The 72089-nt window shown below is 41.5% G+C and overlaps 1 protein-coding gene and 2 long non-coding RNA genes across 3 annotated transcripts; all 3 read left to right on the top strand.

Moving 5' to 3' along the window:
- The first annotated feature begins 1008 nt into the window (after positions 1–1008).
- On the top strand, positions 1009–22353 carry LOC115096131. The gene is made up of 3 exons (XR_003857988.1): positions 1009–1187; positions 9019–9084; positions 22034–22353. It is a non-coding gene; the product is annotated as an uncharacterized LOC115096131 (long non-coding RNA).
- A 16562-nt stretch (positions 22354–38915) lies between these two features.
- Positions 38916–42875, top strand: LOC115096277 (proline-rich protein 9-like). The gene is made up of 3 exons (XM_029610775.1): positions 38916–39052; positions 41977–42036; positions 42618–42875. The coding sequence occupies exons 1-3, from the start codon at positions 38959–38961 to the stop codon at positions 42686–42688; spliced, it is 225 nt and encodes a 74-aa protein (XP_029466635.1). The 5' UTR covers positions 38916–38958; the 3' UTR covers positions 42689–42875.
- A 13853-nt stretch (positions 42876–56728) lies between these two features.
- On the top strand, positions 56729–59768 carry LOC115095050. The gene is made up of 3 exons (XR_003857678.1): positions 56729–56861; positions 57878–57931; positions 59571–59768. It is a non-coding gene; the product is annotated as an uncharacterized LOC115095050 (long non-coding RNA).
- The last annotated feature ends 12321 nt before the right edge of the window (positions 59769–72089 follow it).

Consider the following 72089-nt stretch of genomic DNA (forward strand, 5'->3'; position numbering starts at 1 on the left):
CATTACTAAAGCAGGAGCATTAAACTTGCTGAAAAAAATGGCAGCAAACAAGTTATAGTATTTTATGGCAGAAGTGGTAGATTCCTACCAGGAATCTAACTTTTTATGACACCCTGAGTGTATTTCTTAGCTTCTGCTCACCTTTAAGCAATATTAGGGCAAGATTAGGGGTTCACACTGCCTGCACAGAGTCACGTAGAGCAGGGAGGCAGCTGAGTCATGCAAGGCAAACAGATGAGGAGGGTCTGCTGTCCTAGCACTGAGATAAGTCAAAAAATGATGAGGTCCATGTTCAGTAAGCTGGGGAGCAGACAAGTTACCTGGCTAAAGTTTGACATGGATATACTCAGCTAAATTTATCCAGGTACACGTGAAGACTTATGCAATCAAGCTGTTTTGTTTTCTTAATCTTAATTACTTTTGGAATATTTCTAATTGTGTTCATTCGTGATGAAAGTGTACAGTATGTTGTGTAGATCTCTGAAAAAAAAACTCCTACTTTAATTTTTAATTTTTTTTAGACAGAATATGAAAAATGTACATTGGTGTGATGACTTTTTCAAGGTGTTGTAACTAGTTTGTAAGACAATGTTTGCATTTTCTACTAAAAAAAAAACAAAAAAAACTAGTTCATCAGACCCACCCTTACTTTAAGAAAAAAACTGCATTGTTAAAGTAGGTATTGTACCTTATAAAGCATATTGTAATTACCAGTTATCTCTCAAGAGACATAAACTGGAATATTTCCTATATTAAATAAACATTAGCTACATCAGATACACCCTGACTTTCAGAAAGAACCCATTGTTAAAACAGGCATTGCACCCTATAAAGAATATTGTAATTACTAGTTAACTTATGAAATCTAGTCAAAAATGTATTGTTAATCCAATAAAAGCACCTCACCTTCTATTCATTTTTTGTTTGTTAATCTTTGTTTCCATAATTTCATCCAGAACTACTATTGGTGCCCTAAAAGGCTTATCTGATAAAGTCCTGTATATAAAGAGCGCATCTGAGTGACTAGCAAACCTCAGAGTATCGCTCCTTGAATCCTTCTTCCTGAAGCAGATCTTGCTGTACGGTGCCAGAGACAACAATGTCTGGTCAAGGTCATTCAGGACACTGCCAGGGACACAAACCCCACTGCCAGGATCTATCTGACAAGCAAGATGAGGGACCATATCGTAAGTAACACTTTCCTCTGAATAAATTCCTGTATAATGTCATTGCTAGCAACTCTATAAACTATTGGACTTTTCAACTTGAGGATGATATCTAAAGCTGCATGCATTCAGTTGTTTAAATAATTCTAATGGGTCACTAAAAATGTATGTAGATTATGCCATCCATTTTAATAAAATGAAATTGTAGTGAAGTGTATAAAGTATACCAAGCAGTTTGAACATTACATAATGTAACATTGAAAACTAGCTCAAATTTTCCAGAAAATAAAAAACAAATCCAGCTTCTCATTATGAAAAGCAGGTTGTGCAAATTGTTATATTTATTTCCTGGTCCTTTGCTAGTACACTGAAAGTAATTCAGATGTCAGATTGTTAAACACAATCAAAGAGTTCTTTAAAACAAAATTATTTTTCTTCTTTTATTTGTGATTTTAACATCCTTGTTAATTTTCTTAAACTTTCACAACATCTCCTCCCATTTTTCCAGCACATTTCATAGACCTATGTTGGGATCATTTTTAGATGATATTTTTGTCAGTTGCAATGCCTAATATTGGAATACCTCCTAAAAATATAAATTTTATAAAACTAACTATAAAAAAGTGGCTTAAGATTATATCTTAGTTTGCACATTCGAGATGTTAGTCACATACTCCATGGGTAGTGTATTCTTTATGATAGTCACTCTCGTATGAGTGCTCACTTGATATCTAGGTTAGTCTTTACATCAAATAGATCATTTCAATTGGTTTGTCTTTTTCTACTCCAAGGTACTGTTCCATTTTTGGGGGGATAATTTTTACAACAAACACCATAGATAAAAGCAATATATTTCTTAAATAATAATGTTGACACAGTAATTGTCCTCTTAAACTTTAATAACTCAAGGAAATCATTTGACCTTTGCTCTTATGATTTACATTATGTCCAAGACAAACTTGTGTGTGGCTAGCTATGGTTAATTCTGCATATTATATCTTCGCAAAATTGGAAAAGAAAAAATAAGATACATATGAATTAAAGGTGAAAAGGAGGATAGTGTGGAGGGTGACAAGGAAATGTAAAAATACTAAACAAATAATTTTATACAGTGTACACTACAAAAGAAGTTTGAGAATGTCTGTGGGTGATAGGGTATGTCTGGTTAAAGGGTGGATATCACGTTAGAGAAGAGATGGTTTGCATGGAATTAACGCAACTGAAATTGCATAAAGCAAATATTCCAGATGGGATATATTCTTGGTTCTTAAGGGAGCAAAGAGAGTTCTGGTAGCTCTATTGACTATTCTGTACTGTTCAATTAGTTTGTGAAACAAACTAATTGAAAAAATGAACTTTTGTTCGCGCACCAGGCGCGAACAAAAGTACACTGGATTTTATAAGATCCGGGGTCGGCGCGCACAAGGGGGTGCACATTTGTGCAACCTGCGCGCGCCGAGCCCAGCGCGCGCTGCCTGTTCCCTCCGAGGCCACTCCAATTTCAGAGTGGCCTCGGAGGGAACTTTCCTTCGCCCTCCCCCCACCTTCCCCTACCTAACCCACTCCCCCGGCCCTATCTAAACCCCCCCCTAAATTTGCGCGCGTCGCCGGCAGCCCCGCTCCGTCCTCCGGTCCCGGGGGCTGGTCCAGAGGCCTCGACCATGCCCCCGGGCCGGCGCCACACCCCCGGGCCCGCCCCCGAAACGCCACGTCGTTTCGGGAATGCCCCCAGACACGCCCCCTCCCGCCCCTTTTCGAAAGCCCTGGGACTTACGCGCGTCCCGGGGCTTTACGCATGCCGGCGGCCTATGCAAAATAGGCGCGCCGGCGCGCGCGGGTCTTTTAAAATCCGCCCCTAAGTGAACTCAGAGAATGTGAGCAACACTATTACTCCTTGTTACAATGTAACACATCCACACACACAAAAAACTTACATCTAACAGTAACTTGTCTGAGTAACAAAATTAAAAAAACTAACCAAAAAACTCCTTCTTCTTCTTGAAATATATAATCATCATTACATATTATCCAAGGTAAATCCGTTAAACATATCAGGTAAACAGGAGGGGTCTATTGTGGGTAGCGATCAATGTGTATTAAGCTCAACCTGCTTAACCAGGGTAAAGGGGCTTTTGAAAATTGCTCTGATAGTATGTTATATTTACATTTTCTTTGAAAATTACCCTGAAAGGCTAATAGCAAAACCTAATGGCTCACATTTAAATTTAAGTGATATCTCAGCCCAAATCTGTAAGATTTCCAAATAGAGTTGGATCATTTCAAAGCATTCTCTGCATGTCTATTACATTTCTTAGAAAATCTCTGGAAGAATTGTTACATTACATAAAGGAAGTTCAGGATTCTACTTTGTGTATGTGGTAAATTGTGACATATAAACTAAAGTTACAAACCTGCCTGCAGAACTGAAACTCTCAAACTATAAAAGCTTCACATGGACCCATCCACAATAATTCCTGGTCTCTCAGGGATTCACAGTGATTTTAACAATGCAAATAAAAAAGAGCACATAGAGTCTGGGGTGAGACAATGGACTGTCTTCCTGGTTAAGAACCTATTTGGCCAAAGTACTAAGCCGAGCAGTATTTTTGTGCAGAGGTTCTGATTCTCCACACATTACTGTAACTTGTCTGCTGGGACTCGTATGCAAATGAGCCAGGTAGAAAAGTTGTGCACGTCATTTTCATAAGGGTAACTTCCCAAAAAAGATTACACCACCTCTTTGAGGTTAATCGTGTTTGCGAAAACCAGCCTGCTAAGCTGTTTTCATTCACTGGCATTTGCGGAATTCAGCATTCATCAGCCATTTTGCATGTTTTTGTATCACAACAGCTCATTAATAATGAATTTAAATAAAGTTTCACATGTAGCGGACAACATAAGAAACTTTTCTACCCGCGAAGCCCATAAAGTTTGCAAAGTCCACTTCATGTGTAAAAAGAGGCAATCGTGTATGTAAATGAAATTTAAACACACAGCTTACCTTTTTCTTACACACAAAGCAGATTTTGCAAAACTTTGAGCAGTTTAGTACATCAGTCTCAGAGGGGGTCATTTTCCAAGTGGCTCACACATGATAAGGGACGTTTCGCATGCGAAACGTCCCTTATCGCGTGCGATACCAGGATGGGGCGGAGTCAGCCCCGGAAGAGGAGGAGTCGCATCCAGGTTTGCACCCAATAGCTACACCTTCTATGGTGGCGCTATTGGGTGGGAAACCGGCAGCGATCGCACCGCAGCGGTACGATTGCTGCCGGCTAGCGCAGGACAGCCCCCCCGGGTCGACCCCCGCCCCTCATTACCTAAAGTATCGCAGGCCTGCCATACTTTAGAAAATGAGGCCCATAGTCCTTTAATCAGGAAAACAGTGCATAAAGCTTACTGTCTCCCCTATATTCTCTGTTTATCTATTTCTGAAACACCAACCAAGGCACTGATTCTGGAAAGAACACCATCAATAGATAAACCATCAATGTTTAGTTTTGAGAGATGTCAGGTACCAATTTTATCCAAAGCTCTGGGACTGATGCAAGATTCTGGATTAACAATGCGCAGCCAAGTTAAAGCAGTGGCAACAGCTACTTTTATTAAACTACAAATTCTATGGCATCTAAAACCTTTAACAGTAACTTTTGAACATTTGCGCACGTTTGCCGGCTCGCTTCCAGCGATGTGTCCATTTCATAACATACGTGCATAAATGTGCACATGTTGTAAAGCAGCCTGGATGAGAGCATGTGCATGCAAATGCTGCGTAAGTGGGGGAGTTTTATAGGGGACATGCACTGATGCCATTCATCATTTTCCCAGTTCTTTCCCAGTTTGCCCAGTTTAGGGATAGGACAGGCAAACCTCCCTAATTTAACAGCCTCTCTTTCTCCCTGTTAGCACCAATCCTTAAAACCCTGCTGACAAGCCTAGAATTTTTTGTTTTATTTCTTACACGCCATCCATGGCAATAGTAAAGATACACGGCAGGGAACACCCACGCGCACCTTTTTACGTGTACATCACTTGGCCTTCCGCCAATATGTACACACCCTGCCCAGACTATGCCCATGCCCCTCCCTTTTTTACTTGTGCGCATAGTGGGAGATAAGAACATACTTGGGCGATTCTTAAAATCAACTCTGAGTGCGCCGGCCCAACTTTTGCGCACGTCTTCCGGTTTTGGCATGGATGGAGCTTTTAAAATTCCCCTTTTTACTTGGAGGTTTGGAGTTTCATTTGGTTTGACAAGCTCTGCTTTTTTGGGGGTTCTGGATTATTGCACCTCTTTATATAGGAACTCTTTACTCATCGGTATTCCATCTAGTGTTTTACGATCTCTGCAAGTGGCACAGAATGCAGCTGCACATATATAGGTACTGGCTGGCACTGCCCTCCATGATCATATTGCACCTGCTCTGAATAGTCTCCACTGGCTTTCGATTGAGTGGAGAGTGAAATATAAAATTGCAGTAACTATAAGTTACTTAGTGGTCGTGAGTAGGTCCCCTTGGGAGAGTTTGATGCTCTGTGTTTATGCTTCCACTTGCACACTCAGATCCTCTCAGTCTGGTTTGCTTGATATCCCTTCCATTTGAGCCGTACATCTTGCAGAAACCCATGATAAGGCTATTTTGGTTCCTGGGACACATTTTTTGAAAAACTATAATTGAGTCTGAGTATCAAAGTATTTAGAAATCAGTTAAAATGTATCTTTTTTTAAAACAGGCATTTGATAATTAGCATGTAAGCTTCAAAGTCTCTAGTTTAACATGCTATTTTGATTTTTGAGGAGGCACTATTGGTAGAGTAGTTTTGGTTTAGTTTTATATTGTCTCATTTTAGGTTTTATGTGTGCAGTGTTGTACCCCCACCTGGAACACTGTGATCAGTACAGATTATAAATATTTTAAATAAATATATCACCAAGTCTCCATTTTGTTTCTGAAAGAAAATCAATATATCTTTGTGGTTCTTCTCAAATGTTTTGGTCTTACTGTTTTCAATGGCTTTTATTCTCACGGGCTATACAGTCTGACCCTTGCTTTCAAGCTTTATTTAATTATTAAATTTTTATTTTCTTGATCAAAAGACACTTAAAACGAGGTACAATATAAACACTCCCTCTACAGGATTTACAAATTAAGGCAATGTCAAACACACAGAAAAACATAAAAGAATATACAAAATACAATTTCCAAACAAACCACCTAGCTGAAATACATTGCAGCCTACCCATGACCAGCTGACATGCTGATCCACAATGCTTCTCCCATTTTATAAACAGCACAAGAAACCTCATAGAGATTATTGCAAAAAAGCCCACACAAGTCTAAAACACTATACAAAGGAATCAAAAGCACAAAAACTATACTGAAAATTAAAAAAAATAGGCTTTTCAATGGCATTTACCAAAGATGCAGAAAATACAATGTCACAATTGAAAAGCATTGCACCTTTTATGGAGAACCCAAAAAGATAATGATGACAATACAAAACATCTTATTGTATGGCTAGAAACGTGTTCCTTTTCTATGCTGAGACTTTATTTAGATCTGTGCAAGTCCACATTTTCTTTACTTTCCATTTGTTTTTTTTTCTTGATTTCCAAAAGCTGAGGGTATCACAAAATACAAATAACCTTTGGTCTTGGTTATGTTTTGATGCTGGTGTAATGTCACACTAAGACACCAATGTACTAAAGAGAGCTGAACTTTCTGGGTGATGCGTCAAGCTATGGTGGTGCTCTAATGCATGTTAAATAGTGCATATGATATTTTGAATGTCCCAGACCAGGTTCCCTCCCCTATTACAATGACCTTCTTTGAATGCAATTTGTATAGATGAATAATGTAAATGCATACAGAGAAGGTCATGCATAGGCAATCCTATGCAAATATTTTACCGCAGCCAACCAAGAAGGCGGTCAGCTGCAAAAAATAACACCACCTATTTCAAAAGTGTTAAATGTGAAACAAGAGGCTTGGGAACCTAACACGGGTCCTGAGACTCCCGCCTCACATTTAAAGCAGTGGCAAACACAAAAAAAAATTCACAGCCAAAAGAGGAGATTGCAAGGGTGTCAGGGCTGAGCCCTGGCTCAACCCAGGACCACCACTCAAGGCGGCCCCAACAACTCCCAAAGTCTAAAAATAAAAAAAGAGACCACAGGGCGATGGCCCCGGTCCTGGCCCCTCTCTCCTGAAAGTTAGAAAAATAACCCTGAATCCCGGCCTGGCCTCTTTCCAGAAAGTTCAAAAAATAACTCTGAGTCCCATCCCCGGATGCCACCTTCCCAACTAACCCCAGCAACCTCAACCTTCAACTCCATCCAAAAAATATCTGCTCCAGGCCCCTGTGCCCTTCCCATACCCCTCTTCCCGAAAGATTAAATTTCAATAAACCGTGTCTCCCCTGCATCTACCCTGCTTCCACCCCTGACCCCCCTTCTGCCCCACCCTCAACCTTAAATTTCTGTATAGGATCCGATTTTGGGGCTGCGTGCACACTTGCCCCTGGTCTGATCAGTGCTATTTTCCAAAATGGCACCAACCTGATCTTGCCCCAGCCATATGAATAGGATAAGGTCTGGGGATCAGACCCAGGCCACCAGGAAGCCAAACTTTGTGTACACTAGGGATGTGAATCATTTTTTGACGATTTAAAATATCGTCCGATATATTTTAAATCGTCAAAAATCGTTAGAGCCGCGATACAACAACAATTCCCCCGATTTATCGTCAAAAATCGTAAATCGGGGGGAAGGGGGAGGGCGAAAAAACCGGCACACTAAAAAAACCCTAAAACCCACCCTGACCCTTTAAAATAAATCCCCCACCCTCCCAAACCCCCCCAAAATGCCTTAAATTACCTGGGGTCCAGAGGAAGGGTCTCGCTGTGATCTTCCACTCTCGGACCTCCGGTGCTTGTAGAAATGGCGCCGGCGCTACCTTTGGATTTTCCATACGGAAAAACGATTCGCGGCAGGAGATCGCTCCTGGACCCCCGCTGGACCCCCAGGGACTTTTGGCCAGCTTGGGGGGGCCTCCTGACCCCCACAAGACTTGCCAAAAGTCCAGCAGGGGTCCGGAACGACCTCCTGCAGTCGAATCGTGTTGTCTACGGCCGGCGCCATTTTGCGCAAAATGGCGGCGCAAAATGGCGCCGGCCATAGACAACACGATTTGACTGCAGGAGGTCGTTCCGGACCCCCGCTGGACTTTTGGCAAGTCTTGTGGGGGTCAGGAGGCCCCCCCAAGCTGGCCAAAAGTCCCTGGGGGTCCAGCGGGGGTCCGGGAGCGATCTCCTACGCTCCTGACCTCGGGGCACAAAAAAGAAAATGGCACCGGCGCTACCTTTGACCTGTCATATGACAAGGCAAAGGTAGCGCCGGCGCCATTTCTACAAGCACCGGAGGTCCGAGAGTAAAAGATCACACCGGGACCCTTCCTCTGGACCCCAGGTAATTTAAGGCATTTTGGGGGGGTTCGGGAGGGTGGGGGATTTATTTTAAAGGGTTGGGGTGGGTTTTAGGGATGTTTTAGTGTGCCGGTTTTTGATTTTCACGATTTTTAAAAAACCCAAACGGCAACGATCCGATTCCCTCCCCCTCCCAGCCGAAATCGATCGTTAAGACGATCGATCACACGATTCGCATCTCTAGTGTACACTTTAGTAAATGGCACAAGCTATTTTGCTACCAGGAGTTTTATGCAAATAAATTCAGTAGCAAAATGAATGATGTTACAAAATTACCCCTTTTGTAAACAATACCAATGAATAGCTAAAAACTAGAGAAAATAGTTAATGCTTGGATTGAAAGTTTGTATTTTTTCTCAATTTTTAGCATACAAACCTGACCACCACCACCCTCTGCAGCAGCATGACCAGCATGGGCCTCATCCTAAACCAGGTATGAAACATTGCAAACTTGATAAGTTAATAATGATGTAAAAAATCCATATTCAAAAGAAATCAGTTTTACTAAACAAACAATTTATAAGTGACTCTTCAACATCTTTAGTACATGTTCTTTTTCGAACAGAAGCTCAAAAGTATAGGTACTGATATAGTATGCTCTTCTTCTTTCTTAAATGAAATCACATTTTGAGTACCTTTTACTCTCAAATCAAAACCCAGACAACTTTCAATTCTAGGTCTTACTATCTTTCCTTCTCAGTGTGAATTATTTTGCTTCCAAATAAAATATGCCAAATTCTTTCTTTTTTTTTTTTTTATAATTGGCAAGTATTCTAATTAGGGTGAGTACACATGAACATTTGTTTACAAAAAAAGATGCAAAAGATTCCTTACAAATTTATAAAAAAATGGAGGCTGATGTACTAACATGTGAAGTTTTTCATAGATGCAGACCTACATGTGTAAATATATGCAAGATGTCCTGAAATTCACAGAAGTGATGACATTTTAAGCTTTCGCGCAAAGTTCTGCACTTAAAATTATGACTTCTGAGCTAAAACTGTGCAGCTTAGGTCATTGGCCTCTTAATAAAATACCAGTGATTTAAAACTTGACATATTCTTCACTGCTCTACTTAATAGCAAGCATAAGAATGAAGAAGACTTCTCTGACGTACAAGTTACTGTAGATTCTTGAAAATAAAAACATGCCTGTATAATGGTGCTTTTAATTTCTCTTATCCTCATTTCTAGAGCTCTATTTTATTTCAAATATTTCTAAATTTTAAGATGACCAAACCACTTTAAAAATATATATATTCTTGGGGGCAGGGGCACTATCAAACTTCAGAGCTGATGGCTGCATAAAGGACTTTCTCCTTGTGAACCCTTGTAAGATTACTACTGAAACATCCTTATTTATATCAACTTTGGGTCTAATCTTTATGACTGGATTTCAATCATTTCTGTCTGGAGGCAGAGGAAATAAATTCAAAACTACTTTTGTGATTTCATCAGAGGTAAACTCTTCCTAACACCATCACTGCTCTGCAAAGAAAATGGCTTCAGACAAGAAGCAATTGCAACATCTGACCTGGTGATAGAAGAATTGCATTATTTCTTTTTTAAAATGCTCACTTTTAACCATGAGGAGACTTGTGAGGTTAAGTCAAAGCTGCTGAACTTTTAGCAAAGGTCTTTTGAAGAATCAGTTAAGTGGCAGTGGAGGGCTGAGTCAGAAGGTCGGAAGATGCGGTCTTGCATTTACAACATAACGTCAAAGTATTGAATGTAGTACAGCAGGGCTTAAAAGATATATCCAACCAAAATGATATATTGGGGTGGTAGGGAAATACTAAAGAGATACATATGATATCATTCCTGCAAAAACTTCTACTGAATTTGCTCAACTTACAGTTCTGCAAAGATCTAGACATTGAATGTGCTCATGAAGGCCTCTGCAGACACAGAAGACTGCACAGTATTCTAATCCTATTATTGTTAAGTTTTTACACTCTCCTTAGGTACTGGAAATATCCACAGCAAAGCTCAAGGCCCTGCTGGTCTTGGAAGGAGAAAAAAAATATTATTATTATTATGCCTGACTGTTGTGGGCCTACCCACGATGGGAGCGGGCAAGTCCCCCTACCTTTCTGCTTCCTTGAACATGGCCAGCCAGGCCTCTGCCAACGTCATCCCGCAGCAGGCCGTGCCGCCTTTGGGAGCCTTCCTCCATGGCTGAGGCCGCCACTGCCGCTCCTGCTTTGTCTTCACGGCTGGAGTCGCTGCCGGGGTCCTCGGATGGCAGGGAAGCCGTCCCTGCCGCTGCCTGTGCTTCTTCTCCTGCTTCGCCGCATGGAGCCACTCCATCTCGGGCCTCCCACATGGCGGGATGCTGCCGATGCACCTCTGCTTCTCTTGACTCACCATAGGCGCAGGCGTGCGCCTCTCGCCGGTATTTAAAAGGCAAGCGGTGGGAAAAGCACCACAGCTCTCACTGATGATGTCATCCACCTGTTCCTGCTTCAGCCCTATAAAAGGGCCCTGCCTGTCTTCCTTCAGTGCCTTTGGATCGGGGTTGCACAGTGTCTATGTTCTTCCTTCCAATCTAAGTCTTCCGTGGGCTCCTGTGCCTTGATGGATCTTTGTTCTATGTTCTTCGTGTTCCTGAACTTCGTCTCCTTGATGTCCCTGGTCTTGTCCCTCGTCGGAACTCCCTTCTCACCTGTCTTCTGTTCCTGATGTTCCGGATGTTCCATGTCCAGATGTCCTGATGTCCCGTGTCCTGAGGTGCCATGTTCCTGATGTCCGATATTCCCGTCTTGACTCCATCCATCTCATCTTCAGCTATTCATCCAGTTTCCAGGTCCCTCGTCTGTCTACCTCTCTTGGCGTGCCATGTCGTGGTCCGTGTCCAGCCCATGAGATGGCTGTGTAGGGCGCCTCGGGGAATAAGGCCTTCTTCTCATCTGCAGCGCAAGCCTCCAGGAGACTTCTGTTTTTAAAGCCTTGTTCCCGGTCTATGGAGTTCCCTTGTGCCTGCTTCCGTCCATGCCTAAGACTCTGCCAGAACCTGCTCCACTCGAGCATCGTCCGCGACCAGCCACAGGTGGCTTTGTAGGGCGCGTCCCAATGCAGGCCTCTACTGAATCTTTGCCATGTTCCAGTCTCATTCCACGTCTTCTCCTAGAGTCTGCTTCGCGTTCAGCATGATCCACGACCAGCCATGGGCGGCTGTGTAGGGCGCGCTGCGATGTAGTTCTCACCCAGTACTTTCACCTGACTCTTGAATCCTTGCCTGAAACTTCCAAGCAACTTGAATTTTTGTCTGAGTCTCCTGAACATCTTGAATCCTTGCCCGAGTCTTCTGAGTATCCTGAGTCTTTGTTCAAGTATCCAAGTCTTTGTCTGACTCTCCTGAGTATCCAAGTCTTCATCTGAGTATCCAAGTCTACGTCTGAACCCTCCGAGTATCCTGAGTCTTTGTCTGAGTTTTCATGTTCCTATCGAGTGGCCGGAGGGCTACTCTCGAGATCAGCATTGCATTGCTGGATCTCATTGGTGCGTGTAGGACCAGTGGAGGGCTGAGCCTGACTTGTTCCTGTTCCGGATAATCCTTGCTTTGTCTTCGCTCCAGCCTCACTCCTGCTCCACCCATGCTCGTACCAGCTCACCTCCTGTGGTGTGTCTTGGGGCTCCTCCCTGAGCCATGCCGCGGCCCAAGGGCTCACTTCCTACTTTAGATGGGACCACATCTCTGAGCTCCTAACAGGGCCTGAGGGCACGCTCCCACAACACTGACTTGGCTAAGTCCGTTGTACTATGTAGGAATTGACTAGTAGTGATGCAAGCAGAACTAAAAGATCTTGGAGCTACATATGGATTACTTTATCCTGCTTGTGTACGAGTCACAATGAGCAATCCCTCCAAAACCTTTGGAGACTCAGAAGAACTGCAGCACTTTCATGATGAAGTGCTTTGAAATGATTGGATGTCTTAATGTAGTGCTGTAAAAAATATATGCATTTCGTTTCATATAGCACAGATTCAGATTAACCTTTTTTTTTTTTTTTTACAAAGTCAATATCATCCATTCATAACAGAGCCCTGTCAGCATGGAACATGCATTGTCTATTGTGAGTGTGGGAAAAAGTAGGCACATAATCGAGACATGTGTGCACTTTTCCTCGCACATTCCTTGGAAAATATTCAAAAAGCAACTAGTTTACATAAACCAGGGTTTATATGCATACATCCTTTTGAAAATTACCCCATATGTCCAATGTATTCATTTGGCAATGCAGCATTTACCTTAGAATTATTCATTACTAAAAATTATAGCATTGCTCAGCATAAATGATCACCTTATTCAATGTAAAAAAAATACTTACCTACATCAAAGGGTTGAGAAAGATCTGTTTATATTAAGGGCTTCTGATTTTTAGTTACTGCATAACTGAAAAACACCAATAAAACCCCCTGATGGGAAAATTGTTTTTTGACTATAACTGAAAACCCTCCAAAACTAATTTGCCTCACCAATGCTGTCGTCTAGCGCTTGGAGGTAGACCCTTGTCCTGGAGCAGTGTGGAACGGCTCCCTGGTAGGGACCAGGAAGCACCTTCCCCCAGGGGACGGAGCACAGGAGGAGACAGAGGCTAGGATGAGCTTCACCACTGGAAGCCCGTGGTCCCCCCAGGGTGGAGCCCGTAGGGACCCGGGCCGCTTGGACTTAGGTGGGCCTCGCAGGGTCTCCCGGAGAGGTAGTAGAGAGGCGTGCCCATGAGCAGCAAGGGAGCGCAGTCGGTCACTGGGCTGTAGGCCTAGAGAACCAAGGAAGGCCAGTACAGCGTAGGCGATGACAAGGTAAGGTAAGGGAAAAAGCCAGAATCAGAGACATGGTCAATGGCAGCCGGGGTCAATTCTGAGGATTGGTCCAAGGAGTAATCAATGAAGCAAGGGTCAGGGTTCAAGAGGTCAGACGAGGTCACAAAGCAGGCAGAGGTCAAGATCCAGGCAGTGAGCAGAGTGGTCAAGGAACAGGCAGAGGTCAGTACCAGAGAGTCAGTACGGAGGTACTACCTGGGGAGATAAACAGATGCTGGAACAGAAGGACGCTAGAACAGAACTGGAACAATAGGACGCTGGAACAGTAGGATGATGGAATAGGAGGACACTGGAACAGGACTGGAACAATAGGATGCTGGAACAAGGTTGGAACAGTAGGATCCTGGAACAAGACTGGAACAAGACTGTGAACGCAGACGCAAACTAGTACATTTACAGTGCCGACCCGATTGCCAAGGCAAGGAAGTGCAGGCAGGAACGTCCTTATATTGTACGTTCAATCAGGGCATGCCAGGGAGCTAGGACCCATCCCTGGCCCTACAAGAGGCCGGGCGGTTCTCGCGCGCATGCGCGTAGGGGCGTGGCCAACACCACTAAGGACGTCGAACTCCGGCGTGAGGCCTGGTGCACAGTGGAAGGCCCAGCGACCACCACCGTGGGACACCGAGTCCTGGAGGAGCTCACGGTAGCCACTGGGGAGGCCGACCCGTGACCTGCAGAGGAGTTAGTGAGGTGAGCAGGCCCGTGCGCGGGCCGGGCGCGGACAGAACACAAGAACATAAGAAATTGCCATGCTGGGTCAGACCAAGGGTCCATCAAGCCCAGCATCCTGTTTCCAACAGAGGCCAAAACCAGGCCACAAGAACCTGGCAATTACCCAAACACTAAGAAGATCCCATGCTACTGATGCAATTAATAGCAGTGGCTGTTCCTTAAGTAAAATTGATTAATAGCCATTAATGGACTTCTCCTCCAAGAACTTATCCAAACCTTTTTTGAACCCAGCTACACTAACTGCACTAACCACATCCTCTGGCAACAAATTCCAGAGCTTTATTGTGCGTTGAGTGAAAAAGAATTTTCTCCAATTAGTCTTAAATGTGCTACTTGCTAACTTCATGGAATGCCCCCTAGTCCTTCTATTATTCGAAAGTGAAAATAACCGAGTCACATCTACTTGTTCAAGACCTCTCATGATCTTAAAGACCTCTATCATATCCCCCCCCTCAGCCGTCTCTTCTCCAAGCTGAACAGCCCTAACTTCTTCAGCCTTTCCTCATAGGGAAGCTGTTCCATCCCCTTTATCATTTTGGTTGCCCTTCTCTGTACCTTCTCCATCGCAACTATATCTTTTTTGAGATGCGGCGACCAGAATTGTACACAGTATTCAAGGTGTGGTCTCACCATGGAGCGATATAGAGGCATTATGACATTTTCCGTTCTATTAACCATTCCCTTCCTAATAATTCCTAACATTCTCTTTGCTTTTTTGACTGCTGCAGCACACTGAGCTGACGATTTTAAAGTATTATCCACTATGATGCCTAGATCTTTTTCCTGGGTGGTAGCTCCTAATATGAAACCTAACATCGTGTAACTACAGCAAGGGTTATTTTTCCCTATATGCAACACCTTGCACTTGTCCACATTAAATTTCATCTGCCATTTGGATGCCCAATCTTCAAGTCTTGCAAGGTCCTCCTGCAATGTATCACAGTCTGCTTGTGATTTAACTACTCTGAATAATTTTGTATCATCTGCAAATTTCATAACCTCACTCGTCGTATTCCTTTCCAGATCATTTATATATATATTGAAAAGTACCGGTCCAAGTACATATCCCTGAGGCACTCCACTGTTTACCCTTTTCCACTGAGAAAATTGACCATTTAATCCTACTCTCTGTTTCCTGTCTTTTAACCAGCTTGTAATCCATGAAAGGACATCGCCTCCTATCCCATGACTTTTTAGTTTTCGTAGAAGCCTCTCATGAGGGACTTTGTCATACACCTTCTGAAAATCCAAATACACTACATCTACCGGTTCACCTTTATCCACATGTTTATTAACCCCTTCAAAAAAATGAAGCAGATTTGTTAGGCAAGACTTCCCTTGGGTAAATCCATGTTGACTATGTTCCATTAAATCATGTCTTTCTATATGCTTTACAATATTGTTCTTGAGAATAGTTTCCACTATTTTTCCCGGCACTGAAGTCAGGCTCACTGGTCTATAGTTACCCGGATCGCCCCTGGAGCCTTTTTTAAATATTGGGGTTACATTGGCCACCCTCCAGTCTTCAGGTACAATGGATGATTTTAATGATAGGTTACAAATTTTAACTAATAGATCAGAAATTTCTTTTTTTAGTTCCTTCAGAACCCTAGGATGCATACCATCTGGTCCAAGTGATTTGCTACTCTTTAGTTTGTCAATCTGGCCTACTACATCTTCCAGGTTCACAGTGATTTCGTTCAGTTCGTCTGATTCATCACCCCTGAAAACCACCTCCGGAACTGGTATCTCCCCAACATCCTCATTAGTAAACACGGAGGCAAAGAATTCATTTAGTCTTTCTGCAATGGCCTTTTCTTCCCTAAGAGCCGCTTTAACCCCTCCTGTCATCTAATGGTCCAACCGACTCCCTCACAGGTTTCTTGCTTTGGATATATTTTAAAAAGTTTTTATTATGAGTTTTTGCCTCTATGGCCAATTTCATTTCAAATTCTCTCTTCGCCTGTCTTATCAATGTTTTACACTTAGCTTGACAATGCTTATGTTTTATCCTATTTTCTTCAGATGGATCCTTCTTCCAATTTTTGAAGGATGTTTTTTTGGCTAAAATAGCCTCTTTCACCTCACCTTTTAACCATGACGGTAATCGTTTTGCCTTCCTTCCACCTTTCTTAATGCGCGGAATACATATGGACTGCGCCTCTAGGATTGTATTTTTAAACAATGTCCATGCCTGTTCAACACTTTTAACCTTTGCAGCTGCACCTTTCAGTTTTTTTCTAACTATTTATTCTCATTTTATCAGTTTCCCTTTTTAAAATTTAGTGTTAGAGCTGCAGATTTACTTATTGTCCCCCTTCCAGTTATTAGTTTAAATTTGATCATGTTATGATCACTGTTGCCAAGTGGCCCCACCACTGTTACTTCTCTCACCAAATCTTGCGTTCCACTAAGAATTAAATCTAAAATAGCTCCCTCTCTTGTTGGTTCCTGAACCAATTGCTCCATGAAGCAATCATTTATTACATCCAGGAACTTTATGTCTCTAGCAAGTCCTGATGTTACATTTACCCAGTCAATATTGGGGTAATTGAAATCTACAAAGTCACAAGTGCAAGTAAAGAGATCAAAGTCCCATTCACTTAATATAGCAATTTATTAACCATGAATAAAGTTCATATATTATTTAATTCGGCAACTCCATATCAGTAGTGACAAGCATATAGTTTTCTATGGGGGACATAGAAAACTATATGCTTGTCACTACTGATATGGAGTTGCCGAATTAAATAATATATGAACTTTATTCATGGTTAATAAATTGCTATATTAAGTGAATGGGACTTTGATCTCTTTACTTGCACTTGTGACTTTGTGGATTACCTTATGTGCAAGGTGCTTCTGATATACTTTTGGTAATTGAAATCTCCCATTATTATTGCACTGCCAAACTGGTTTCCTTCCCTGCTTCAAAACGCTTCAGCCAGGATTCTGACCAAGTCTAACAAAAGAAATCATATTACCCCAATCTTAAGGTACCTACACTGGCTCCCAATCAAATTCAGAATCTCATACAAAGTTCTCACAATCATTCACAAATTTATACACAATCTCATTCCACTGGATCTCAATACCCCTTTACAACCACATATTCCTTCCAGACCGGCAAGAACAGCTTATAGAGATACTCTCCTTGCCCCACCCATCAAAACCTTGTTAAATAAACAATCTCTATCCACAGCAGGCCCTGCGCAATGGAACTCTCTACCTCCAGAACTACGGAAGGAACCTTGCCCTATCACCTTTAAAAAGAGACTCAAAACCTGGCTATTCGAACAAGCTTTTAACCCATACCAATAATCGCCCATCAATATGCACCATGCAATATGTACCATGTAACATATCTCCCATACACTTAGACAGGTCCCAGTTGTAGAATCTCATTACCATATCGTGCAACAAGCACCATGTAACATGACTTCCAGATACTCAGCCAGGTTTCAGTTATAGAATCTCACTACCTAATCGTTATCTTTGTAAGTTACTCCCCAGTTCCTTGATCCAAGTTTATTCTCCCGGTTTGATGTAATCGCATTCTTACATGCTTGTTTCTGTTATAATGTAAACCAAAATGATATGTAACTTTGCTACATGAATTTCGGTATATAAAAATGTTAAAATAAATAAATAAATAAATACAGATTCTACTGAGCATTTAGTCTCTTGTATGATCTTTATCCTGTTGGACTCTATACCCTCCCGGACATAAAGTGCCACACCCCCACCAAGTTGATCCTCCCTATCATTGCGTGCAACAACTGCCACTGCTTTCAGTTCTCCATTGATAGCATTTACAACTGAGTTCCAGGGCTCCCTATGGGGGAATCATAGTTTCAAAGCCTTTTTGCATTTAATATAGAACGAGCCTTTATAAGCAGCACTGATAATAATCATAGTCCTTTGCATCTAAAAACACAGAGAAGCAAAGTGGTTTCCAACTTCTTTACTGATAGTTGATTAGATGACTGACAAATATTTACAGCGCTCAATGCAGATATTAAATAAAGTCAATGAACAAATAAGGCAGAAGAAAGATTAATACATTTGGACATCACTCTTCTAGTAAAGTCTTTTAATTTACTGAAAGCCAAATTTCTTAGAAATCCACATCCTCTTTATCCAATTATTCAGCTTTTAAAGAAAGCTTATTCCTCCCTCCAACCTCCAATTTTATTCCAGCTCCTGTCCACTGTGGGGTGATCAGAATACAGACCCAATGCTTTATCAGAATGCAAGTCCAAATTTTCATACCTTTCCTGAAGTCTTCTTAAATAGTTTAAATCCCCTTATGAAGAACCAGATGGGCACTCTCCTCTCAAGTGTTGCATACCTGAGTCAGCAGCAAACACAGTCTTTGGATACCTTAAGCTCCTTCCCTTTAGTTAGGAACAGGTTACTCCACTTCTCTGATGAAAACCTCCACTCCTCAGGCTCTTCCTAGGTTAAAGACACCTCTTCCCAATAGAATGGAAATTGATTCCCTGGTACCCAGGGCACTCAACTCCAGGTGTAACAAAAATAGACTTTGACTCAAAAGAGGGAAAAACAAAACAGAGATAGGAAAGGTAGGAAAAAGTTCCTTGTCACCAAAATGAGGTGATAGATCAAAAACAGCTAATTTAAAATTGGAACTCTTCTGCATCAGGTCACTAACAGGACTATCCTCTGGAAGAATACTAGAACTCTGCCAGAATCTTCCCTACCCTTCATTTAAGCTCACACCAGGATACCTCAACTTTTTGTGCACAGTTCACACAAGGGAATTATCCAAATGTGGATTGAAAGAACATAAAGCAATTAGAAGTAAGTCAGATTAACGAGCTGACCCACAAAAGGGAAAAACAGACAGTCCTTCTAGGATGTTAGCAAAAATAAATAATAGGAGACAGAGAGCTCCTGCCTTCAGAAAATCCAGACTAAAATCTATGGGGTAGATTTTCAAAGGGGTACGCACGTAAGATACGAGCGTACCCCCCGAAAACCTACCCCAAACCCCCCCTGCGCGTGCCGAGCCTATTTTGCATAGGCTCAGCAGCGCGCACAAGCCCCGGGATGCGCGTAAGTCCCGGGGCTTGCATGGAGGGGCGTGTCGGGGGCGTGCCGGCAGTGACGTGCCGTTTAGAGGGGGTGTCGCGAGTGACGCGGCGTTTCGGGGGCGGTGCCGGGGGCGTGGTTTCGGCCCGGGGGCATTCCGGGGGCGTGGCCGCGGCCTCCAGACTAGTCCCTGGACTGGAACATGGAGCGCGGCAGCCAGCCCGGCGCGCACAAAGGTAGGGGAGGTTACATAGGGCCCGGGGGTGGGTTAGGTAGGGGAAGGGAAGGTGCAGGGGGGGTGGAAGGAAAGTTCCCTCCGAGGCCGCTCCGATTTCGGAGCGACCTCGGAGGGAACAGAGGCAGGCTGCACGGCTTGGCGCGCGCAGGCTGCCGATTTTGGGCAGCCTTGCGCGCGCCGACCCCGGATTTTAATGGATACGCGTGGCTATGCGTGTATCTATTAAAATCCCGTGTACTCTTGTTCGCGCCTGGTGCGCGAATAAAAGTACGCGTGTGCGCAGATTTATAAAATCTGCCCCTATGCTTCTAAGATGGTGCCTGCTGATGATCAACAGCTAGAGCACACCATCTACAGCTCCCACATGGGGGATTAAACCCAACCCTTTTGTCATTATTCTCTCTGAACCTCCCTAGTAAATTAGTGCATGCCTTCTGGTAAGGAAACCAGAGGTTCCTTACAATTACAATTGTAAATGGACCTTAAACAAATTAAAATTGATTGAAATTTTATTTCACTATGAAATTGTACTTACTATCTCCACCAATTCTGATACAATTATGTAATATTCAAAAAGATACTTTAATTGAATATCACCTAAGCATCTTTTATGGTAGAGTAGGTTAGAATCTATAAAAATGATTATAGCCGCTCAAATAAATTATATATTAAATATGATTTCAGTTTTGTTTCCTCAAGAATGTTATATTGTAGTGGACCATTTAGTATATAATTCTTGTAGAAACTCCCCCTGCAACAATTGCTCTCTGTAAACGTAAGAGATCTAAAGAAAAAGTAGTGTGGGGTTGCCACATTGTTTAAGTTATCATCATGCTTTCTTTATACAGCAAAGAATTTTATGGGTCACAAAATTGAAAGCAGAAAGTCACTATCCACAATGGTTAGTAATAAAGACTCAGTGTGGTGATGATGGCTCCAATTTCTCTTAATGCATTATTTGGATTGACATTGCCTGTGTTACTAGATCAAATCCCCATAATATATGATACATATATTTCAATATATGGACTATATGTATCATGGAGATTGACATTAGAAATCTCTTGGCTGGCTGCCACTCAAGCTTCTATATGGTTTAATCTTAAACCAGATAAGCAAATGCTGTATTAACTGGTCTCTTTGGCAATCTCCAGCAATTTGCCATACTAGTTCAGACCAAAGGTTCATTGAACTCAGCATTCTGTCCTGACAGTGGCCAATGTGGGTCATTGGGTCATCCCAAAGAGTAGATTCATTTCCTTGTTGCTCAATCCTAGGTATAAGTGAGTCCACTTGGTTAATAATTTTGAATAAACTTTTTCCCTAAAATCTTACCAAAGCCTCTTTTAAACCCAGCTATTAAAAAATGGGAAAATGTTATCCTTCCCTGAATTGGCTTTGAAATTTAACCTTCTTGCCTCCTAGTATTTCAAATGTGTCCAACTTTGACAATGTTTAAAATTTATTACTGCTTAATTATTAGATATCTTACTATGCTTGATCTCCTACACGTTTGTATCAAATCAGAATCTTCAGGTCATGTTGCCTCCTGTTTCTATAAATTACTCAGAAATGATATGAGTCCCAGAAACATCAGTTTGGAGAGACCTTGGGAACACATTTTCATTGCAGTATGTTGAAGTTTCATGAAAAAATATTGGATGCTATGAGTAAGAGCATGACTTTCCCACCAGTATAACCCAGTTGATGTATTTTATGGTACATCAAGCTTATTGACCCCCTTGAAACTGTTTAAAAATGTATTCTTGAAATTAAGTGCATATTAGTCTTATGACACAGATAAGGATCTTTTTCACATATGCTTTTTATTATAATAATCTTCAATGATTTGGGGAAAAGTTTGGAATATAATATCCAAAATTCTTGATTTTGATTGAAACATTACATAATGGATTGCCATTTTAAAATCTTGTGCCTAGGAGGGAACGTTTATAACTCCCTGCATAGTGGTAAAACCTGTGAGTACTTTGAAAGTATGAACTGGCAGCACTGAAAATCAGGCTTGTATTTGTCCCGTGAAGAGCTACGACACAGACAGTGGCAGTATAAGCTTCCCCTGCACTGCCCTGCCATGTGCCTCAGCCCTGTTCTAGATGGACCATCTCTTGGGTAGGGGGTAATCCAGTGATCATAGCAGTTCCATAGTTTAGCCACTCTTCTGAGAATGGCAACAAGGATATCAATTAGTGCCAGATTGGGCACCACCTGTACAATGGGAACTGGACTTTCACCACCAACTCATTTCATATAAGCCACCAAATGCTACATATTTTTTTGGGTTATACTGTATATCCCTCAAAAATACGCACAATGATTATTTCACTAGTGTCCATCTCTAAGACATAAGGCATTGGGAAGTCAGGATCTAGCAAGGCTAATCATTTCATTTGGTGATATTTACAAATTGTGCATGAGCAAAGAAATGTTATTTTCTTCATTAAAAATTGTCACATGATTCGCTCAGTCTCCTGTCATGTGATTCACTCACTCTCCTGTATTTTTTGCAGATCCATACCACCCATCCCATGGTCATGACCATGTGAAAGAATGTAAGAAATGAAGAAGGTACACTGAAATAGCAATCACCTTGCAGCCTTGTGCATGGTAACCTCTACACTTACAGATAGCACAAGAGGGTGTTGGAGATTTAAATCAGCTGTGTATGTTTCTTTGCTTCCAAATGACCAAATTCAACAAAATTGCTGTCCCTTTCACTCTTCATCAATGTCCATACTTATATGAAAGCATGATTATTCTTTATTAAAACTATCCTAATGATCAATGCACCTTTGGCTTGTCTGTTGTGTTTTTAATGATAACCCAAAACCTGGTTTATTATTGTAGAAGCAAAATATACCCATGGTTATGTTTCTCAAGAATTTCTCTCAGTGGCAAAACTTTTGTTTTATGTTAACTGACTGTCTTGCAAGCTATGTATATTGCAGGGAGCTATTGAACATTCAACTTTCTTTCTTTAAAAATGACAATTCATTTCATAAAATGAAAAATAATAAAACATGTTCCTGAACTTTAAACAAGAGAAAAACTATATAAAAATTCTAAAGGGTAAAAACAAACTTATTAGTCATTATCATCAACATAAGAGCCCACAGCATTAAGGACTTGATTATCAAAGTCATTTGCATGCACAAAACCAGGTTTTCTGTACATAAATGGCTGTTATTAAATAGCCTATATCACAGTTCACAGCAAGGATACTCAGTTTACTGGGATCTATACAGAAAGCTTGCTTCTTGTTGGTCCCTTGCCCCTCCAGAGAACTTCACCACCACCCCCTGGGGCTACCCTCCCTGCAGACATTCCAGGGGCTATTCCCCTAGGAGATAATACCCTCTTAGCTATTCCCCATGGTGTTATTTCCCATGGAATACTCACCCTGGGACCCGTACCCCAAGAGGCATCCTTCCTGCAGGTCAACCCACAAAAGGCCTTCTCTGCCCATTAGGGATGTGAATCGTTTTTTGACGATTTAAAATATCGTCCGATATATTTTAAATCGTCAAAAATCGTTAGAGCCACGATACAATAACAATTCACCCGATTTATCGTCAAAAAATTGTAAATCGGGGGAAAGGGGAGGGCGGGAAAACCGGCACACTAAAAAAACCCTAAAACCCACCCCGACCCTTTAAAATAAATCCCCCACCCTCCCGAACCCCCCCAAAATGCCTTAAATTACCTGGGGTCCAGAGGAAGGGTCCCGCTGTGATCTTCCACTCTCGGACCTCCGGTGCTTGTAGAAATGGCGCCGGCGCTACCTTTGGTTTTTCCGTACGGAAAAACGATTCGCAGCAGGAGATCGCTCCTGGACCCCCGCTGGACCCCCAGGGACTTTTGGCCAGCTTGGGGGGGGCCTCCTGACCCCCACAAGACTTGCCAAAAGTCCAGCGGGGGTCCAGAATGACCTCCTGCAGTCAAATCGTGTTGTCTACGGCCGGCGCCATGTTGTGCAAAATGGCGGGAGGGTGGGGGATTTATTTTAAAGGGTCGGGGTGGGTTTTAGGGTTGTTTTAGTGTGCCGGTTTTCCCGCCCTCCCCCCCACTGGACCCCAGGTAATTTAAGGCATTTTGGGGGAGTTCGGGAGGGTGGGGGATTTATTTTAAAGGGTCGGGGTGGGTGTTAGGGATATTTTAGTGTGCCGGTTTTCGATTTTCACGATTTTCACGATATTTAAAAAACCCAAACGGCGACAATCCGATTCCCTCCCCCTCCCAGCCGAAATCGATCGTTAAGACGATCGATCACACGATTCACATCTCTACTGCCCATTACTGCATCTCATGCTTCTGCACAGAGATTGCCTTCTCTAAGTGGATCACCCATGCTCTAGTACACTCCAACTATTTTAATTTCTCAATCAGCAGATCAAAGAACAACACATCCCACAGAGGCAGCAGCATTGACCTGCATCGGCTTACATCCTGCCTGGCTGAAGTGATAACAGAGTCCCATGATGCCTGCTGTCTAGGATTTTTACTTTAAATGTACTTAACATAGAAAGCAAACAATTGACTATAATAGGGATGTGATTTTATATGTGAGGGAGTTGGTTAGACCGTTTATATGTGAGGGAGTTGGTTAGACCGTTAGATGACGGAGGGGTTAAAGGGGCTCTAAGGGAAGATAAGGCCATTGCAGAAATACTAAATGAATTCTTTTCTTCTGTGTTTACTAATGAGGATGTTGGGGAGATACCAGTTCTGGAGATAATTTTCAAGGGTGATGAGTCAGACGAACTGAACCAAATCACTGTGAACCTGGAAGATGTAGTAGGCCAGATTGACAAACTAAAGAGTAGCAAATCACCTAGACCGGATGGTATGCATCCTACGGCACTGAAGGAACTAAAAAATGAAATTTCTATTCTATTAGTTAAAATTTGTAATTTGTCATTAAAATCATCTATTATACCTGAAGATGGGAGAGTTGCCAATGTAACCCCAATATTTAAAAAGGGCTCCAGGGGCGATCCTGGAAATTATAGACCAGTGAGCCTGACGTCAGTGCCAGGAAAAATAGTAGAAACTATTCTAAAGATTAAAATCGTAGAGCACATAGAAAGACATGGTTTAATGGAACACACTCAATATGGATTTACTCATGGGAAGTCTTGCCTAAGAAATCTGCTTCATTTTTTTGAAGGGGTTAATAAACATGTGGATAAAGGTGAACCAGTAGATGTAGTGTATTTGGATTTTCAGAAGGCGTTTGACAAAGTCCCTCATAAGAGGCTTCTAAGAAAACTAAAAAGTCATCGGATAGGAGGTGATGTCCTTTCGTGGATTGCAAACTGGCTAAAAGACAGGAAACAGAGAGTAGGATTAAAAGGACAATTTTCTCAGAGGAAAGGAGTGGGCAGTGGAGTACCTCACGGATCTGATTTGGGACCCATACTTTTCAATCTACTAGATAAGGGAGCCCTGACCGACGTGCCGCAAATGCGCAGTAGAGAGCAGCTCTACCGCGCATGCGCACACGTCGGCCAGAGCGGAGCGTGCCCAAAAAAAAAAATGGTGCCTGCTCCTTAGGAGCAGGAGTGGCAGCGGCAGCAGCAACGAGCAGGAGCGGAAGCAGCAACGAGCAGGAGCGGCGGCGACGAGCAGGAGCGAGAGGAGCAGTAGCCGCGGTGGCGGCGAAGACGACGACAACAACAACAAGCAGGAGCGGGAGGAGAAGCGGCGGCGACGCGCGTGAGGGAGGGAGGAGCAGTAGCGGTGGTGGCGCGCGTGCGTGAGGGAGGGACACCCCCCTGTCTGCCGGGTGTGGATGAGCTGAAAGGGAAGGGGATTGAGAGAGGGGGAGTGAGTGAGGGGAGGAAGGAGAGAGTGAGCTGAGAGGAGGGAGGAGAGAGGTGGGGGGAGGGAGGTGAGAGTGAGGTGGGGGGGAGGAGAGGGGGGAGGGTGGTAAGAGGGAGGTGGGGGGAGGAGAGGGGGAGGGAGGTGAGAGTGAGGTGGGGGAGGAGAGGGGGAGGGAGGAGAGGAGGGGGAGGGAGGTGAGAGTGAGGTAGGGGGAGGAGGAGAGTGAGGTGGAGGGAGGAGAGAGTGAGGTGGGGGGAGGGAGGAGAGAGGGAGGTGGAGGGGAGGGAGGAGAGAGTGAGGTGGGGGGAGGGAGGAGAGAGGGGGAGGAAGTGGGAAGGAAATGGACCGAAATTTTTTTTTTAAATGTAGCCCATTGTTACGGGCTTAACGGCTAGTATATTTATAAATGATCTGGAAAGAAATATGACAAGTGAGTTAATCAAATTTGCAGATGATACAAAATTGTTCAGAGTAGTTAAATCACAAGCAGATTGTGATAAATTGCAGGAAGATCTTCTGAGACTGGAAAATTGGGCATCCAAATGGCAGATGAAATTTAATGTGGATAAATGCAAGATGATGCATATAGGGAAAAATAACCCATGCTATAGTTACAAAATGTTAGGTTCCATATTAGGAGCTACCACCCAAGAAAGAGATCTAGGCGTCATAGTGGATAACACATTGAAATCATCAGTTCAGTGTGCTGCAGCAGTCAAAAAAGCAAACAGTATGTTCGGAATTATTAGAAAGGGAATGGTGAATAAAACGGAAAATGTCATAATGCCTCTGTATCGCTCCATGGTGAGGCCGCACCTTGAATATTGTGTACAATTCTGGTCGCCGCATCTCAAAAAAGATATAATTGCGATGGAGAAGATACAGAGAAGGGCTACCAAAATGATAAAGGGGATGAACAGCTCCCCTATGAGGAAAAACTAAAGAGGTTAGGGCTGTTCAACTTGGAGAAGAGATGGCTGAGGGGGGATATGATAGAGGTGTTTAAAACCATGAGAGGTCTAGAACAGGTAGATGTGAATCAGTTATTTACTCTTTCGGATAATAGAAAGACTAGGGGGCACTCCATGAAGTTAGCATGTGGCACATTTAAAACTAATCGGAGAAAGTTATTTTTCACTCAACGCACAATTAAACTCTGGAATTTGTTGCCAGGGGATGTGGTTAATGCAGTTATTGTAGCTGTGTTTAAAAAGGGATTGGATAAGTTCTTGGAGGAGAAGTCCATTACCTGCTATTAATTAAGTTGACTTAGAAAATAGCCACTGCTATTACTAGCAACAGTAGCATGGAATAGACTTAGTTTTTGGGTACTTGCGGCCTGGATTGGCCACTGTTGGAAACAGGATGCTGGGCTTGATGTACCCTTGGTCTGACCCAGTATAGGCATGTTCTTATGTTCTTTTAAAAAAAAAAAAGCTATCCTGAAACCTACAGTGCATCAATATGATAAAAAAAATTCACAGATAAATTCTGATTCCAATTCCATTGATTTTTTATTTATTTAACAGCTTTTCTATACCAATATTAGAATGCACATCATATCGGTTTACATTGAAATAGGTGGAGAATACAATGAACAGGGAGAGGGGTGAGGGACAACAAGAGCAACATGTTGCAACAACAGTGCTGCAGCTGGAGGAGGCTCAATTGGTGAGCCTGAAAAGTAGAACTAGAGAGGTAACATATTAACGTAATACTTAGAGTGGGATGATGTTAACTGCAAGGTGAGAAGAGGTGGCGTAGTGGGGAGCATGGATCTAGTCTGGAACTCAAGAATATATTGGATTGACAATTTGTACATCCTGAACACTTTCTTGTTTATTTATTTAAAATAGTTATAGCCCGCAATATTCACAGATCTATACAGGTAACAGTAAGAACATTCATAAAAAGCATTAGACTTAACAAGAGCAAAGAAAATATAAAAGAATCATTAGTGAGGGCTTAAAATCAATGCTCTGAAGTTGAAGTAACAGAGACAGTTGAATAAGTGCCTTTAAACTTAAGCAATAGACTAGCTAAGAGGATTCAAAAATAGCTTAGATACTGTCAAGACTGCAAGATTCCTAGGAAAAAATAAAATAAAACGGTTTTTAGTTGTTTGCAGAAAGTTTTCAAATTTTCAAGCATAGAGAATCTGGAAGGAAATTACACAGGCAAGGACCAGCCATAGAAAAGGTTCTATCACAGTATAGGTCTCGGCAAACTGCTTTTACTGAGGGGACATCTATTAAGCTCTTCCCTACAGAACACAGCTGGTGTGTAGATCTGTATATTTTTAAATAAGTGTTGAAGCACTCTGGGGCATTAGAATGAAAAGTTTCATGTACCAAAAGTAAGAGCTTAAATTTGAGACACATACAGTATGGACAGAGAGCCAATGAAAAGAGGCCAGATTTGTGCACTATGATCACACACCTTAGCTTCAGTTAATACCCTGGCAACAGCATTTTGAACAGTTTGCAATGCGCAAATAGTGGTACTTGGCATGCCTAGATAACTGGAATTAGAATAATCTCGTGATGTAAAAATCAGTGCCTGTAAAAGAGCACAAAATTCTTCAGTTGTTAAAAAAGGTCTAGGAGATGTAATCTCAAAACTGACTTTTAACATATTTTTAACCCGAGGACGTAGAGACCAAGGTGGATTAAAAATAACCCCCAGGTTATGTACCTGCTTAGAAATGTTAACCTGGTCGCCTTCAAAGAAGAAAATGTAGTGCACATCACTAGAGATGAAAATGGTCTAGAACCATCATCTCTATTTTACCAATATTCAAAGCATGCTTGTTGTGAAGCCATCACCTAACTTAGATCCACTAACCCGTGATTTTGTTTCATGGGAGGGTTCCCACTATCCCAGGGATGTGTTGCAGTGATAATGGGCCCCTCCCCTGAAAAACACTTTGTGGCTATATGGCGCATTGTCTTCTCTTGCAGCAAAACAATGAGGGACAAAACAACGCACTTAGTGACCCTTTAGGAGTGATGGCAGCCCCAACTTCAACCTCAAGAGACTGCCACCACCTTAAAGGGTCAACTTCAGGCAAAAGTTCCTGACAAAAGAGGGAGTTGAGCAAGGGTCTACTTTGAGTGGAGGCCTTGACATCCAAAAGTAAATAAAATGTTAAAGTCCTCATGCGACATCACCCCTACCCCCCCCCCCACTCCCATCCTTGTCATCAGTAAATAGTGGCCCCCCTTTCCAAAGACATCAAGGCTGACAATGCTCCCCACTGCAATAGTAATCTGAAATCATTAGGGGCTATTATGTACACCATCCCTCAAATGTATTTTAAAAAATCACTGGTAGCTTGTGGGAGGTCCTGCCCAACTCCATACCTCTCAACCCCTTCCCACACCCTGAAACCTCCAAAAAAGTGATAAGGATCCTGCAATGGAGCCCAGGGCATCCCCTAGCCCCAGTGGTCAGCACCATTTTTCAGAATGTCGCTGACCTGACTTTGTCCCAGTCATGTGACTGGGGTAATGTCCAATCCCCAGAACTTGCCTGTGTCACATGATGGGGCAAGGCCAGATCAGCATCCAGCCTAGGCCCCTTTGTTGGGTCTAGGCCAAGGTATCTTGAACAGTCCTTCAAGCCTGGCCTTGCATAGGTCCTAGGCCAGTGATGGCTAACCTATGACACGCGTGTCAGAGGTGACACGTCGAGACGTTTTTGCTGACATGCGCAGCATTTCATGGACTATCGGGAATTTTTTTTTTTTTTATCGGCTGTGCCGAACCTTTTTTTTTCGGCTGCGCCGACCCTTTAAAATTTGTTTTTTAGTATCCCCCCCCCCCCCCCCCCAATGTCCCTGGGCTCAGGGAGGCTCATGCGGCGCAACGATAGGCAGGGCCGTGGTGAGGCTCCCGTCACCACAGCCCGAAGACAAAGATCGCATTTAAATGCGCTGATGCTCCTCCTCCTTCCTGCCTGTGCGGCCCCGAAAGTAAATGTTGCCGGAGCCGCATGGGCAGGAAGGAGGAGAAGCATCAGCGTGTGCAGAAGAGGAGCAGCACTTGCGCTTATGGGTCGCCGCGAATTCCAAGTCGCAGTGGCCCGAGAAGAGGAAGAGGCCCGTTAGCAGGGCCACCACGGCCCGAGAAGATCAGGGCCACTGCAGAGCCCATCCTGCGGCGACCCGCGAAGAGGAGGCCCAGAGGTGAGAGAGAGGCTGAGGGTCTGTAGAGTGTGTGTGTGTGCGTGTATGAGATGAGTTGAGAGATTGTGTGTGAGAGTGAGGACCTGAATGTTTGCAGAGACAGCATGTGAGAGCCTCTGTGTGTGTGTGTGAGAGAGAGAGCATGTGACAGTGAGAGCCTGTGTATATGAATGATTGTATGAGAGACAGCATGTGACAGTGAGAGCCTATGCTTGAGCAAGACAGCATGTGGGAGTGAGAGAGCGCCTGTGTGTGTGTGAGAGAGAGAGCATGTGCCAGTGAGAGCCTGTGTGTATGAATGATTGTATGAGAGAGAGCATGTGCCAGTGAGAGCCTGTGTGTATGAATGATTGTATGAGAGAGAGCATGTGCCAGTGAGAGATTATGTGTATGAATGATTGTATGAGAAAGAGCATGTGACAGTGAGAGCCTGTGTGTGTGTGAGAAAGAGAAATGCATGTGAGAATGAGAACCTGTCTGTGTGTTTGAGGGAATAAGATGGAGAGAAAAGAAATAGAACAAAAAGACAATATAAAAGGAATTGACAAAAAAAAAATAAGAAAGGGAAGGTGGAAAAAAAAAGCCTGTGACCAACCAATTAGAAAACTAAGATCAGACAGCAAAGGCAAAAAATAATAAATTACTTTTTAGTGATTGGCACATGTAATCTTTGGGAATGTGCAAGAATAGCACACTTTCTCTACGGATCTCACAATGTACGAGATCAGCATGAAGAAAGTGGAAGCCCCACAGTGGGGCCAGCACAGAGGAGGCAGCAGAATGGGCTGCAGTGCCAGTAGCAGCAATCAGCACCTCCCCAATAGCCACGCAGCAGCAGTGACAGTGGCAGCAGAGGAATGAGAGAGGTTCCGAGATTGCTGGCAAAAGAGAAGGGGGTCTGCCTTTAATGTGTGCATGTGTATGAATGGGACTCTGCCTGGAGGTGTATGTGTGTGAATGCATGGGTGCCTGCCTGGGGGTCTGTGTGTGTGAGAATGAATGTGTGCATGCCTGGGGGATGGGGAGGGAGTGATATGAAAATGAATGGGAGCCAATAAAAAAAACCGACTGACAGATGAAGTTTGTAACTCTTGCTTGGGCTTGAAGTGTACAAAAGACCAACCTTCAATTGAAGATTTAGCCAATGAATTCAGCAACAAAAAAGTCACTAAGCAGGTAAGGTAAAGAATGATTTATTTTTGCTTTATTAATAAATACAGTACATATATTAAAATTATAACTTTTTGTTATTGATTAGAGCTACAAATATCACAAAATTATGGATTTTTCTAGAAGTGAAACACCACCCGAGTTATGCTCGGTTTTTTTTTTATGAATTTTGACACACTGAGCTCAAAAGGTTGGCCATCACTGGCCTAGACTGAGGTCATGGTGACCTACTGTGTCATAGGCCTACACAAGGCCTAGGCCTTGTCAGCAGATTCCCCCTCCCTGGTCTGGGTAAGTGGAAGCCGGAATTTTTCCAAGTGGGAGGGATGGGTGGTGGGGTCAGGAATCCTCGGCAGACCCAGTTTCTTTTTTTTTTTTTTTTTACAGTTTTTTTGGGGAGTAGGTTAATGTTTATTTCATTTTTTTAAACTAAAGAAACAAAATAAACTAATAAATGAAATTCATGGGAAAAAAATACCCAAAAATGAAATGTAAAATGAAACACATTTTTTACCCTGTACACCCTTATCCAACATTAATGGCAAAAGGGAAACAATTCCTTCTTTTTCCTCATTCATCTCTCCCAGGCAGGAAAAGTGGACAAGAGACTTCCTTCCAAATAAATATTTCAGTATCTCTCCATATATCTGAAAACACCCCTACACTGACATATGAGCAGGACCCAGCCCCCCTCAGAATTGCTGCAGAATATATCTTTCCATCAACCAGTTCCTACTGCCCCTCCTCCCCTATTCCAGCATGCTCACATACACACACTCACACACACACACACACACTCCCACACACTCCTACATACACTCCCACACACTCACACACACTATTCATCAGTCTCTCTTCTGCAAGTGAGATGCAATCAAATATTCTATAGACATCGCTCCAGCTGATTTAACTTTTTCAGCTACCACAGCTAAACAACTCCAAGAGTTGTTCCAGGAAAATGGATGCATCATTGGAGAATATAGCTCAGTTAGTAGAGCCAAACAGTCATTAGCAGGGAGGTAGCACTATATAAATGTTTATTTTGTTTCACAGTAGAGGTGTCAGTGAATATAAAAAGTAAAAGATCTGGGGGCGGGGGATGGAAGTGTTGCATGGTGGGTGAGTGGAAAAGAAGAGGAGATACTTAGAGGAAAAGAGAAGAGAAGATACAGGTTGAAAGGGGGAGGAAAATGGATGCTTGGAGGGGGGTGTGGAGGTGATACAGGGAAGAAGGAGAACACTTTTGCAAAGGATCTAGACAGGTCGAAGACAGGCTGTAGTGATATGGTCAGGTAAGAGAGGAGAAAGAAACAAAAACTAAAAGAAATATTAAAAACAAGGGAGCAAAATATTAAACAGAAAGGAACAAAGGAAATAAAACCCAAATTATTCAGGGTAAAATAGTTATAAAAATAAATCTTTAAAAATTGAAAGATTTTCTATTAAAAAATTATCCATTAAACAAGACAAACTGCTAATATAACCCCTGTGATGGCTGAACCCATCCAGTATTACGGAAAAGTGTGACAGTGGCACAGCAGTATGGGTTGACACCTCTCGCCTTCACTTCTAACACCACTAGTAACCACTTCTGTCACATGCGGCACATATCACACTCATAGCATGTTAATGGTGTTGCATCATCTAATCCGAGCCACACTCCTCCCTTTACCACATAGGCATTCGATGATTCCTGCAGTTTCAGGAGATACTGTTGCAAGTCAACATTATCAGTGAGGTTCAACGTGGCAAACTCCTGACGGCATTCCTCCATAATGCAGCACTCACTCTGGTTTAAGTGATCCCAAAATGTGCACCATGCACAGACTTTCAATTAGTCAGCGAAACTAAGACCACTCTCACATGTGCAGATGAGCTGGTTCCTGCAGACTCTCACGAGCTTTTGCTTGCCCCACAGCCCCCAGTGGTGGGAACGGCAGCCGTGTTGTAAAAACTATGCAGTCCATAGAAACACAGTAGTTTGGGCACAAAACATGGCAATTTCGATTGGAAACAGTCAAAAACAAGTTTTCTTCACAAAAGTCAATAAAGCAATGCTCTGCAAGGTCCCTGTCTGTGCGCCAGAAATATGCAACCCCTGTGATGGTTGACCCCAGATAACAGTTCTAGAGGCCATAGCTCACACTTCTGTTTAGTGGTCACTGTAGCTATTCCATTAGATTTATTTTCCAGTGTTTCCTATACAGAAGAAAAGTTTCTTTGCAAGGCCCTCATATTGCTCGTTACTTTTCCCCATAGTTAATCTCTTGCACACAGCACTGATAATCTCAGCATACAGAATAACAAAGTCACTACTCAATAAAACACAGGAGAGTTGTTTGGTGGTTTCTAATGTTTCTCTTTTACTGGTAAGGTGCAATGATAAATTAAAGTCATTAAAGCTGTGTATTTCATTTTTAAGATGGTACAGAATCCTTTTAGTAAGTTTGTGACTTCTTAAAGTCTTTCTTAAGATCAGATGTTTCTCCAATTTAATTAGTTTTTTTAATTAGATAATTTCTTCCCTCCCATTGGAATATAGGACAAGTGAGGTACTTCACTCCCAAAATAGCTGAAGTACCGTATTTTCCGGCGTATAAGACGACTGGGCGTATAAGACGACCCCCAACTTTTCCAGTTAAAATATAGTTTGGGATATACTCGCCATATAAGACTACCCTTCTGTGACACTACATAACCATACTGTATGTGGTACCCAGTATACAACAACCAGCCAATCACGGCAAGCGATGTACCTTACCGGCGATTGGCTGGTTGTTGTATACAAATCCTGCTTGGATTGGTCAGCTCTCGCTGCTTGCCCAGCCCTTCCTGTCTCCAAAGACTATCAGAGCGGTAACGCATCCCTCTGGCCCACCCTTGTATCCTATTACCGGTATCTCCTTCTCTGCCTCTCAGATCCCGCTCCTGAGGACTGCAGTGATGCGGCGCAGACGTGCATGTGCGAGATCTGAGAGGTAGAGAAGGAGGTACCGGTAATAGAGATGTGAATCGGAACCGGAATCGGTTCTGATTCCGGTTCCGATTTACATCGTGGGGTTTTTTTCATCCGGCCCGATCGGGTTTTTTTTTTATCGGCTACGCCCGAGCCGATAAACAAAAAACCCACCCCGACCCTTTAAAACTAATCCCTCAGCTTCCCCCACCCTCCTGACCCCTCCCCCCCCAAGACCTACCAAATTAATTAAATACAACCCCCCACCCTCCTGACCCCTCCAAGACCTGCCAAATTAATTAAATACAACCCACCACCCTCCTGACCCTCCAAGACCTGCCAAAAGTCCCTGGTGGTCCAGCGGGGGTCCAGGAGCGGTCCGGGAGCGATCTCCTGGACTTGGGCCGTCGGCTGCCAGCAATCAAAATGGCGCCGACGGCCCTTTGCCCTTACTATGTCACAGGGGCTACCGCTGCCATTGGTTGACCCCAGTGATATAGTAAGGGCAAAGGGCCATCAGCGCCATTTTGATTGCTGGCAGTCGATGGCCCAAGTCCAGGAGATCGCTCCCGGACCGCTCCTGGACCCCCGCTGGACCACCAGGGACTTTTGGCAGGTCTTGGGGGGGTCAGGAGGGTGGGGGGTTGTAGTAAATTAATTTGGCAGGTCTGGGGGGTTTTGTTAGATTTTTTTTTTTTTTTTATATATATTCGCTCCATAAGACGCAGACATTTTTCCCCCCACTTTTGGGGGAAAAAAGTGCGTCTTATGGAGCGAAAAATTCTGTAATTATTCGCCCTATAAGACGACCCCCGACTTTTGAGAAGATTTTCAGGGGTTAAAAACTCGTCTTATACGCCAGAAAATACGGTATCAAAATTGCACTTTCAAAGTGTTGTGATACCTTTTTCTCTTTCTCCTCCTCTTCAGTAGATATTCATGGGCCAGGGATGTGGTCTTCCTCCTCTTCTTCTTCTCTCTCGCATGATAGCTGGAAGTCATCCTCTCCTTGGATTCTGATGATCTCAGATTCTACTTGCGTGAAGGGAACCTCTTCCATTGGTTAGAAGAGCAGACTGAAAACAGTCTAAATGAGACCAAAAGGATTTGGCACTCCAATTTTAATCAGTTAAAGGTAGCATGAGAGCATGAAAAGAAACTCTCATCCAAAACAAAAGTCTCCATGGAGCTTAAAGTTAAGGCTTAGAAAAATAAGAGCACAGCCTAGGAAATGCTACCTCCTTGAAAGCAAAAAAGGATCCACCAGTGTAAAATGGTGATCTCTCTGGAAAAACAAAACTAAGACAGCACCACTTGTTAGCTTCCACATGGGAGAGCTGCAAACCCAATAAACTACTAGCCTGTCTACCCCCATACCCAAATAATATATTCCTGACCAGTATTAATAGGGGACTAATAGGATCCCTACACTAATGTATGCATATGTGTTACATATTTGCTGCATGTGATGCAAAATGTTATAACTCTTTCCACAGGATATACCCATACGATGTCCCAAAACTGAAAACCTGGCTGTTTAAACTAGCATTCCCAGAATCATAATTCTCTGCACCCCATCCAGCTTCCCTCAAGCCATTCCCTAATCGATCCTTGTTAACTTCAAATCATTAAGTCTGATCAATGCCTGTTAGAATGTAACTATTTATGTATTTTTCGATGTTATAAATTATGTAGAGTTGGTTCCTTTTACATTGGGCAAGTTAGTAGCCCCGGTTTCCTATTCAATTATTCGTTCTCTTGCAATGTTCCATGTAACGCTCTTTTGCATTGTTTTTTGTTCATTGTCTGATTTGTAATTTTTTACAAGAAGTTCGGTATATAAAAAACCAAAATAAATAAAATAAATAAATATAAGAAACTTTTTCTGCCCAATCTCCTAAATTGACAAAAATCCAAAGATTTAGCATTATTCCTACAAACGTGTGTGTTTTCTATTAAAGATATTTTTTTGTTCGAGGTTTCCCTGTGACTCAGGATGCAACACAGAGAATCCAGGATTTGATCACCCATCCACTGGGGCTGGTCAAGGATTGGGTACAACATGGAAATGATGAGTTCACTTTTAGGGAAGGGTGAAAGATGGCAGGAACTTATGTAGCCCCAACAGCTAGTCATCAAGCAGTGCTGTTGGTGTGTCTTTTAGAGGCTCCCCATTCAGTTCTCAAGCTAGCAAAAATCCCCGAGCCACCTGGCTATGCTATCAGGGGAGGAGAAAGCAGCACAGACCACTCAGAAAGATAATAAGGATAGACAACAAACATGTCTGCATCATCTGAATCTATAAATACTGTAGCAACATTGGCTGAATCCCACAGTAGCTGTAATCACTCTTCTTGGCAATGGTAAAGCTCTCCAGAATGATGAAATGCTATAATGTCACTCGGAGTACAATAAAAAAATATTTTAAATTGGCCGACATGATACAGGAGATCAGTGTTCAGTTTCCAGGATCGGACTTTTGTTGTATGAACAAGCTTGGGATGCTGAAGAAGTAGCGAGTGTATAGTCCCAACAAAAAAGTCAGACTCATCACTCAATAGTGACACCTACTGGCCAAGTCTCAAGGTGCTCACATACTGGCAGTAAAGGGGGTCTCTGGCTTTGGTCCTATGCCAAGGATTATCAGTCTGTCCCTCATCCTGTCCTTGTCACAAGTCAGCACAATTCACAGATTCATGGGAATCTGACAGGACCAGGGAAGTGTCATCCCTATCAAAGAATCCCTCACAAAAACTATTAAAATCTGGGAAAACTGCCTTCAAAAAATTGACAACCTCCTCTCCAGTCTAAATCTAATCCTAAATTCTGCAAAAACCGAACTCCTCATAATTTCCCTCGAAAACAGTAACCTCGCCTCAAATCCACCAACCGGCTTTCAAACATCACAAGTAAGAGACCTAGGAGCTATCATTGATAATCGGCTAAATCTAAAATCTTTTATTAATCAAACCACTAAGGACTGCTTTCACAAACTGCACGTCTTAAAAAGAATTAAACCACTTTTCCATTTCCACGACTACAGAACAGTCTTGCAGTCAATAATCTTCTCTAAATTAGATTATTGGAATTCCATTCTATTAGGTCTCCCGTCTTCCCACACTAAACCCCTTCAGATGGTTCAGAACACGGCGGCCAGAATTTTGACAAACACAAGAAGAAGAGACCACATATCTCCGATTCTCAAAGACTTACATTGGCTGCCAGTTCACTATAGAATCTTATATAAGTCCATTACCACCATCTACAAAGCTTTCCATCAACTCTCTCCGCTTAACCTCCAAATCCCATTCAAAAAACATACCTCCGCCAGACCAATCAGAGAGTCCTACAGAGATTCACTACAAGTTCCTCCGGCCAAAACCTTTCACCATATGACTCTCAGAGACAGGGCTTTCTCCACAGCAGGACCTACTTTGTGGCACTCAATCCCACCAGAACTGAGACAGGAACCCTGCCTTCCAACATTTAGAAAAAGACTTAAAACCTGGTTATTTATGAAAGCCTTTCCAGACACCAATCGAACCTAATTTCAACTTAATTAACTCTGACCACCCAACAGGTTAATCAACAACTTTGACATCTCCTTAATTTTTCAATCTCTCTTAAATTGGCAGGTTTTATTTATTTATTTTTATTCTTTTATTCATTTATTTATTTTATTCTTTTATTTTTCACTGTTAATTTACTATCGCCTTCTCACCATTCCAAGTTGTATTATGTCCCTGTTTTATTGTAACTGCTATTTTTTCTTTTAGCACTTGTTAATGTTCATATTATTTTTCCTTGTCACACCTTGTTAATTGTAAACCGGCATGATGCGATTCCCATCGCGAATGCCGGTATAGAAAAAACTCAAATAAATAAAAATAAATAAGTGAATGTTTCTACAATGGCCTGAGACCACTGTCTCATTTCATACAGATCTCCTGAGATGGAATTTGTCCTAGAGGTGAAAGGTACTATAATCTATGACCATTCCCCACAGCCATGCAGTTTCCTCAAGACTGTCAGTGTGATGGCTAGATTCCTCTGTATTTTAAAACCCCTTCTCTTCTCTTCCAGGATTGTCAATGTGATGGCTGGAAAAGGGGATTAAAATAGCCAGGTTTGTCCTTCTAGGGGATGATTTTAATTGATTCCAAGATGGTAGGCGGAAACTGTGGTTCAAGAATGGCATAAATGTTATATTCAAAAGTGATGTTTTATTAATGCAGGGGATGCTAGCTCTTTCACTATATTGAGTCCAGAGCACTTGTTCTTTAATAGTTAATGATTATTATAGCACGGCATCTCCAATACAATGTGTCCTTAAACTTGGGGAATATATCTCAATAAATCTAAAATGAGTAAGTGAGAATAGGAAAAAAACTTCAGTACACAACCAGAGAAAACATTGTTACTATAAATAAAAACATTCAGAGGTCCATATTCAGTGGGCCAGTGAGTAGAAAAGTTACCCGGATAACTTTACCCGGATATTCAGTGGAACATAACCAAATAAGCGTTCTGCTGAATTCACTCTGTTACAGTTACCCAGGTAAATAAATCTGGGTAACTTTGAGGCAGATATTTTTTTCTGAACAGTCTTGCCTGACTAATTTTATCTGAGTAGCATTAAATAGCAGCACTCCCCAGCTAAATTTAGCCACACCACTGGAATGCCTCTGTCGCTGCCATTTTTTATCAGGATAGATTTTGAGCAGGTAATGAGTTAACCAGACAAAAGTTAGACAGACGGCGGGGGAGGGGGGCATTCACTTCAAATCTCGGATTTTGTTCAGGTAACTGAAAAGGTTACCAGAACAAACCCTTGGAACATCGACCTCTGACCTTTGAAATTAACTTATTTAGACTTCAACAAGGAATGCATATTCCTTTGTGTGCCCTACAAAATCATTACAGTGCTCTAACTGGATGCCTAAGTTTTACATCAATGTCTAAAGCTTTACAAGAGGACCCATTAAGTAAGTGACTCACAAAAATGTTACTGAACATCATTTGATTACTATTCATATCACACGGAACCTTTTGTTCTCCGTTAATAATTACAGACATACCCTCCCACTGAGGAAGAAATCTAAAGAAGAAAAATATTTATTGTATCTGTATAACATATCTCTTAGTCATCAGTAATTGTTACTGATCATCAAGAGTTCCACCAATGCAAAAATATTTCCCACTTGGAATCACAACTACATAAAAGGAGAGTCTTCAGACAGCCAAGACATAGCTCGGAGAATCCCTCTTCCTGATTCTGCTGTACGGTGCCAGAGAAAGCCATGTCTGCCAAGGGTGGTTATAGTCAATGCCAACAGCAGTCACAGTGCTCAGACCCATGCCAGAACATTGTAATACCAGGTCAATGTCAAGATCGTAAGTATTGTTGTGTTAAGAATAATTAAGGAATCTTGCATTTGCTTAAATAACTTTTCTTAAACCTTTTCAATAGCTGAGTAGGAAAAAGAAAATATAAGAACTAAAATAATTTTTTTTATATTGACGTTTAAAGCTTGTTCTTAATTGATAATTACAGGTAGAATGTCTAGTGCTTAGCTTTTTTTTCTATAATCTTTAATTTATCTCTATAAGTGATCATTTTTAACTTGGCATTTGTTCAGTTTTCCCTATGATTAACACAATTTACATGCTCTTTAATGAGCATTAATCCAAAAATTGGTGCATGCAACTGTTTTGATGTCCATAGGGCTCTAAAAACCAACAAACACCAGTAGGGATAAACTTCCAAACTCATATGAAAAGATCTAATAACTGTATTGGTCCTGTGAAGAAACTTGAGTCTTCATAAGTTGCAATACCTTTAAACAGACCAAAAAAAAAAGAGAGAGATGGTATAGTGCATGAGCCTTGGAGATCTCCCAGTCGTGTTCATGATACGACATTTGAAGAAGAGCCTTGTGAGGTCTCCAAAGCTCATGTACTACAACATTTTTTCAATATATTCCCTTAAAAGGTATGACAACTTACAAAGATTTCAGGATGAACTTCCCATGTATTAATTGAATTGTTTCAAGTTAACTATCAAATTTCCTTACAGGACTTTGCTGATTGCAGGTCTGATTTAAGGCTTTTTTCCTACTCTATGTCTAAGGGAAAAAAGCCGAGCAATCAGACCCTGAATCAAGATCTTTCTGCTCCCATGAATTACTTCCTTCGGTTTAGTAAATCTGCAGAAGAACTTTCCTATCAACCATGTTTACAATTCAAGTTATCAATTTTTAACCCAGACACTGTAAAAGCTGCTTACAAGCACTACACATTTTCTTCTGCAGAATATTGAAATAAGTAAAACTTCTATGCGCCTGATCACCAACAGGTGAATTTTCAAAGGAGTTACACAGGTAAAAAAGAGATCTATCATAGCAATTTTCAAAAGCCATTTGTCCATTTTAAGTGCACTTAACACGGATAAAACCTATTGATAAGTCAACGGCATATATTACAGCAATTTTCAAAAGCCCACTAACATGGGTAAAGTGCATTTGCATGAGTAAAAGCCAGTTTTAACCACGTAAATGCTTTTGAAAATCAAGCCCTAAGGTTTTCCTCATATTTAGTGACTATGAGACAACCTTGATGAACCAAGGCCTTATGCTTGTAATAAAATTCCATAAAATTTAACAGGTGAATTTCCAAAAGTTGCACATGTAAAAATTTGTACTTGTGCACATAAAATAGCATGTACGTGAGAATATGTTATTCTAAAAAACACAACATACACGCATAAATCAGGATCTGTAAATAAACTTGCATGTGTATGTTGCAGTAAGGAGTGGGCCTAGGGCATTCTGAGGCCACATTTATGCAAGTAAGTTGCTATTTTACAACCTGCCAAAGTGATGTGCCTAAGTCTTTTACTTGCGCTACTTAGCCAGAAAAATCTTAAAACCCTACTTATCTGGCTAATAGGATCATTTATCAAAATGTGAATGGCATTAATGAGTTAACACACACGTTAACGCCATAATGCATGTGAAAAGTATGGCGTGAATGCAAATTTTTGAAGAGGGTGGGTCTTAGTTAAATTAAGGGCCATATTGCATGGTTTTAATGCCAGAAATAACTACAGCTTTTTTCCCTGGCATTAAGTTGTGCAATATGTCTGAAATGGCCATAACGCAATTTGTGATAAATTTCTAGGCTTGGGGAGGGAGAGGGAGAGAGCGAGAGAGAGCGATATAACCTCTGGTGAGGAACTCACTGTGTGCACCTATTTATATTAGGGTTTAGGGGCCTGTTTTACATATAAAGTGAGACATACTAACAGCACAGTACACCTTAGTGAAGATTTGACATCATTTGGAGTGATGGACCCTATAACAGGGTACCATCAAGCTAGGGTGAGAAAACATAGTACAAATTTTCTCATTTGTGAGACTTTCTTCACTCCAAATGATATCAAATCTTCACCAAGGTATACTGTGCTGTTCATACGTCTCACTCTACATGTGAAACAGGTCCCTAAACCCTAAAGCACCACCAACACCTCACCTCGACCTTTCAGGTGGCTCTCCTGTAGAGATATAAATACTCAACTACTATGAGAGCTTTACAGATAGTCTCTCTCTCTCTCTCTCTCTCTCTCTCTCTCTCTCTCTCTCTCTCTCTCTCTCTCTCTCTCTCTCTCTCTCTCTCTCTCTCTCTCTCACTATCTTACATAACCAGATAAGTCTGAAAAGTGCAACTTAGATGGAAAGGTAGCGCTTTTCAGATGTATCTGGCTAAGTGCTCCTACCTAGCCGGATAAATTAGCCATATAAGTGCCACTATTTTACCTCACAAGTCCGAACTTGCATGGCCCTTGATTTTTATATATGTGAGCATTTGTGTGTACATATGTACTCATATTCTTTAAAATGCATATATCATATCCATGCAGGATATAGATACAGTAACAACTTTGCTGTACCCATATACACACATGAATGGGTGCATGCAAGCAGTTTTAAAAGTTATCTTCCCTTAGTAAAATTGTCAATACTATCTCTGAAGAAGAGCAGTCAATGTGGAGAGTGAAATAGCAGCCAATCACAAACATGGAAATTTAGTTCTTGCTTGGCAAAGGCATACCTGGGCAATTTAATCTTCCTTCCCTCCCTGAGTCAATTAACTGCATATGTACTTTCAAAGAAAGATGAAGTAATCTCAGAAAATACAATTATTACAAATTAACATGCTTTAAATTGTTAGATATTTAGCAGGAAATGTATCTTAATTCTGAATTAAGGCATATAAAATGGAAATCACCTTGTTTCAAAATTATTTTCTCTTAATTTCAGCATGTGTACCTGTGCAGCAGTGGCAGTGCCAGGATCAGACTCCACAGTGTCCTAAGCAAGGTATGAGAAATTATATTTGATCAGGAAGTGTTTGACTATGATACATTTATTCTAACCTTGCAGATATTCTATAGAACTCTTAAACAAAAGGAATACTTGTTATTAATAACTGCCCAGCAAAAAGGGACTATAGAAGTGAGGGTGAAGGAAAGAGCATTTACTGACATACGCAGTCAGCTTTTCTTATACTCTGCACTCAGCCATGTACCTTGTATTTCTGAAGTACATAGCAGCATAATATTTACTTATTTATATTGACTTTTATACCACACTATCATCAATTCTAGAACATCAAGGGAAGATCTGATCTTTGCATCAAGACCTATAAAATATGTCTACCAATTTATTTTATTGATCCATGAAGTCTTAAACATACAAATGTGCATTGCTTGCAAGTTATCTGTAACAACAAAGGGTTTGCATTTAGAAATCCTATAACTAATTCATGTTATTTGCAAGGCATATCTAAAATCTATGAGACCTGCAAGTTTCCTTAATTTTTTCTATATTACTTTGTGCCACAAATATGAATGTAGAAGAAAAGTGGTGTTTACTAATATTGTTTCTCTATTTTACTATAGTTTCCTGCCAGCCATGCCCATCCCAATGCCAAGACCAGGTAAAAGCATACCCTGGTGGATGCAAGAAGTGAAGATTGTAACATTAATAACACAAATTGGAAGAATAATGCTTGATAAATCCACTTGAAGTTACTACTTATATAAAATAAAGAGAGAAGAATATTGTGAAACTACAGTACATTGAGAAACTGTTACATCTGTTTCATCATTTAAAAATATCCATGTTTAATTCTTTATTAAAGCACTTAATGGATCAATGTCCATCCATCCAATAAAAATATTATCAAGGTTTTACAGCATCTCCTGTCTATCAGCTACTTTATTTTAGTGTCATCTGAAGTTTCAAATGTTGTGAAGCATAAATTGAGCATTAATATTTCAGCTCTAATGCCATTCAACTGCTTTGGTTTGGCAGTACAACTGAAGGGTATTAGTCAACATTAAACTATCTCTAGACACCCATATAACACTTAATTAGTTTGTGGCAATTCAAATAAGATATGGACTGGGAGTCTAGGTCTGACATATCAGAGGTCCATTTCTCAGAGAAACCAGGCTAAAATCCTGGTGAAACCCCTTTAACTAAAAAGGACATAATAGTACCAAAATGAGAGCCCTGAGTGGGGAACATAAAATATTATTTAAAAATACCATCTTGAAAGCCCAGAGCAGATGTATTAGAAAATGAGGGAAGAAGGCCAAATGATAGCTGGCATGTTTAAAAGCTGAGGTGAAAGAGACTATTCTCAAAAATTGGGAAAAAAAGAATCCATCTGAAGAAAATAAGAAAAAGCATAAGCATTGTCAAGTTAGATGGAAAACACTGATAAGGCAGGAAAAAAGTGAATTTAAAAAGAGGCTGGCCATGAAGGCAAAATTTCATAATAAGAGCTTTAAGAAATATATCTAAAGCTGGAAGCCTGTGAGGGGGTCAGTTGGACCATTAGATAATCGAGAGGTTAAAGGGATACTTAGGGAAGACAAGGTCATAGTGGAAAGACTACATTAATTCTTTGCTTCTGTGTTTACTGAAGAGGATGTTGGGGAGATATCAATGTCGGAAATGACATTTAATGGTGATGATCTGAAAGAACTGAAACAAATCATGGTGAACCTGGATGATGTAATAGGGCAGATTGACAAAATAAAAAGTAGCAAATTTTCTGGCCCAGATAGTTAACACCCCAGTGTTCTGAAACAATTCCAAAATGAAATTGCAGATCTTTTACTAGTAATTTGTAACCTATCATGAAAAATGTCTATTGCACCTGAAAATTGGAGGGTGGCCAATGTAATGCTGATCTTTAAAAAGTGCTCCAGAGTGATCTGGGAAACTATAGACCGGTGAGCCTGACTCCAGTGCTGGGAAAAATTGTAAAAATTATTCTAAAGAAAAAAAGATCACAAAACATATAGAAAGGCATGGTTTCATGGGACACAGCCAGCATGGATTTACACAATAGAAGTCTTGTCTCATCAATCTGCTCTATTTTTTGAAGGGGTTAATAAACTTGTGGATAATGGTGATCTGGTGGATTTAGTGTATTTGGATTTCGAGAAGGCCTTTCACAAAATTCTCCATGAGAGACTGATGAGAAAAATAAAAAATCATGACATTTTTCTAGCATGAATTGCAAACTGGTTAAAAGATAAGAAACAGAGACTATAAATCAATCATCAGTTTTCTCAGTGGAAAAAGGTAAACAACGAGTGAATTGATCAAATCTGCAGATGACACAAAATTATTCCAAGTAGTTAAATCACTAGCAGATTGTGAGAAACTGTAGGAACACCTTGGGGCAGATTTTAAATACTTGCGCGATCGCGTACTTTTGTTCGCGCACCAAGTGCGAACAAAAGTACGCTGGATTTTATAAGATACGCACGTAGCCGCGCGTATCTTATAAAATCTGGGGTCGGCACGCACAAGGGGGTGCACATTTGTGCACCCCCTTGTGCTCCGATTTCAGAGCGGCCTTAGAGGGAACTTTTCTTCGCCCTCCCCCCACCTTCCCCTCCCTTCCCCTACTTAACCCACCCCCCCTACCTTTGTCGGCAAAGTTACGCCTGCTGAAAGCGTGGCGTTGCATTAGGCCTATTTCCCAGTTCCCTCCCAGTTAGCCCCAGTAAAGGAGTGGACTTCCTAAATACCCTACCTAACTTGCCTCCCTTTTACCCTACCAGCCCCGACCCCTAAAACCCCGCTGACTACTCTATGTTTTTTATTTCAGTACTTACACGCAGACCATAGCAGAAGCAAGTTACACAGTCGTGGGATCCCAGCGTGCGCATGTGCACATAACTGACTTCATGGCACGTCTCAGCCCACCCATGCCCTGCTCATGCCCCATCCAGACCACACTCATGCCCCACCCCTTTTGCTCAAAACTTTTGTAATGTGCATCCCGGGAGATACGCGAATGGCCGCAGGCCTTTTAAAATCCACATGGCCCACACACTTCCAAGTCAAGCACATATTTTCCCGGCTTGGCCATTTGTAGGGTTTTTAAAATCTACTTGTATATATTAGGAATTACCACCCAGGAAAAGGATCTGGGCATCATCATGGAAAATACATTGAAATCTGAGGTGGAAGTCAGAAAAGCAAACAGAATGTTAGGAGTTTTTGGGAAAGGAAAGGAGAATAAAACAGAGAATGTCTTTATGCCTCTGTATTGTTCCATGGTGGGACTAGAACTGGAATAGTGTTTGCAATTCTGGTCACCACATCTCAAAAAAGATATAGATGAACTGGAAAACATATACAGAAGGGTTACTAGGATGACAATGTTTCTGAAGGATGAATAATATTTCCAAAGGTTGAGTTATTTATTTTGAACTACTGTTTTCTGTGTTATATTCCTGAAGTGGGATACTTTTGTTGGGGGAATACGTATATAATTGAATAGAATAGTGCTGATTTTATTTTGCTACATTTTATACATTGCTTAGAAATATTTTTTCAGTTAGGTGATTAACAAATACTAGGATGATAGGGAGATGGAACGTCTCCCTTATGAGGAAAGGCTAAAGAGGTTAGGGCTGTTCAGTTTGAAGAAGAGATGGCTGAGGGGGGATAACATAGAGGTCTATAAAATCATGAGTGGAATATAATAGGTAAATGTGAATTGGTTATTTATTCTCTCAAGCATACAATAACTAGGGGACACTCCATGATATTAGTAAGTAACTCATTTAAAACAAATCACAGAAAATTCTTTTATGCTAAGCACACAGGCTCTGGAGTTCATTGCCAGAGGATATTGTAGAGGCAGGTAGTATAGCTGGGTTTAGAAGCGATTTGGACAAATTCCTGGAGAAGTCCATAAACTGTTATTAACCAGGTAGACATGGGGAAAGCCACTACTTATCCCTAAACATTTGTAGCATGGGTTCTGTCTACTGTTTGTGACCTGGATTGGCCACTGTTGGAGGCAGGATGCTGGGCTTGCTGGACCCTTGTCTGACAAAATATGGCAATTTTTATATTCTAATTATTTGTTGTGTGAAATATATGTACATACTTTTATAAAATAGGTGTATAAACACTGAGATAGATTTTAAAAGTGTTGCTCACACAAAAATGGCCATATACATGCAAACTGGGGGCAGGGTCAAGACTGACATGTATAACCACAAATTTTGCAAAGGCAATGCATGTATGTTGCCTGAGTAACCTTGCTACTGCTCCTCATGAGGAGAGAGAGAGAGAGAGAAAGAGAGAGAGAGAGAAAGAGAGAGAGAAAATAGGGCCAGTCTGATACTCTCTACATAGGTATCATTCTAGAGGGGCACTTTGAATTGGGATGAGTTTTTGGAAGGTGGTTTGGGTTATGGGGGGTGTTGTTACAGACACATTCAGAGGTATTCACAGTAAAATTGACATCAGTAAAGAATTAAAGTCCTTATAAGTGATGAAAAGTCTAACAAGAGGAGTTTATTTGTACACTGCATGTCAATTTTACTGTGAATACCTCTGAATGTGTCTGTAGCAACACCCCCCTAACCCCAACTCATCTTCCAAAAGCCCACCCTGATACAAAGTACCCCTCCAGAGTGGTACCTTTCTCTCTCTCTCTCTCTCACCCCACACAAGATACATGTATAAAGGCAGTAGAAGTAAGCACAGCAACAGTATTTTAATGCTACACGCGTACTTTATGAAATGAGGTGTATTTTTTGCTCACGCTGCAATATGCACATTTATGGGCGCATGCACATTCCTTTTAAAATTTACCAGTGTGCATAATCCCTGCATTAAAAAAATGTATGTGTATTGAAACATATGCATGTACTTTTGGGGTGGTGATATGTGGTATTTTATAAACTGTGTGGTTCCCACTTCACGGTTTATAAAACTCAGGGGCAACTTTAAGCACAACTACTTAGGTGTATATGCATTGTGTTTTGCATACTACTAAAAATTACCCTTTTAATGTAGTAGGTGATTTATGAAAATGTAGAAATCGTAAGTTCTGCTGCTTCATATGATTTTCCAGTATACAACTGAAAACCCCAATTATTTACTATATCCATGGAAAGTGTTATCATACATCAAAAAAATCCCCCAGTAGAAAACTTTTCTATCTTAATATTAAAAAGTTTGTGGGACCGTCAAATGTTAGAGCCTTGGGGGTTCATAAACGAACTCTGTTGCTTCTCCCAGGTCCCTATTTTTATTTTATTAATTTGATAAGTGCTGTCATGTGCTGAAGTATGTACTGATCTTATCCATAAACTGTCACAGTTGTTGAATGCCCTCAGTCCAAGTTCTTAACACGGTCCCAGAAACATCTGAAAAAAAGCAGCTTTTGTAATAGAGGATCCGGAAATGATGAAATCAAAGTCACAACTTCTACTTGGTTAAAAGAAATACTCAGTAAATAAAACACAAATAGAACTCTGATGTATTTTGTAAGATTTTAGCAACTCATCATCTAAATCAAAGAATACCTCTCGAGCTGATCATTTAAGCCATAAGGCTCACATTATGTAAGCTGAAGATCCAACATTGCTCTCATTTATTCAAATGAGCTTGTAAGTCCCCTCCCTATATGGGAGTCCGGACTTGTTTCAATACTACCCAACGTAAATCCTGAAAGATATGATGGTATTCCATATTGCATTAGGGCCTTATCACAGGTGTTAGGGCCCTAATGCCCTCGATAACGCTGTAACTTGGGCAATAAATACCGCATCGCAAAATGTATATGCAAATTTAAAATTTGCATTCAAGTGGGAGGAGTTTGGGTGGAGCAAATGGAAAAGAGGGTTGGTTAACGTGGCTTGTGATAGAGTAACACACAGCAACACAGGTTTTAATGCTGAAAATAACACCTTTTTTCTGTGCGTTATGCCTGTGTTAGCTGTCTGTTACCAGTCAAAACATTTTTTTATCACGAATGCCAGTGATCGAGAGTGAGAGAGAGAGAGAGAGAGAGAGAAAGACTCACATCTAATTTAAATTTTTATATCACTGTAAGAGGGGCATTTTGAACTCAGAGTAAGGTTTGGGGGGTCAGCAAGGTTTTGGGGAGCTGTTTTACATGCACAGTCATAGGTACGAACAGTACAGTTGCCATCAATGAAGATTTACTGTTATTTGGAGTGATGAACGGTAAAAGAAGAATAGATTTGTACAATGTTCTCTCTCCCTAGATTGGTGCACTCTCTACCTAGCTGCAATCAAGCTAGGTAGAGAGTACATTGTACAAATGTACTCCTTTTTTTATTTATTTATTTATTTAGATTTTTACATTCTGCTTTTCATACTTTTTGGTACTTTAAACTTTCGTCACTCCAAATCACATAAAATCTATACTGATGGCAACAGTGCTGTTCATACTGTGCATGTAAAACAGCCTTCCAAAACCTACTCACCCCCCAAACCTCATCCTGAATTACTATTGCCCCCTCCTACAGTGGTATAAATAGTTGGAAATTTTTCTCTCTCTCACCATTCGTGATAAAAACCTTTTCAGTCGGTAATGCGCCTGCTGTGGATTACTTAGTATATGATGTGAAAATAACATGGGGTGCGATAAATGTATCGCGTGTTGCGGAAAATACCAATGTGATAGCAGGAAAATTATCCTAACCACACCCCTTTTTTATTGCAGGCACTATTTCTGCGATATTTATAGCAATTTGAAAAATCGATGTCATAGTTTGTCTTATTTAAATCAATTTACAAGGGCACTGAATCAAATAAATGACTCCTACCATTCTACAATCTGTATTCCTTTTGAGTATGACTCCTTTAGTTTTCGGATGGATCCAAACAGAGGCCTGCAATGTTGTTGGAAGCCAGGTCCCAATGCTGGGTCCTCAGCCTAGGTTTGGGGCCCAGCTCAATGCCATGACTAAGCTGGAGGCTGGGTCTACATGCTGCAACCCAACATGGAGGCCAGGTCACAATGCTGCGACCCGACTCAGAGGCTGGGTCCTGATGCCGAGGCTTCAGCTTACCTGAGCCCAGGCCCGACACCATAACCTGACCTAATGGAGGGTTCTGATGCCGGGGCCTAGGCCAGGTCCTGGATCCAGGCCAATGCCACAACCCGGCCCCGAGGTCAGGTCCTAATGCCGGGGCCTCAGCCTGGGCCCAGAGGCCAGGTCATGACATTGGGCCTGGATTCGGGCCGAGCAGAAAGGGTAGTTAAAACAGATGTTGTGACCTGACACGGATGCTGGGTCCTGACTCCAGGGCCTCAGCCCAGACCTAGGCCTGACACCGTGGCCAGGAAGCCCAGCATCAGGCCCAAACCTCAGCGCCCATTCCTCAGAGCCTCTTCTCGGTCCTCTTCATTCTTTGGCACTTGCAAGAAATGACATTGTCTGCTGGGGTTGCACTGGTCTAGGCCGAAGCCAGCAGATACCCACCAGACCAGGTAAGTGGGTGCTGGAGGATCCTGGCCCCAGCAGTTTTTTGGGTGGGCATACAGGCAGGAGACCCCGAGAGGCCTTGTTTTTGGGGCTTTTTTAAAATTTGCTTCATTCAGGCCAGGACTTTCATCATGCCCATTATCTCCTGTCTTAGAGATGAGTTCCAGATGGAAAACAGGAAGAAAATAAGTGTCACTGATTTGCTGGAAGTGCTTCCAAGTGAAGTAAAGCTGATGAACGCCTTTTTAAAAAATCAGTAGCATGTCATTGAGAACTGTATTAGTGCTTCATAAAAGAATATTTTAATGTGGTAGTCAATGAACTTGACAAGTATTTCTCCTATTTCTCACAGTCAACTAAATTGGAAGAAATTGCTACATTGTTGAAATAAGATACGATGAGTCTTTGGTCTACTGACTCAAATTAATTAAATCTATATGGAGTTTCCAAAAGCAACAACATGATAATTAAATTTCACCACCATGACAAAAACAACCCAACCTGCAAAATGAGAACCACCCACAGTTGTTCATAAGTTTTGCCATGCAGGTCATCCAGCAATAAAGTACAGTATTTGTTCAGATATAAAAATGAATAGTTTCATAATCGAACCTCAATAAAAATATATTCATTTCAATTTTCTCTAAATTATATCAAATTGCTTATTCTAAATTAAAATATTTAATAATATTAATTTATATTTATTTATGTATTAATCACTTTCACAATAGCCTAAGCAATGTACAATGCAACATATATAATTAAAATACAAAACAATAATTTACCACATGACCTCAAATTAAAAGGCTAAACATAATAGCCTTAATATCTCAATTGAGATGAATGTCGGTATATAAAAATAATAAATAAATAAAATAAATAAATAATCAAAACTTTAACAATAGCCATGATACATGCCAGTGCACTAGCTAACAAGATCTGCAATAAGCACTCACCAAAGCCTGCTGAAAAAAAATATATTTTTAACATTGACTTGAATGTTTTCAAGCAATCCATCAGCCGTACGGCCTCAGGGAGAAAATTTCACAACATAGGGGCTGCAATCGTGAAAGCGCATTCTCTGATCTCAGCCAATCAAGCCTTTTTGGGAGAAGGAATATCAAGAAGGTGTCTCTGCAATGACCTTAATATACATAATCATTCTATATCTATTTTATACCATAATTTACATCAAGTTCTACATAACATCATTAAACAACTTCAAACAACATAATCAGTAGAGAAAATACATATTTCATCATCAAATGCTGATAATTATAATTAGGGCTTCTATTTTTAGGGATTTATAAATTGTAAAATTAGGTGGGGTGTTTTCAACTATTATTGCGTTCTTGTAGCACAAGTACTATTGATGTCTACCTGTCCAAATCAATCAAATATATAAATTCCACAACACAAATGTATTGCTAGAGCAAAACAATACTTGGATTTCCCCTCACATTCCACCAGCCACCAGCACCTTCTTCCCCACCTAACGTCCTCCCACACAAAATCCCAACCCCAGCACTCATCTCCCACACTTCAGCCCCAGCACTCACACTCCCCATCAGCCTGTCCTCAACTTTCTCCCCACCCCAATCCTAATTACTCTCCACACCCCAACCTTACTCATTCAGTATTCTTACCGCCAGCTCCTCTACTTCTACTGGGAACAGCTGTGCAGAATCACTGGCTGGAGGAGGAATAGGAGGAAGAAGAGAATGGAAGCCCATCAGCTGCATTACACTTGTGAATGTGAAGAGTTATTAGTGTGGAAATTGCATGAAAAAGAATGGAATATCCAAATCAGGCAAGGGAACAGATGAGAGAATATTAGGAGAAGTGGTATTTTTCCAGGATTATCAATAAACACCCTTTTTTTTTTGCATTGAGGATACTTCATTAATACTTATTCATTCATACATCTTATATTATACTTTTAAATATTGGAAAGTATTTGGGAAAACACTTTGCCAAAATTCATCAGTCACAGAGGATTTACCAGGGTACTTATAGTTGGATATAAGGTATGACTTATCTCAGAACTCATCTGCTTCAGATCTCTTTGAACATTTATAAATAAGTGGCCAAAATTTTTTAAATATTATAAGAGAACCAAAGTGATATTTTAGTATACAGTACAAAAAGGGATAATTGTATAAAATCCTCAGCAGATCAACAGAATGATCACTATTTTTAATAGTTAAAGGTGCGAATTTTTAAAGCCCAGCATGCACCAAAGCCGGGAGATAAGCGCAGAAGTCGGGCCATCACGTGCCACACAGATTTTAAAAGGCGTCCACATATGCGTATATCTACTGGTACGTGCCCAAAACCTTTCCAAAAAAAGGTGTGGGGTGTAGGTATAGTCTGGGAAGGGCATAATCGTTTCAGAATTTATGAATTAAACCAGTACATAAATACTTACGTGCACAAGCACATACCAGAATACCTACTGTGTAACTTTACTTCTGCTATGGCTAGCGTGTAAGTCCTAAAACAAAAAAAAACTAGGCTAGTGTTGCGACCGTTGGTCTACGACGTTTCGCCCTGCCTACCTCTCACTACTTGCGGCTCCTCCCGCTCACCTCGAACTACTGGCTGCTGCAGCGTCTGTTTGCCGTCCTCTCCGGCGTCCCTGGACCGGCTTTGGTGCTGCTTCCCGCCATGCTCCTCCAAGGTACCTTAGGGCGCGCGCGCACACACTGCCCTCATCTTTATTTCCACGTTGGCACAAACCTCAGGGGTATCCCCCTGATATGACATCACGCTGCCCGGATAATTAAGCCTACAGTATTTGCTAGCTCATCGAGTTAGCAACGGTAACTCTACGGATGGGATTCGCTCTCCGTACCGAAGCTACTCTGCCACTCCAGTGCTATCTGTAACTCTTACACCCTTCGGGATTACTAACGGGATACCCGGTCCTTGGGGGCCTCTTCTGCTTCTTTCAGGTGCTATCAGGAAACCGGTACTCGCTCCTCAAGGGCCCATGTTCCCTAAGTCACTGCCTGCATCTTCAAACCTTTCTACTTGGAAGACTTCACTAGCAGTTTCCATCTGTGAGTACAACTACTATCTATTCCACAGTACTGCTTCCCTGGAATCAGGTACTCGCTCCTCGAGGGCCTGCCCTCTGTTCTGGTGTCAGACCTCTCGTCTAGTGGAATCTCTGTTACTGCTACGTGAGTACAATACAACTGAGTCTCTCTGCTCTAAGGGATCAGGTACTCGCTCCTCGAGGGCCTGATCTCGCTGTCTCGGAGCTTCTCCTAATTCTACCTGGGACTCTGAATGCTTCTCATAGTGTACTCATAACTCTCAGTTTCTTTCCACTACAGCACAGCCTAGCAGAGGATTCGCTGTTCCAGCGTCCTGTGGGATACTCGCCCAACCGGGCTTAACATCCACTACTCACTACTGCCACCTCTGGTGGTTTCCAAAACTGTTTAATAAAAGATTCAAATCTGTGTTTGTGTATCCAGAGTCTAGCCTGACACTGTGGTCCCTCACGGGACTGCCCCCATGGGCGTGGTCAGCTGCCACAGTGTCCAAGGATCCACTCAAACATCAATAACCATAACAGCTAGTCAGTGGAGTTTTATGTGTTGGAGCTAACAGGGTAAAAGGGAGGTTAATTAACTAGGGGAGTTAGGAAGTCCCGTCCTTTACCTGGGTGAACTGGTAATGAACTGGAGAAACTGGTAATTGTGTCAGTGCGCATCTACTAAAATCCCCCCACTTACTCAGTAGAGGTGGTATTTACCTGCACATGTGTGCATCCATATAAAATTGTGCACACATGTATGCCCTTAGAGCCTATTTTATACCATGCGTGCATATACGCATGTATGTTATAAAATGGCCACGTCCTTTGGCGCAACCCGGCATACGCATGTACATGTGCGCCCACATGCCGGTATCAAAGTTACCATCTTAATCATTTAACTGCTAAATGTCAGTTAAAAAAGAGCAGTAAAAAAAAAAAGAAGAAAGAATAGCTCAAACACACTGTAATCAAAGAAGAGTTATGCTAACAAAATGAATGTTAAATTATACTCATACACAGAAACGTTTATGGCAAACAATGTGTGGAATATTTTTTGAATGGGATGACTATAAGCACAGTAATATGCAACACAACTAATACATGAAAAACACTCATGCATAAATTTATCAAAAATAGCAACCACTATGTGCTGTTAGTATTCAATACACTGGAGCCTACTGTATTAATGTTCAAAAGTAAAGTCGTTACTGAAGGATAACTCAATGAAATATGGCAGAGTTTAACTCAATCCACAGCAGAAACTGGTTTATTCGTTGATCACAATTCTTTTCCTTCTATCTGTGAAGGAATCTTTATACCAGAGCAAGGGAAGCATCCACCCATCAGGGCTTAGATAGGTAGAGTATCCAGGGGGGCAAGGTATCCTTTAGATGGCTAGGAAAACCCATTTCCCACAACTGGTAAAATACAGTCTATTGCACGGAGAGTTAATTTCTTCTCTCTCCCTAGGGGATGAAGACTCCTGATTGATGTTCTTATATCCAACCTATGATGAGAATGTAACCCAAACCTTGGGTGCGGACTGCACACTGCTGGGGCCATAAAACAAATTTGTTGTCTCTTCAGGGCTAGAACCACAGGCTAACTCGAACACAACCTCTTAACCCCAAGGCCTGGATTCTTTGTTGGGTGGGAGAAAAGGTTACCCAGGGTCTCACAAGCTCCTACCAAGTAAAAGTGTAAAAATCCTGAAAAATCAATCCAGTGGACTTATGGAATCACCTTCCAAGCCTGCTTGGGTTCCCCAGGCTGGGTGTTCCATGTTCCTCCAAGTGGGCCTGAAAATCCAACAGCAAGAAACACACCTACTGCCTCCTAACTGTCAGCAAACCTAAAGGGACTGCCCACAGTCTGTCTGTAGAGAACTGCTTAAAAAACCTTCCTAGGGGGATGGCTATTCCAGCATCCTCAAAAGGAGGAGCTGCCCAGAATGGTAACCTCCCCCATCCTCTAACCTAAGAGTTCACCCAGGGCTTAATGGTAATGCGTCCATAGGGGCCGTTACAAGATGATATGAACAAGAGGAATAGAAGTAAAAATTGTTTTATTTAATGTAGAACTATTCAAAAACTAGTTATATGTATATAGTATGGTTATAAAAGATATTAAGCATTTAATGAGAGACAAAACAATATTTTAGTGTCTATAGTAGACACATCTGTTGAGAAGTACTGTACTAAATAACATATGCAGATCTTCTGTCTGGCCAGCACAGAAGGGGTTTGAGGGACATTTCATTACAGAGCAAACATACATTGAATAACTGTTTTATTTATTTATTTACTTTTTGTTTGGATTTATTACCTGTCTTTTTGAATAGGAAATTCATCCAAAGCTGTGAGCTTTATATTAGAAATGGTAACATATCAGAAATCAGTAGCATCTTACAATTCTAGTCTGAATGAGATGAAACTAAAGACTAAACCTGAAATAAATAAACAATAATGACTACAGTTAAAATAACTTTAAATAGACAATATCTTGCTTGCTAAATATTTTCAGTGATAAGGATAATTACAAATATTTATGCCCAGATCAGACATAGCATGATTGGTGCAGATAATTTTCTGAATTTTTCCTGATATTTTCAGACCATGTCAAAGCACAATCCATGTTGAATGATAAATATCAAGGACATGGATACTTAATTAGAAAAGATATGAGTTACTCTCATGCTTATCAGTTTACAAGACTGTAAAAGTCGGGGCCCTCAGATGCTGTTTGAATACAATTACCCTTAACCGTTGCCGTGAAAGCAGAGAGCAATGTTGGAGATGCATCAAAGTATAAGGCTTAGGGGTAGATTTTTTAAAAATACGCGTGCGAGTCCAGTGCATGCATGTTATAAAATCGGGGGTGGCGCGCGCAAGGGGGGGGTCGTCGAAATTGGCAACTTTCACGCGGCAATGCATCGGGGCTTTCTCCAGTTTCCTCCCAGAGTGGACTGGGAGGGAACGTCCCTACCCCCTACCCTATCATCCCTTTCCCTTGCCATCTCCTCCCCACCCCCTAAACCTAATCTACCATACCTTTTTTGTTTGTTCTGCAAGTTGCTGCTCCTCCAGAGCAGAAGCAACTTGCGCACGCCGGCCAGCTGCCATTGTGTGCTCCCCCAGCACAGCGGCAAATGGCCGCTGTATCGGCACCTCTAGCCCCACCCCTCCCTGCCCCCCCAGACCTCCCCTCTCTACCCCCCTGGACCGCGCCCTTTTCAGGCCCTGGCACTTACTCATGTCCTGGGGTTTACCCGCATGGCTGGGCCCATTTGAAAATGGGCCCAGCCATGCGTAAAGCCCGGCCACTCGCGTAAACTCGATGATTTACGTGTGCTGGGGTTTTAAAATCCGGCCATTAGTGATTAAGGGTAGTAAGTGCAGCATCAACTAGTTACCTCCATGTTTATTTGTTCCCCAAACTGTAAAAGTAGGGGTCCTCGTTGGTGGCTGTCTGAATCCAATTTCCCTTTTCTCACTGCTATTGAAGCAGAGGGCAATGATGGAGTTGCATTAACAGTATCAAGGCTTATTTGTTGAGGGTAACAACTGCCACACCAGCAAGTTGCCACCATGCACTCTTTTCTTTATTTCCATCCTCCAGCCTTTAGGGATCCACAGTGTTTTTCCCATGCCCCTTTGAATTCCTTGACTGTTTTCGTCTTCACCACCTCTTCCGGAAGAGCATTCCAGGCATTCACCACCCTCTCCAAGAAGAAATATTTCCTGACATTGGTTCTGAGTCATCCCCCCCTAGTTCTAACATTCAATGCACATTGACACTATAAAATAATCACTCTTGAAATTAGCTAACATGAGCTATACAAACTGTTTTGTAGTGTTAGATCTGAATATGTAAACTTATGAGTTTTACAAGAGGATCAATTAAGAAAGTGACTCACAAAAATGTCACTGAGTATCATTTGATTACTTATCATGTCACACAGAAACTTTTGTTCTAGGTCAATAACAGATACCCACCCATTGAGGAAGAAATCTAAAAAATAATATTTAATATATCTGTTTAACACATTTCTTAGTCATCAGGAATTGTTATAGATCATCAAGAGTTTCGCCAATGCAAAAATATTCTCCAATTGGAATCACTCCTATATAAAAGGAAAGCCTTCAAACAGCCAAGACAGAGCTTAGAGAATCTTTCTTCTGGTTCTTTTTCTAGAATCTGCCGGACAGTGCCAGAGAAAACAATGTCTGCCAAGGGTGGTCACGGTCAGTTCCAACAACAGTCACAGTGCTCACAGCCATGCCAGCAAATACCAGACCAATGTCAAGATCGTAAGTATTATCTTATTAAGAACATTTAAGGCAATTGTTCCCAAACCAGTCCTGGATGACCCCCAAGCTAGTCAGGTTTTCAGGATTTCTTTAATGAATATACATGAGGAACATTGACATGCCTCCTTTGCATGCAAATTTATCCTATACAAAAGGATTACATATATCCTGAAAACCTGGCTAGCTGAGGGTCCTCTAGGACAAGTTTTGAAACCATTTATCTAAGGAATCTTGCATTTGTTTAAATATATTTTGTTAAAAGATTTTCAGCAGCTAAGAAGGAAAACGAATATATAAGAACAAAAATTATTTTTCTATATTAACAGTAATCTTGTCCTTAATTAATAATTAAAGGTAGAATGTCTAGTGTTTAGATAACAATTTTTCTATACTTAGAGATAAGTATAATGCGCAAAAATGACTGCATATGTGTGTAAGTGAGCCGTGATACATGCAACAATCCATAACATTACATAAAAATAGCCCAATCACATCTCTGAGCCAGAATGTAAAAAAATGAAATTATTTAGTATCAAATAATGTTATGAAAAGCCAGGTTTTTAGGGCTTTCTTGAATGTCTTGATGTTAGTTGTAGTTCTTAAGAGTTCAGGCATTGAATTCCAGGAATCCAGCCCTTAAAGATAATAATCCACTATGCCTAGGTTTTGATCAGTTATACATATAACAAAGTTCAATAAAAATGTACAGAAGAGCAGACAGTATGGGTAGCGACACAGCAGCCAAACACATTTATGGAAATGTAATCCTTTCTTGGCTGGGAGCAGCATACCTATGGGCAATTTAATCTTCTTTCCCTGCCTGACTCTACTACATATGGGCGGTTCCCCAAAGAAAGATGCAATCCATCACTTTAGACAAGTTTATATTAATTCAGTAAATTATTTTATTAAAAATAAATGTATCAGATAAAAATTAGGAAATAAAGCTTAATTCTAAATTACAACCTGAAAAATGCAAACTAGTTCTTTTTACAGTTATCTTCTCTTGATTTCAGCATGCGCACCTGTACAGCAGTGCCAGGATCAGACCCCAGAGTGCCTTAAGTCAGGTATGAGAAATTATATTTGATAAGAGAAATGTTTGACCAGCAGCAATTTATTTTAGCTTTGCCAATAATCTTTATCATTTTTAAATAAAATTATTTCTTGTCAACAATTGCCCAGTTATAAAAATATCCAATTAGATATACTAATAAACTAATAGTAGCCACAAATTGAAACCAATTAACACTAAAAATGAATAAATATGTATATTTTTTAAAAAGACGAAAAACAGAATCTAAACCCCCCTAAAAAATCACTGCCATGGCTATGTTCTTTGTCTTGATTGGGTTTTTTAAATAAAATCCTTGGGGTGAATTTTAAAAGCTTGGCATGCGCCATAGCCGGAGATATGCACCAGAAGTCGGGCTGGCGCGTGCCACATGGATTTTAAAAGGCACCCGTGTATGTCCGTATCTCCCAAAAAAGGGCAGGTGGGTGAGCATAGTCTGGGTGGGGCGTTGGTGTTCCAGTATTTATGATTAAAACCAGAGTGTAAATTCTTACATGCACAAGGGCACGCCGGGGTCCCCTACCACGTGACTCTACTTCTGCTATGGATGGTGTGTAAGTCCTGAAACAAACAAACTAGGCTAGTCAGCAGGGTTTTAAAGGTAGGGACTAAAAGGGTAAAAGGGGGGATAATTAACTGGGGGAGGGGGGTAGGAAGTCCTATCCTTTACATGGGTGAACTGGAAAAAAAAAATTGGGGAAATTGGTAACTGTGTCGGCACACATGTCAACTAAAATCTCCCTGCTTACAGAGCAGAGGCTGCATTTGCACGCACATTGTGTGCATCCATATAAAATTGTGGGCATATTTACACGCATGCAGCCTATTTTATACCATGTGCGCATATACGCTCATATGTTATACAATGGCAGCGTCCTTTAGCACAGGACGCCATACATGTGTACTTGTGTCCCTGCGCGCCAGTATCAAAGTTATCGACCCTATGTTGTCATATCTACTATTGATTAGGTTCAGTTTGTTGTTATTATTTTATTATATCTCATTATTTTTTATAATTGTAATACAGGTGTGTATACTGAATATTTTGTTTTTACTCCCTCATCTTTTCTCTTTGCCATGAGGTTTTGTATTATTTTTTGTCATCCTCATGATTGGCTATTGCCTCCTCTTTCATTAGTTGCCTCATTAGTAATTACCCTGCAGAAAGGGAACTGTATAAGGCAGAGAGTGGAGCAATACGCATTTACTGAGCTATGGAATCAGCATTTGTTCTGCTCTTCATACTTCCAAGTAACTTATATTTCTGAAGTACTACGTGGCAGCATAATATTTGAGAACATTAGCACCAGATACAAACAAGGGAAGATCTGTTCTTTGAAATTGAATTAGAGTATTTTATCAAAACCCATAAAATATTTCTACAGATTTATTTTATTGATCTATATGAAGTCTTGAGCAGAAAAATGAGCATTTGTTGACAGATATCTGTAATAAGAACATTTTCCAATTTAGCAATCCTATAACTGTTTCATGATATTTGCAAGGAAGGCACACATATAAGAACTCACGAGAACTGCAATCTTCTTTCAGTTTTTCTATACTATTTTGTGCCACAAAAACGAATCCAGAACAAAAGTGGTATTTACTAATATTGTTTCTCTATTTCACTGCAGTTCCCTGCCAGTCATACCAATCCCAGTGCCAGGAGCAGGTGAAACCCTACCCTGGTGGATGCAAGAAGTAAAGATTGGAATGTTAAAAACACAGAGTAGAAGAAGGAATGTTGAAGAAGCCACTAGATGCTATTCTTTATGTATAAAATCAAGAAATAAGAATGTTGAGGAATTACAGTACATCAACTGAATTATATCTGTTTTGTCATTAAAAAGAATATGTTTAGTTATTTATTCTCAAAGCATTTTTATTGATCAATATCCATCCATCCAATAAAGATATTATCAATGTTTTATTGCTCTGCTGTCTCTGAACTACTTTATTTCAGTTATGATCTGAGCATTCATGTGTTATGAAGCATAATTTAAACATTATTAATTAAAATCTGCAAGATTTCACATTGCAGTTCAAAGATGACAGTAGTTCATCAAGATCAAGTCACCTCTAGATAGCCACACTAGAAAATATTAGTTAGTGGTAAATCAAAAGGTGCCTAAACAAAACGTTTCTGACCCCCCTAAGATAGTCAATAGATATCAATTAGAATCTTACTTATCTGAATAATTATTCATCTACTAATGTTGCTATTAAAGCAATCTACCAGTGCTACAGGTAGCTGATGCATGCTGAAAGCATATGTCTTTGAATTTTTAACTGAAGAAAGACAAAGTATGCAGAATAGTCAAAATTAAAAATAGAAATCTAATATTCTACAATCTATACAATAAAGACTAAAACTGATTAATATTAAAGATATTTTTGTTTGACATCTGAAACACTGTAAATCCTAAAAATGTTCCTTTGTATCTAATCTAGAAGCCAGTGTACTAAAGTGTGCTGAAATTCATACAGAAGTTTAAATTTTATGCACATGAGTTTTCTACCAAAACTCATATGCAAATGAGAATGTTAGACGGACAGAATTTTCCTATGGACAACTTTACAAAATTATATCTACACCTCAATAAGGGATTTTGCAACATCCAGCCTGTGAAAGCTATTTCATGCATATTTTAGTTAATGAGATGCTTTGCACGATTTTGAATCACAGCAGCTCCTAATCTTTGAATTTGCATGCAAAGTAAAAAATAATTCAAAATCTGGTTTGTGTGTAAAAAAGGAAATTTGTGTACCTAATCCCAACTAAGATCACATGTTGCTATATTTACATGCAAAATGGACTTTGTAAATTTCAGGGCACCTTAGTACATCATCCTTCTAATCTGTTGCCCTTATAAATAAAGTTATTTTAGAACTACTGCTGAGCAGTTGTTGTGATTCTGCCTGTTGTGCAGCCTCCCAACCACCAGAGGTCCTTGGAGAGCTGCTTCTACTCTCTCTCCAACTATAGTTTCTGTGACCTCATGACTCAGCAAGGCCCAGCTTATTTAACCCTGCTTCTGTGATTGCTTGAGGCCTTATTATCAAGTCTGCTCAGCTCTCTGCTTTACCCCACGTTTATGTATGCTCTGCGGCCTCCCAAGTCCTTCTGCTTTTGCCTTGCTCATTGGCTTCGTTAAGATGTATGTTCCAGTATTGCTCAGTGGTTTCTCTAAGCTTTCAGTTCCGGTATTGCTCTATGGCTTTCCTAAGCCTTCTCTGCCAGTATTGCTCTGGGGCTTCCCTAGGCCCTCTGTTCTAGTATTGTTCTGTGGCATTCCTAATCTTACCACTCTAGTTTAGCCACTTGGCTTCAGCCTAGCTCTGTGGCCTTCTCAAGCCTTTGCCCAAGTGACCTCCAGGTCTCCCATGTACATCCTCTGGTCTAGTCTCTGTCTTGTCTGTCTTGTCCTGTCCCAGTATCCAACCATTGTTCCTGACCCAGTCTTGTCTCAGTTATAGTCCTGCTCCAGTCACAGCCTACTCCAGTGTTCCAGAGTCCCAGCCTACTTCAGTGTTCCAGGTCCCAGCCTGCTCCAGAGACCCAGCCTACTCCAGTGTTCCAGGTCCCAGCCTGTTCCAGTATCCTAGCCTACTTCAGTGTGTCATGTCTCCCTGCATCTAGTTCCAGACTCCAGCTCCATGCTTGCCTTTGGTTCCAGCCTTGCCTTGGCTCCAGTCTCCAGTCCAGTACTAGCCTCAATCCAAGCCCCTGTCAGTCCTGCAGGCTACCAGAATCCAGGGGCTCAACCTCAGGTGAGGTGGCTAGTATAGGCCGAAGATTCCCTAGCCTAGTTTTGTCTTGCCCTATAGCCATGGACTGTCCCCATGGGGGTTCCCCAGCCTAGAGGGGTCCTCAACCTCTACAGGCGTCAACCGCAACAGCAGTCCACAATTACTGGGAACAAAATGGCTAGAAGTGCATCCCTATGCACAGAGAGGAAAGTATGCCTTATAGTGAGTTATTCTCCTGACATACACTACCTCTGATTGACCTATTTAATAAAGACCTACAGAACTGTCTAGGCATCCCCCATGAATACTGGTTACATATGAAATTCCTTTTCTGTAGACCAATCCAGTCCCAATTTCATTGGATGCCAAAAAGCTACTCAACAGAGCAGAATGGCCTTGTTTAGAAGTTTGGTTTGGTAAACCCTTCAGAAATCATATTTAAGACAATATATAAAAATCCAAGTGAAAAAATAAAGCTAAACTTTTTTTTCAGCAGAAAATAAATCAGTGTTATCCACATTCCCTTATACTCTTTGGTACTGCTTTGAACCAAATTCATTATTAACTGAGCACTTAAACAGAAGTAAAGGGTTTGAGAGCAGAGGACAGAGACAATAAACTTGTTCCCCATTCAGATGTCTTACTTCTCATGCTAATTCAAAGAATTATAGGCTCCTTTTGGTGAGATCTCTAGAAACAAGCTGACTTGGTCAATATCAGAATACTTGTCTTTGGCGGCAGATCCTCAGTGATTAAGGTTGGACTTTTTTTTATATTAGCCATAATGTATCCAAACTGAAATATCAGGGCATATTTTTAACAAAGGCAATACAGATATGGACTCAATTAAGTATTGGTTTTGTAAGAAGCAAAGTTGAAGATGGGAAGTCCTGAATTGGCCTACTAGCAGAGGTGGTGGAGGTCATCACTATGGTAGATTTTGGGCACACTTGGGACAGAGGTGTGCAAGCAAAAAAATTTCATCTCATTTAGGTTTTCTTACATTTTTTTTTTTAAATTTTTATTTATATATTTTCAAAGTATTAAACAAAAAACATCTTGAGCAATAACCAGAAATTGAAAACAGAAAAATATAGGTGAAAAAAAGAAAATAAAATCAAGGCGTCACTTCCAACTTTACTCTTCAAATATGGGGTTATAATTTCACCACCCTAGGTTAAATACAATATAAGAAAATTATTAGTAAAACTCCTCCAAAAACCCTTACATAATACCTCAGACATGTAAAAATAACCTATATACTTCTAGGAGAAAAAGAGAGTGTTAATATCTTCAAATCAAAAAACAGCATATTATCATATTGCTCTAAAGGACAGCACTGAAATCCTTGGCTCAGTGTGCAGCAGTAGTCAAAAAAAGCAAATAGAATGTTAGGAATTTTTTTTTATTCTGCTTTTTGCCACTTCAAAGTGGATTACATTCAGATACTGTAGGTATTAGGAAAGGAATGGAGAATGTCATAATATCTCTGTATCACTCCATGATAATACTGCACCTAGAGTACTATATCCAATTCTTGTTGACTTGACACATCTTAAAAAAATATGGAAATGGTAAAGAGAATGGTAACAAAAATGATACATGGGATAATATGGTTCTCCTATAAAGAAAGGCTAAAGAGCTTAGGGATGTTCAGCTTGGAAAACAGTCAGCTGAGGGGGGGATATGACAGAGGTCTATAAAATTATGAGTAAAATAGAATGGGTAAATGTGAATCGGTTTTTAACTTATTTTTTGCTTAGTAAATGTGCTTGTGCAATTTATAAAGAACAACAAGTTATCAAAAAATGTTTGAACAGTCTAAAGAATAAATGGGCAGATTTTAAAACATACGCGTGCGCCTCCATGTGCGCACGCTACCCAGTGTACGCACATGGACGCATGATTTTATAACATGTGCGCACAAATGGCCGCTGTACCAGCCGCCTCCGGCTCAGCCCCTCTCTGCCCCCCCCCCTGCCACTCCCTACCCCCCGGACTGCCCCTTTTCTTGGACCCGGCACTTCTGCCACGTGACTGGAGTTACGCACATGGGCGGGCCCCTCTGAAGATGCGTGCGGTGCGTGCAATGCCCAGCCACGCGTATAACCCCTATTTTCCCCGCATGCAGGGGATTTAAAATTTAGATGGAAGTGCATTACTTATGCTCAAAAATCACAATCAAATAAAGCCCAAAAATAAAGGTAGTACAGTGCTTACTTGTACCCAAAAATGTCCGACATGGGCTTCAGGGGCATCAATTGTAGTTGGAAAACATTGTAGCCCATGAACCCATGTCCAAAGTACATAGATCTTGTCAAGAATTAAAGGCAATACTGATTGGCTGCAGACTGATTTGTGCTCTCTATAAAATAAAGCATTGTATTTAAAAGAACTATGGGGTGAAACCATTTTCAAAAGTTAGTTAAAATCACTTATAGCAGGAAAATATTTTTAAGCATGCTACTTAGAAAAAACAAACTTACTGTCCTAAGTACAAATTGAAGTACTGCAAAACGTAGAGCCTCGCTGCAGGCGGCTTCCTCCTATGCTGCCATCGCTCTAAAGACGTTAGTGGTGCTTGAAGGTTTTTAAAGATGGCTGACAGGAAACACCCTTCCGACATCATCAGGAAAAGCTTCTGACATCATTGGGAATGCCCGCCGCCGACGGCAAAGGGAACTACCTCTAAAGGCAATAAAAGTACATCTCCAACGTGAAAGAAAACTTGATCAAAGAAACACAGCCCATTCTGTTTCCTTATTGAGTCCATGAGGAAACTCAGTATTCAAGTTAAAAATCCAAGTTTGTTCTTTTTGGGCTAGAATGAGGGCCCAAAAAGAACAAAGATTTACACACATAAAAATTAGCATAAATGCACATAAGTAACCTCTACTCATGTATTCCAAATTTTATAAAAGTAGAAATTATGAGCCGGATTTTCAAAAGGTTACACACGCCGGGCCTATTTTCAAAAAGCCCGGCGACGTGCATAAAGCCCCAGGACACGTGTAAGTCCCGGGGGTTGCAAAAATGGCAGGGAGGGGTCAGAGGCTTCCGGCACAGTGGCCATTTGCCGCTGTGCCAGGGATCGTGCGCCAGCAGTCGGCTGGCGAGCGCAACTTACTTCAGCCCCAGGGAGTGGCCTAGGAGGGAACGGAGGAAAGCAGTGTGGCTTGGCGCATGCTCAGCAAGCGCAAGGTGCACAATTATGCACCCCCCTTGCACGCGCATGTTAGAAAATCGGGTATACATGTGTGCGTGCTGGGTAGTACGCACACATGTACGCCCGTGCACAAGTCTTAAAATCTACCCCTAAGTGCATATATTCACTTTCGTGCACACATTTGTGAGTGTAAAAAAGTGGCGGTCTGTGGAATTTGTTGCGACCGTCGCTGCCCAACATCTTCACTCTGCCCTCTTTACCTCTGTGGCGACTCCCTCCAGGGTTGAAGGACGGCTGGCTGCCAGGGCGTCTCCCTGCCATCTTTCTCCGGCGACCCCGGGCCGGCTCGATGCTGCAGATCCACCATGTTGCCTGAAGCCTAGGGCGCGCGCGTGCGCTCCGAGTGAAGTACCAGCAAGGGCGCGAACCTCGGGGCGTCCCCCTGAGATGACATCATCTGCTTCCGATATTTAAAGGTCTCTGATATCGCTACTAGTTGAGTTAGCAAGGGTTAAGGTTCAGATTGGGTTCCCTGCCTAAGCTACTCTGCCTCCTCGGACTTACCAGAGGTACCCACTCCTTGGGGGCCTCAATCTCTCTTTGCCTTTCAGGTTACAGACGGGAATCGGTACTCGCTCCTTGAGGGCCCTAGTTCCTGACTATCTGCTGATTCTCTTCTTCCTGGAAGTCATCATTTATCTAAATCATTGTGAATTACCATCGCTCTCTCAGAGCTTTCCCTGGAACCAGGTACTCACTCCTCGAGGGCCTATTCTTTCCTGCTCCTGAGCTCCCTGAGACCAATTTGTGAGTGTTGTCATCTAGTTCTGTTCATGAACTCTGCATACCCTGCCTACTCACTGTCTACAGTTTCTCAACAGCTCAGCCATCCAGCGATCGCTGTTACAGTATCTGAGGGACTACAGCCCTACCGGGCACTTCAGCTCACTACTGCCACCTCTAGTGGTTTCTAGACCTGTTTAATAAAAGAAATAGTGTGTGTCTGTCTCCATACTCTAAGCCTAGCCGGTGGTCCCTCTCGGGATCTTCCCCCGGGGGCGTGGTCATCTGCCATCGGCCCAAGGTTCCACTTACTACTCTCTCTGGCAGTCTATAACAATGGATTGCTAAGTCCGCCTACGGAATACATCAGATTGACACCCCTATCTGATTGCTCCTCCCACCAGCATGGTGGATCATGACAGAATTCTAGGGGGAGGCAACACTTACATGCGTAAATTGCCAACACGTGAACATTTGCCAATTTAATCTCATGTTTTTACATCTGCTAATTATCTGGCTTAAGTGATATTAAACATGTTAATTGTGTACTATTGGCTGGGTGGAAAGTCTGGATGAACTGGGGGAGGGGGATTCAGGCTAAAGAATTAGGAAGGTCTCAATGACCTGGGGAAGGACTGGGTGAACTGGTGGACTAATTGGTAAAATTGGCAATTTCCTTGATGCACACATACTTTAAAAATATATCAACTAACATGTGGAAGTCCTGATATACATGAGTAAGTCCTATTTTACTTTCATGATTAAAATATAGGCAAGTATATTTTTAAAATAAGTAGTAAAAATATGTGTGTTCAATGCATTGAAATACGTGCAAATACATGCAATGCATTGACAATAATGCTACATTCGCACATATGTTGAGAGGTAAAAATATGAATATTTTATAATATGCATGGGTTATAATATACTATGGTAAAACCACATGTGGCCCTATAGATACATTTATGCCACCACATGCATTTGTTTGAAAGTTATCCTTCCTTTCTATAGAATTGATGATAAAGTGGGGCCTTGATCATCTTCATTTGTATAATCTCCTAATTTAAAGATGATTTGCAGATGGAAAACAGGAAGAAACTAATTGTCAATGATGTGCTGGGAGGGCTTCCAAGTGGAGCAAAGTTGGTGAGGGTCTTTCTTAACAAATTTGTAACACATTACTGAGAACAGTGTGAATAAGTGAAGGGGGATTTGTAGAAGGGTCTGTAAAAAGCATATTTTAGAAAGGAATATTTTTACAGTATGTGATACTCACAAACTCAGCAGATGTTTCTCTTTTTTCTCACAGATGACCAAATTGGTAGACAACTGCTGAAAAAGCATTCAGTGAGTGCCTGATCTTCTGACTCAGATTAACTGAAACTATGTAGAATTTTCATATGGAAACATGGAAATTAAATCTTCCCATTATGACAAAAGCAACTCAACCTGCAAAGTGAGAACCACCCAGAATTGTTCATAATTATTGTTACTCAGATCATTCAGCAATAAAGTACAATATTTGTTCAGACATGAAAATGAATGAATACAATTTCATAGCTCAAACCTCTATAAAGAAATACTGTTTATATTTTTGAAACTATTTCATACATTATGATCTAAATTAAAATATATATCCATTCATATCTATGGGTTAGACTGCTGTCTTTTTGCAGACGACATCTAGTTAGTGGAAACCATGGACACTAATCAAAATGCCACTATAGATAATTTAAATACAGGTTTGCAAGTTGTGGCAATTAGATTAGACCAAAATAGGCTTAAACTTAGCCCAGAAAATTTAGATGTGCTCTGGATGATAGATGAAAGAGATAACTTTTAACTTTCCCTTCATTATCCAAGGCTATGGTAATGCCTAAGGAAGTTGTTAGCAGTTTAAAACAAAATTAGATTCTCAATTGTCAATACATGCTCAGGCATCCCAAGTGGTGAATACCTGTTTTTTTCTTATAACTTTTTATTTATAAATTTCAAACTGCAATATCTAAGACATGATCTTGAAAAAGTAAACAATAATTAGACAATATAACAAGAATTCAGGAAATTAATATTAAAGAAATTTAAAAATGTTCAGTTCACCCCAGTCCTCAAAAGAAAGGGGATTCAATATCACCATCCAACGGAAAGAAAAAAGGAAAAGGTCAGCATATCCTAGTAGCTCATCACTAATTTAAAACAACAAACTATCTTAAAATATACATTACTGTGCTGCAAGTTAGGGAATTAAAGGAAAATCTTCCTGCAAAGACATCACTAATAGGTTCATTTTCCAAGGTGCGATAGCCCATTATCGCGTGCATTAAGTCGTAATCGCACATGATAATGCCCTAACGCACTAGGGGAAGGGGTGGAGTTAGGGAGGAGTTTGGGAGGGGTTTAGGGAAATGGGGCGGCGGCACCACTGCCGGCGATAATGTTTTGGATACTATCGCTGGCAGTAGCGCAGAAAATAGCACCACCTTTTAGCGTAGTGCTATGGGGGCGATAGTGTGCACACGGCTGCACCGCAGCAGGTGAAACTGCACCGATGCGGCTGGCTACACAATGGTGCCCCCCCTGCCCGTTTTTTTGCCCCCACCCCCTTTATCACGGCAGCTCATCATTCTGCAGGAATGATGAATCTAGGCCTAAGGCATCTAGTCAACTGACTAGGTTCAAAAAATGTAGGAAACATCTTTATATCTAACATAATATTTGCAAGGAAATTTTAAAAAGAACAGTGCCCTAAGCTGCAAAATTTTTGGACGTATCAATAGAAATTGTTCCTTCTCTTCTGGGTTTGTCTAACGATATCAGGAAACACTTACATTTTGTAGTTCAAAAAGATCTCAGAGCAATGTCTAAAGTAAAGTTCCAGCATCCGGTCTCTGTCTGGTCCAACACTAGAGAGACTATCAAAGTAGCTGGTTTGGCCATACCACTATCTAAAGCCTCAGGTAAGTCCGAAACATCTAAATTGGCCTCTTCCACTTAAGATAATAATTGTCCCCCATCTCTACTCCCTCTTGTTTTTTCTTAAAGGGAGGAATTTAATAGACTTTAACCATTGGTGTGGCCAATTGATATAACTACTTCACTTCTTCCCACTCCCTGACCAGCAAGCCGTTACTAGAGTGTCATCAGCATGCGACTTTCCTTGCTATAGATTTCAGCCAGATCCAATGGAGGTTTTCTGTCTATTAAAGTCAATGATGCCATTGAGCAAAGGGGAAACAGGAGTACAACTTCCTCTTCCAATCTCTCCAGATGCTCTACTGCCGACAGTGAGGATCCACAGACAATATGGGCATCCATCGGTCCTGAAGGAGGATGCTCTGGAGGGGCCGCAGGGAGGGTCACATACCTTGCCTTTCTCTTCCATTCCATGGATAACAAGAAACTGATAATAGGCAATATAATAAAGACCACTCTAGAAGAGCTCAACATGCTGCCAGCTGCACCTCTGCCACCTTAAATCCCAGTGTTTTGCTAATGAGTACCTGTTTTATGGCCTTGATTTGTAGCTGTCAGATACATGCCTTCCTTGAAATAAAAGATCTAGTATTATTTATAGTCTATGTGCTTGTCTTAGGGAAGATAGATTATTGGAACTCCCTGTACCAGAGTTTTTCAGTAGTGAGATTAAAATGGTTGCTGCAATTACATAATACTGCCATACTCCTGAGTGAGGGTAAAAGGAGTACAGACCACGTCACTCCAATTCTTCATGAACTGCTTTAGTTACCAATTGAGTGGAGGATACAGTTTAAAGTTCTGCTTTAATCTTCAAATGTTTGCATTGAGGTATACCGCAATATCTACCACAACCATTTTCTTTCTACAAAGTCCATAGGCCCGTGGTTCCCAAACTGTGAACTGTGGACCCCTAGGAGTCAACCAGGCCATAACAGGTGGTCTGCAAGCTGTGAAAGAAGGAAAAAAAGCCTTCGCTAAGAAGAGCCAACAGCCCATCTCCAGACCCCATCCCATTGCGGCCGCAAAAGAGGAGGCCTGAGAAGCCACTGGTGCACCTCATCTTGCCAGTGGCTGAAGAGTAAAGGAGGCAGTCAGGCCACTAGTACACTCATCTCACTAGCGGCTGAAGAGTGAATGAGGCTGTGGAGCCACCAGTGCACCCCATATCACCAGCAGCCAAAGTGTGAAAGAGGTCGCAGAGCCATCGGTAGCCTGAGTTAGGAACAGGCCGCGGGACCCTTTCTCTCTCCCTGCATAATATTCTAGGGAAAAGATAAGAAGAGGCCCAGTGACAGAGAACATATGTGTGTGAGCGACAGCCTATGTGAATGAGAGAGAATAAGCTTGGTGTGTATGAATGAGAGAGAAATCATGTGTGTCAGAGAGGGAGCTTTTGTATGTAAGACAGTCGGCCGGATTTATGCGCGCAGGGCCCTCGCGCATAGGCCGCCGGCGCACGCAGAGCCCCGGGACGCGCGTAAGTCCCGGGGCTTCGTAAAGGGGGTGTGTCGGGGGCGTTGCGTAAATGACGCTGCGTTTCGGGGGCGTGATGCGGCGTTTCGGGGGCGGGTCCGGGGGCATGGCGCCGGCCCGGGGGCATGGTCAAGGCCTCCGGACCAGCCCCGGGTCGGGTGATGGCACACCAGCAGCCTGCTGGCAGGCGTAAATCTGCCAAAGGTAAGGGGGGGGTTTAGATAGGGCCGGGGGGTGGGTTAGGTAGGGGAAGGGAGGGGAAGGTGGGGGGAGGGTGAAGGAAAGTTCCCTCTGAGGCCGCTCCAAAATCGGAGCGGCCTCGGAGGGAACAGGCAGCGCGTGCGCTGGGCTCGGCGCACGCAGGTTGCACAAATGTGCGCCCCCTTGCACACACCGACCCCGGATTTTATAAGATATGCGCGTATCTTATAAAATCCAGCGTAAGTTTGTTCGCACCTGGTGCGCGAACAAAAGTACGCACTCGCGCAAAATTATAAAATCTACCCCTATGTGTATGATAGAAGGAGCATGTGTGTGAGAGTATGCGTGTATGAGAGAGAGGGAGCATTGTGGGTGCGTGAGAGCATGTAAGTATGAGAGAGGTAGAATATTGTGTGAGAGAGGGAGAATGTTGTATGAGAGAGAGGGAGTGTATGTGTGATGTGAGCATGTATATGTGTGTGTGAAAGAGGGAGCATGTGAATGAAAGAGAAAGAGAGAGCATGTGTGTATAAGAGAGAGGGAGCGTGTGCTTGAGAGAGAGGGAGTGTTTGTGTGGAATTGTGTTTGTGTGAGAGAAATTATGTGTGTGAGTGTGAACATGAGGGAGTGTGAAAGAGAGGGAGCATGTGAATGAGAGAGCATATGGTGTATAAGAGAATGTGTGTATGAGAGAGAGGGAGTGTTTGTATATGTGAGAACATGTGTGTATGAGAGAGGGAGCATGTTGTGTGGGAGAGAGGGAGTGTATGTGAGGGTGTGAGCATGTATGTATGTGTGAAAGACGGAGCATGTGAATGAGAGAAAGAGCATGTGTGTATAAGAGAGAGGGAGACTATGCTTGAGAGAAAGTGAGTGATTGTGTGTGTGTGAGCATGTTTGTGAGAGTAAGAGGGAGTGTATGTGTGGGTGTGAGCATGTGTGTGGGTGTGAGAAAAGAGGGAGCATGCGAAAGAGAGAGCAAGAGTGAGAGACTGAGAGGGAGAAAGCTTGTGTAAGTGTGGCACCATGTGTATACAAGAGAAAGCATATTTGTATAAGCATGTGTGATAGAGTAGGAGACTGTGTGTGTGTGTGAGTGAGAGTGAGAGAGAAAGAGGAGAAAGTCTGTGAACTCACCTTCCCAATCCTACTAATCCATGCCAATCTTAGGGTGATTGGACATCAAAAGTTCGCAGGTTTAGAGAACAGTGAAATTTTAAATCCTTATTAGTTTTAATTATTGGCTATTTGATGTGTCTGATGTTTTGAAATATTTTACTGTTTGGGAACTTTAAAATAAATTATGTGAGTTTTAAATTATTGGATGTCAGTTTTGAAAATTTCTTTTTATTAGTATGGTTTTACAGTTATTGATATTTTATATTTCTTGATTGTTTTATTTGATGTTTTATGAGGAATAGTGATGTTTCTGTATTTCCACAATATGCGCAGGTTCAATTCTCTTTCACACCTTCCCCCTCCCTCCCATTGCCCTACTTCCCCTTGTCCAGTTATTTGGATGTAAAAAAGACAGCAAACATTTGATGAAGTCAAAAGCTTTTATGGAATATATTAAGGCCGTAGCACAAGCTTAACTTTGTCAAAACTTATACAACCAATCTTAACAAACTTACATATTCATTATCAAACAACTATTACACAAGCAGAAGGTTTTGGGGTGACCATACCATTGGCTTTGCCGCCAATCCTCTTTTCTCTTCATTCTATGTTCTCGCCATCCTGGCCATTGAAGCCATCGTCTATTGGCGCCATTGATATGTGTTTTGGCCAGGGTCCCCATTCT

Source organism: Rhinatrema bivittatum, chromosome 7, assembly GCF_901001135.1.
Source record: "Rhinatrema bivittatum chromosome 7, aRhiBiv1.1, whole genome shotgun sequence".
Classification (NCBI taxonomy): Eukaryota; Metazoa; Chordata; class Amphibia; order Gymnophiona; family Rhinatrematidae; genus Rhinatrema; species Rhinatrema bivittatum.

Bases quoted from the DNA above. Each gene is read 5' to 3' on its own strand.
- LOC115096277 (XM_029610775.1), top strand. From the start codon at position 38,959: ATGTCTGCCAAGGGTGGTTATAGTCAATGCCAACAGCAGTCACAGTGC. The intron at 39,053-41,976 runs GTAAGTATTGTT...TCTTAATTTCAG, and splicing joins ACCAGGTCAATGTCAAGATC to CATGTGTACCTGTGCAGCAG. The intron at 42,037-42,617 runs GTATGAGAAATT...ATTTTACTATAG, and splicing joins TCCACAGTGTCCTAAGCAAG to TTTCCTGCCAGCCATGCCCA.